Source organism: Cygnus olor, chromosome Z (assembly GCF_009769625.2).
Source record: "Cygnus olor isolate bCygOlo1 chromosome Z, bCygOlo1.pri.v2, whole genome shotgun sequence".
In the NCBI taxonomy this organism is placed as follows: domain Eukaryota; kingdom Metazoa; phylum Chordata; class Aves; order Anseriformes; family Anatidae; genus Cygnus; species Cygnus olor.
This window is the reverse complement of record NC_049198.1, coordinates 2,077,751-2,132,559: the sequence shown is the minus strand read 5'-3', so window position 1 is coordinate 2,132,559 and position 54,809 is coordinate 2,077,751. Positions and strand designations below refer to the sequence as shown.

At 46.9% G+C, this 54,809-nt stretch overlaps 3 protein-coding genes across 16 annotated transcripts in view; all 3 read left to right on the top strand.

Annotated features, from left to right (window-relative positions):
- Positions 1-6,556: 6,556 nt before the first annotated feature.
- Positions 6,557-31,665, top strand: ME2 (malic enzyme 2). 5 transcript variants are annotated; one of them, XM_040541575.1, is made up of 17 exons: positions 6,560-6,873; positions 9,796-9,899; positions 10,026-10,149; positions 16,309-16,442; positions 17,301-17,450; positions 18,187-18,262; positions 19,019-19,180; positions 19,689-19,792; positions 20,101-20,210; positions 20,317-20,414; positions 21,387-21,500; positions 21,587-21,701; positions 22,433-22,575; positions 24,722-24,824; positions 25,378-25,448; positions 26,122-26,220; positions 26,606-29,075. In XM_040541575.1, exons 3-17 carry the CDS (start codon positions 10,042-10,044, stop codon positions 26,753-26,755), a joined length of 1,737 nt encoding a protein of 578 aa, XP_040397509.1. In that variant the 5' UTR covers positions 6,560-6,873; positions 9,796-9,899; positions 10,026-10,041; the 3' UTR covers positions 26,756-29,075. The 5 variants fall into 5 exon arrangements, with proteins under 5 accessions (XP_040397512.1, XP_040397509.1, XP_040397508.1 ...); XM_040541576.1 differs by lacking the exon at positions 6,560-6,873 and adding an exon at positions 7,137-8,910; XM_040541578.1 differs by lacking the exons at positions 9,796-9,899; positions 26,606-29,075 and adding an exon at positions 30,866-31,665 and having other exon boundaries at positions 6,557-6,873.
- A 693-nt stretch (positions 31,666-32,358) lies between these two features.
- Positions 32,359-38,183, top strand: ELAC1 (elaC ribonuclease Z 1). Of its 9 annotated transcripts, XM_040541562.1 has the most exons (5): positions 32,390-32,408; positions 32,773-34,360; positions 34,451-34,629; positions 36,158-36,625; positions 37,242-38,183. In XM_040541562.1, exons 2-5 carry the CDS (start codon positions 34,281-34,283, stop codon positions 37,703-37,705), a joined length of 1,191 nt encoding a protein of 396 aa, XP_040397496.1. In that variant the 5' UTR covers positions 32,390-32,408; positions 32,773-34,280; the 3' UTR covers positions 37,706-38,183. The 9 variants fall into 9 exon arrangements, with proteins under 9 accessions (XP_040397500.1, XP_040397498.1, XP_040397496.1 ...); XM_040541566.1 differs by lacking the exon at positions 32,773-34,360 and having other exon boundaries at positions 32,359-32,408; XM_040541564.1 differs by having other exon boundaries at positions 32,364-32,408; positions 33,015-34,629.
- Positions 38,184-41,701: 3,518 nt separating this feature from the next.
- Positions 41,702-54,809, top strand: part of SMAD4 (SMAD family member 4) — an 18,431-nt gene continuing 5,323 nt past the window's right edge. Inside the window, exons 1-8 of one of the 2 annotated variants that reach the window (XM_040541559.1) lie at positions 41,702-41,866; positions 47,516-47,881; positions 48,881-49,055; positions 49,482-49,511; positions 50,672-50,887; positions 52,452-52,571; positions 52,733-52,843; positions 54,359-54,409. In XM_040541559.1, the coding sequence (XP_040397493.1) occupies positions 47,633-47,881; positions 48,881-49,055; positions 49,482-49,511; positions 50,672-50,887; positions 52,452-52,571; positions 52,733-52,843; positions 54,359-54,409 (952 nt within the window). In that variant the 5' untranslated portion in view covers positions 41,702-41,866; positions 47,516-47,632. The remainder of the gene's footprint in view (positions 41,867-47,515; positions 47,882-48,880; positions 49,056-49,481; positions 49,512-50,671; positions 50,888-52,451; positions 52,572-52,732; positions 52,844-54,358; positions 54,410-54,809) is intronic. The other variant, XM_040541560.1, reaches the window with a different exon arrangement.

The following is a 54,809-nucleotide window of genomic DNA, read 5'->3' as shown; positions in this document are numbered from 1 at the left end:
CAGGCGCTTTAGGAAGTCTGCATGAATTTTTGTTAGGCTTTGCAGAGAATATACCCAATTACAGTTTGGACAGGACAGACTATACCTAAAAACTAGTTTTTTTCTTTTTCTTTTTTTTTTAAAAAAAAAAAGGAAAAATGTGGGTGCAATGCCTACTGCGTTCAATTTTCTTTCCCCCTGCTGTTTCTCCTCTGCTGTAGGTTGAGGTTTCATTGCAAAAAGTGCAATTCCTGGGGAGCAAACGCCCCGAGACCGCTCCAGCAGTGAGCCAGGCTGCCTGCTCCTCCTATTTTAGCATCCCGGGGCACAAGTGTGCACACAGCAAAACAAATATTGCATGTGCTGGATGCGTGGAGAGCCTCTGCATCAGGCCTTGGGACTGGGAAGGTTTGTTTCCAGCCTTCAATTTGCATTTTCCCCTCTCAAAGCTCAGCTGCATCTCTTCTGCCTCCACCTCTGGAGGTGTGAATTCCTTCTCCGTGATGAGAGGTTTTTGGCACTGATGTAGGGCTAAAAACCCTAGGAGCCTGGGATGGACCAAATGAAAGAGGGAACCGAGCTGGAGAAGGAAACTGGGCTGGAAGGGGGAAAACTGGGAGCTGGGAAGCCGACGAGGTAAGGAACTGGGGGTTGTGTGGTGGATTTGGGGACTGCCACCAGTGTTCCAGTAGCACAGGCAGCATCTCTTCAGTCCCACTGAAACAAAACTGCTGGCCCAAAGGCGTTCTGGCCTGAGTTTTCTCTCTCCGAAATCCTTCCTGATGCGGTAGTTTTCTTCTGCGTGGATCTTACTCTAAGCACTAATGGGTTTGTGTTTCACAGATGACCACGTTATTTATTTGCTCATAGTAAGCAGCAGGTGGATAATACTGCCTATAATTTGGAAAACGAGGAGGTGGGGACCTCCCATAATGTGATTTAGCCAGAAGTGCAACATTGATTTGGAAACGCTGGTAGAATTTGCAGGCAGCAGGAGAAATGCAGCCAAAACTGCCCTGTAGGCCTTGTGAGTGGAAACTGTTGGGCCCAAAGCCATGGGAAGCTGTGTTTCCAGGTTAAAAGCCTGCCTGACTTCTGATGATGATGATGATTATTATTAATATTAATATTATTTGGAAATGGGGCCTGTGTTAGGTGAGGAAGGCCTGCCCTCTTCAGGGGAGTTGGTAAAAGTGGGGTTTCTGGCCTAATTCCCTGCCTGCATAAAACCACGGTCCCGCTGCGGACAGCACACCGCTGTCATTAGAGATGGTTTCCAGTCAGGAATTGTCAGGATCCCAGTCCAGGAGAGCCGGGATCCAACACTTGAAGGCGGATCCAACAGTTTAAGGCACTGCAAGAGGCACCAAGAGGCCTGTTGATGGGACTCACCCTCCAACTCATTCTTTTTAAGGCCTAGCACTGGCCGTGACCGGTCCCTGTGAGGTTTATTCTCTTTCTGCTTCATCTGCACACCGTATTAGCTGAGAGGAGGACAGAAAGGTGCTGTGTGCCGATTTCAAGACCCTAAACCCAGATGTAATGTCACCAGAGCCTTCCTGGTGGGGTTACGCGCTCCGCTGAGGTGACTGACTGACCCCTCTTCGCAGCCTACCCGCACTCGGTGAGCCTTCACTGTGACTTTAGTGTCAAGCGTTTGGTGCTTTTTATACCAGTTTAGATCAGCTAAAGGAACAATCCCAACTTGTACCGAGCGGTCAGAAGAGGGCAGTGCTTCCCCTCTGTATTTGCCTGTCTTCATGCTTGAATCTGAACAGCCTCAAAGCCGCAAGTGGATGCTGCAGAGCTACCATTACACCGGCCGGGATGTCAATCTGTTGCCCACAGATGCAGATTTCCAGGTTATTATTAATAATTAGTAGCATGTAACTAATTAGCAGATTATTAATTAGGTGCCCGTTTGAGTTGCAAGTCTGAATTTTGGGGGTGTGGGGCTTGGCTGGCCCCCAAAGTACGGCACGTCTGTGAGATTGTGTGGGTCCTCAGCCAGCAAAGAGGTCGCCAGCCTGCAACGAGGTATTTTTATGAGAAGGAAAAGCCTGTATAAAAGCATCAGTTGTGAATATGAGACTAACCAGAAGTTTTCTTTCTCAGCACAAGCAAGGCGGCTTTAGGGCAAGCAACCAGGACACCAGCCTGACCCCTCAGCCTAAAACCCCACCTCCCTCTGGATTTAACAGGATTTAACAGTGCCACTAAACGTTCCCGGGAGCTGGAGGTTTTACAATCTGCGCTGTTAAATCACTAGCACAATCCCAGGCATGGTGCTGGATCGGGCCAAGGAGCATTTCCCAAATATTTGCTGGAGACAGGGTGGGAATCAGCTCAGGAGATGCTATTCCCAAAATGCAGTCTGAAAACATTGGTTTGGATGGTAAAATACTTTAATAACATGGATGCAAGCTGTTCCCATGCAAGGTGGTCTCAGAACCAGAGAAAAGCCTGAACACATTTGATCACAAAAGATATAAATGAGATATTTTAAGCCAAGTGATTTTAAAAGATAGAGCAAAATTACTAGGCATAAGTAAAAGGAAAATGATGGAAATAAGGTAAAGGTAATTAGCAGTGTTGTAGCTCTAAAGGTATAAGAGGCAAAGCTTGCGGAAAGAAGTAACATCTTTTAGTAAAATTGGTAAATGTCATCTTTACTGTGTAGTTCCTACCATAGTATCATAATGGAAATGAGAGCAGTCATCAGGGACATCTCTCTGTGTGAGGTTTACTCTAAACATGGTTAACCCTCAGCATTTTTAACAGAAATAGTGGAAGATAAAGATGCTTGTTTTTATCCAGATGTAGGAGCTTTCGTCCTGAGAGACGGTTTATCTGCCAAGATCTACACTGTAAAAAAAAAATCTGAGATCGAAGGTAGATAAAAGTTAATGTGGCGAATTATTTGTTGGGTAGTTGTGTATACATAGGTACACCATCAGCATATTTATGGGAGTGATAGGGTAGGTGTCAAGGTGACAGTGTGAAGAGAAGGAAAAGAGCCCTGGATCTAGGCGAGTAGAACAGAGAGGTGATTTTCTTAATTTTATTTTAATTCACATTAAGAATCAGTGATATAAAAAACCAAGAATATTGAATCCAGCTCTGGTGGTTTTGCTTTAAATAGGTTGAAAAACTGGAACTGTTACAGAGAGGACAGACAAAATTATCTCAAGGATGGGGAAAAAATCTTCTGTTTAATTTATCGGATGGATTTGGTAACAGTCAGTAAGGAATATTGTGAGAAAAACAAAACAGGAAATAGTCGACTCTGATTTAGAAAAGAGAGACATAACAAGCAGCAAATGATCACAAGTCCAGGAAAACTCAAATGAGAAATACAGCACAGTTTTAGGAGAGTGAAAGCAATCGATGTATACCTACAAACTGAGATCGAATGACTTTTGGGAGATGCATTTTCCTTCAGCAGGAACTGCTGGCTTTCTCTGAAGCGGAACCTGAGTAAAATGCAACGGCCCGTATACGTAGGAAATCTGCTATGATAATCTAATGGTCTCCTGTGGTATGAAAAAATTGTGAATGAATTCTCTCTCTGTTGTGAGCGAGCGGTGGAACTGCTTGGGGTGGGACCCAAACAACCAAGCGAGATAGCAGAGCCGTGACGTATTTAAGGAGCTAAGGAATGCCAAGGGCTCCCAGTTGTTCTCTTGGCAACAGCAAAGCAACAACATCACGGGTGCCAAAAGAAACTCTTCTGTGCTGAGCACCAAAGATGGTGATAAACATCCACAGGAGGAAGAAGAAAATTCCTTTTCTTGCTGTACAGCACATATTGCATGATTTAGCTATAAATCTAGCAGGTGCTCGATAAGTAGCACAGAAGGAGTAACAAGCTTGAAGCGAGCCAAGTCCCACTACGTGGGGTTGCTGTCCGTATCACTAGCTGTAGGTCAGGCGTAAAGCATCCCTGTTGTCTTAGGACCAGCCAAGTCTGGGTTATCAGATAGTAGCTGAGTTGCAGCACGACACATTGCTACGGGATGCTGCTGGCCACCTGCATAAGGCTGGGGTGTGATAAGGCATAAGGCATGGTCCAGACCTCTCTGCAATGACCTACAGGTTGAAATAGCTTTGCAGGATTGGAGTCTGGATTTGAGAATGAATGTGAAGGATGATAACGTGGGCTTTTACCAAAGAACTGCTGGGAGAAGACACCGGTGCCAAGGCAGTGGGTGTGCTGTGTATATGTAAAAAGCTCTCCTGAAAAATATTGCTGGGAGTTTCAGCCCCTGTAGCCCTGCTGGATCTCATTCCATGGGGTGGAGATTTTTTCTCTTCTGGGATTAATTACAGCACAGCCTTCCTGTCGATCTTTCACAAGAAAGACTTAGGCAGTATATTTCAGCAAGGCGTTAACTGCTTATCGGATACATTGGACAAGATCCTCAGCCACTCTAAGATGACATAGGGTTTCAGCATTACTGATTAATGCTGTTTGGGTATGAAGTCTGGTGTTTCCAAATGCCTTCAATTCGGGCTATTTTTAGCCAGGCACAAAGCCATGACCTTGCATGTTATTTTAGCAATCTTCTTTGTTTATAGGTGCAGCGTCGCATTGGACGGAAACGTTTCAAAGCCAGCACAACCATGCTGACAGGGAGTAGGGGGAAAGCAGCAGCATATATAATTCATGACAAGCCTCAAAACCATGATTAGAAGAGGAGGCCTTGATTAAGTGGGCTCATATATTTATTGTCACAGTTACTATAGCGACTGTGCTTCTTTTCACTGCAGAGCGTTCCTTCGCACCTCTAACAATTTGAATTATCTGAAGTGCCAGAGGAGAATTAACAACCTCACAGTGTACAACAAGGAAAAGCATCTCAGAGGCCGGGGAGCGAAGTGGCAGTCCCCGGGGCCGAGGAGATGGAAGAAGTCCCAGATGAGCTGAGCAGTCACGCTGCCTACAGTCTTACTTTCCACCTCCCAGTGCTGTGAAAGCTTAGGCAGGGAAGAATATAAGTTCTCTCTATTAAGGAGGTTAGGATATTAAGAATAGTCCTATGTTATGAAAAGTGATGCTTTTTCAGACTGTAATTTTTTTTCTGTGCCTGGCAATTTTATGCTGACCTGCGGCATAAGCTGCCTTGTAGTCTTCAGAACAAGAGGCAACAGGTACAAACTGAAACAGGGGATGTTCCAGCTGAATATGAGAGGACATTTCTTTACGGTGAGGTGACAGAGCACTGGGACAGGCTGCCCAGAGAGGTTGTGGAGTCTCCTTCTCTGGAGATATTCAAAACCTGCCTGGATGCCATCCTGTGTAATGTGCTCTGGGTGATCCTGCTGGGCAGGGGTTTGGACTGGGTGATCTCCAGAGGTCCCTTTCAACCTCGGCCATTTGGTGATTCTGCCAAGCCTTCTGTTTTGATGAAACGTGCTGTGTGCTGTGAGGTATCCCAGCCCTTCAGGCTGCGAATGGCAACACACAGGACAGAGGTTAAGTCTTCACTGGAAGGTGTTTTTCCATGTGTTTTGAGGAGCCCTAACTGGTGGAGGGGACGAGGACTTCTGACTGTTAGGATTGAGGTCCATAAATACATATGTTCAGACTGTTTCAGAGTCTGATTTGTCAGATGAAAGCCCTGAAGGGCTACAAAGCTGGTGAAGGGCCTGCAGCACAAGTCCTGTGAGGGCTGAGGGACCTGGGGTTGTTTAGTATGGAGAAGAAGAGGCTCAGGGGAGAACGTATTGCTCTCTAGAGCTGCCTGAAAGGAAGGTGTGGGGAGCTGGGGGTCGGCCTCTTCTCACCCATAACTAGTGATAGGACTAGAGGGAATGGCCTCAAGTTGTGCCAGGGGAGGTTTAGGTTGGAAATGAGGAGACATTTCTGTCAGAAAGAGTGGATAGGTACAGGGACGGGTTGCCCAGGGAGGTGGTGGAGTCACCGTCCCTGGGGGTGTTCAAGGAAAGGTTGGACGTGGTGCCTGGGGACATGGTTTAGTGGGTGACATTGGTGGGGGGGGGACCAGATGATCTCGGAGGTCTCTTCCAACCCTAATGATTATAGGATTCTAAGCACGGAAGACTGCAAAAGCACCTTCCTCACTGTGGCCAGGCCAAAGCTGAGACTCAAACCCCTCCAGCAACGAGGCCGCCACAGTTTTATCGTGACACAAAGCCGTGGGGAGCAGAGATACCAGACTTGGAGTGACAAAACAGGAATCAGACGCTGTCACACCCGCTGGGCGACAGCCTCCATCTTGTCTCAAGTAACTATACCCGGAGCCATCTTGTGCCCCTGAAACCCCCCTCTTTGGTGCATCTCCCCTCCTTGGCTGTGCCTTTCCTGCCTCGCCCTCCTTCCTGGCCTGTCACCCCTCAGAGCTGCGATCCCCTTATCACTGCCACAGCCACCCGGGGTCCCCTCCACCTCCCCGTCCCCTCACAGCCCCATCCCCTTGCCGCCCTTTCCCCTCACAGCCCCCTCTCCTCACCGCCCCCTCCCCTCACACAGGCCCCGCCCCCTTCGGGCTCCTCTCCACAGCGCCCCGCTCCTCGCCCCGCCCCTGCGCTCCGATTCGCTCCCGGCCATGGCTCATTTGCATATTACCGGCCGCGCCCGGCCCGCCCTCCCCTGTATCGGCGCGAGGAGCCGCGGAGCAGCGAGCTCATTGGTGGAGCGCCCCGGCCGGTCCTTGATGTTCCTCCCTTCTCATTGGCTGCGCGTCCTTGTCAGTCACAGGAACGCCCCGCCCTCCGGAGTGTCCCTCCCTGGCGCAGCCCCGCTCGACGCATTCAGTGGCGGGTTCCGAGGCGGGCGGAGCTCCGGCGGATGGCAGCTGCTGTCGCACAATAGAGACAGGTCCTCGGCCAGCATCGCTCGGAGGGCAGCAGGAGGAGGCGGACCGCGCTCCGGTAACAATTTTCCAATTGTTAGGAAGGCCTCCGGCCCTTTCCCAGCCCGTCCCGCGGGGGCCTTTTCTGCGGGGAGGCGGTGGGGCGGGCATCGCCTCGGCCCCGGGGGTAACGCGGGCGGGGAGGCGGCCCCAAGGCCGTGTCCCCCCCCGGGCACCTTCCCCCGGCTCCCCCGGGTCCATCCCGGGGCGAGGGGCGGCCGCTGCCTGCCGGCCCCGGCCCCAGCCGGGCAGCGCCGCGGCTCCTCAGGAGGAAGCCGCCTGGCCTGCCTGGAGCCCGCCTGCCCGATCCTTTGGGGTTATTTTTTTCACCTCTCGGCCGTTTGGGGATAAATAAGCGGCGGTGCGGAGCCTCACAGGTCCTGCCTGGCTCTCACAGCCCAAGCGGTGCGGGGTGAAGGCGCCTCCGAGCCCCTTGGTTGTGGTGGCAGAGATGTCCAGCTGGTTAAAACCCCTTAAAACACCTAGCGTGTCCACGAAGGGCCCATAAAGAAGCCAGCCGTGCAGCCAAGCAGTCTTTTATGTGGTATCTTTGCCTTCTTCCTTCCAAAAAGTTAGTGGCAAACAGAATATACATACGCATATCCACCAGAGCGATGCAAAGAGCTCCCCAAGCAACTCGTGTGTGGACAGCCAGGAGCATCTAATGCGCTGCTCGCCTGTGGTAAGGGGAACAGAAACGTGGTCCCAGCGTGTAATTTAAGGAAGAAAGCGTGCCTTAGTCCGAGGACAAAGCCTCTGATAACCCCGAGCAGCGGCGTTATGAGTCAGCAGCATCAGCGCGGGCGACACTTGAAGGTTTTTTTTTTTTTTCCTCCTGCAAGCTGAGGAAGTGTTAAAATATGTGGTAGGGTGCTGGCCTTGGGTGCCTGCTACTCGCACGTTCATCCTTACTATGATCCTTTTCTGCACCTTTTCTGCAACAGAAGGAACGCTTCAGTGTTGCTCGGGCTGCTAGGTGATTGTATGTGTGTATATTTTCAGAATCCTCTATAACTTAAGCAGTGATAATTATTATTATTATTTGTCAGTCCAAACTTATTGTACAGCGAGCTTTGTAAGTGGTGGGCAAGCTTATATGAGGCATGACAGACACTAAAGGTGTTTTATTTAATAGCCAGCAGCCCTGTTTCCCTGTCTGCTCGCTGAGTTACTTTCCCAGGAAGAATTCCCTTTTGGAAGCGTGCAGCAGGTGGTGAGGTGGTGATATCCTTGTTTCTCCCTCACTTTATATAAAATAATCTGTCCGTTTGGAAAGAAGAAAGCAGACGTAGTGTATCCGTGTACCTGTTCTCCGGAACAAAGCAGCAGCAGCAGCAGCAGCTTTCTGTTTCTTCAGAGGAATTATTCTGCAATCTTTCTGAAGACTCTGCAGGAGTCTTCTTCGCTTCCAGGAGCCTTCCCAGTAAGACAAACCGAATAAAATCCAGGATGCAAACCCATCTTTCTGGCGGATTAAGCCAAAAGTACCGCTTTTGCGGTTTCCGCAAGCACGAGATCGTGGATTTTGTGGTGCTTAAGGCAAATCTGTCCCCCAAAATGTCCAAAAAGTAGCTCTCTGGTGTGTGCTAAGAGTCTTTTACGAACCGAGACTCCCAACGCCAAACGCTTCAGCCCTGTTTTCTGTTTGGGCCGTGGGCAGCTTGCCAGCGTTGTGAGTTCAAGTAATTCAGATAACGCCCGCTCTTTTTGCAAACAAGCTCTAAGGTCAGTCTGCTTGATTTATCTCTCTGCTTTGTTTGCTGAATGCGTCGTATCTGAGAGAGTGAATTTACTCTGCTTAAGCGCTCCGCGTCACCCGGCTTTCCTCCCTGTTGCGTGGCTTGCCCCAGAAAAAGAGGAAAGCGGCTGAGGACGGTAAAGATCCGCCTGCAGAAGGAGCAGCTCGCCCGCTGGGCGTGTTACCAGTGACACCTCCCAGCTAATCTGCAAATCTCCAGGTGCCCGAGGAATGCCATTTACTCGGGACGTTGCTGGAGAGAACCGGAGATTTCATCACCGCTGCGGGCATCCTGCTAATTTCCCCCAGCAGTGGCAGGTCAGTTCAGGGAACAACCGGCCTCATCCCCAGCTCCTTCCTCCGCTTTGGGGCTCCCCTCTTAACGTAGCAGTGACCCCCTTCCCTCGTCCCCCACAAAACCCCTTCTGCACTGCTGGAGAGCGGCAGCCGCAGGGAAACTCTTCCTTTTCTTTTTTTAAGCAAAACCCTCGCTGGGAGGCGCGTTTGTAGCCGGAACTTGCCTAATGGAATAATTTTCGCCTGCTTGATCGTTACCGAAGTGATGAAGCCGGCTAGAGGGTGCCTGGTTTGTGTCACGCTGGGGTAGGCAAGGCGTACCACAGCCTCGTTCCAAGAAGAAGATAAAGCCTAGGTCTGCTTATGCTGACGCAGGTTTCAGCAGGAATTCTATTCCTCTTTCAATTCCTCTGCGTTCTTCCTAATTCCTCCTGCTGGGGCACTGCCCAACCTCGGTCCTCTCTCTGCGTGTCAGTATTCTTGTGACACTGCAGCCCCCTTTTTTTTCCCCTCACAACATCCTTCCCCCTTCTGTATCGGCTCCCTGGTTGATTAGCGAGCTCATCGATGAACCTAGGAGAAATCTGGGCCACGATCTTGTTTGCTCCTTAAACGCTCGTTAGGTGCAAGGAAGGAATTTCGGTTTAATTAGAGGAAGATAAGGTGTGGTGTCTGGCCTCCTTGCTTAGGGTATTTACTGGGGACAAATCAACACCCCTGGAAGCAGGTGGGGACGCGTGCTGAGTTTTGCCACGGCGCCAGGCCCGGATCGCTTTCAGCTTCCACGGGCTTGCCTTTGGGAGCAACGGTGAACGAGCAGCCCCAATTAAAAACCTTTAAGATCGGACTCGCCGCTCCTAAAGGCTGGCAAAACCTAATTTTGCTTCCCCCATCCTGCTGCCGTAGAGTCCTTTCCGGCTGCCCTCCCTTCTGGCCTTCCTTTTTCTCCTTCCTGGCTGCCACGAGGCAATTCGGGGTTATTACCGCCGTGTTTGAGTGGAAGGTCTCAGGTAACACGCCCCCACTTCCCTTCCGAGAGCCGGCTTCGAAATACGAGCGTCAGTTCAGCTTGCTTCTGTTCCTCAACCTCTTTATTTCATTTTATTTTATTTATTTATTTGTCTCCTCCTTCCCAGGTGCAGCGCCGAAACCATGTTCTCCCGGCTAAGGGCGGCCGCCGCTCCCTGCTCGCTGGCGCGGCGCGGCGCACACACGAAGGAAAAAGGCAAGCCGCTGATGTTAAACCCGCGGACGAACAAGGTCGGTGGCGCGCCGGCAGCGAACGTCTTATCTTCCATCCGGTAACGGCGCGGCGGACCTTGTCCCGGGGTGAAACCGCCCCCGGGGAGCTTCGTTGGGCAAAAAAAAAGGGTGTGTGTGTGGGGGAAAAACGAAGGAGTCGGTGATTATTTATGGGTTTACTGCCTGGACACCCGAAGTACAAGGACTTGAAGTTCCGCCTTCCGCTTCTGTCAGCACGCGCTTCCCTTGCTCTGCCGCCATTTACGCAGCCGCTCCCTTGCAGCGGATGAAGGATCGCTGATTCTTGCTCACTGCTGACTTAGTTTTTCGGGGTTTTTGGGGGCTCGTTGAGTTGAAGGAAAGCTCCAGCGGGTCGAGGGGTTTCATTGCGCAGTTCGCAAAAGTTAATTTGAATTTCTTTCTCCGCGGAGAGCGGCAGCCCCCCTGTCCTGGTCCTGCCTTTTGCCAGGAGTTGGGACCGAGCCATATCAGCGCGAAACATCCCTGTGCAGGGTCACACAGAGCATCTAAAAATAAGCTTTGAATGGAGCTAGCAGGGAGGGAGAGGCGTCACGTTAATTCCCCGCGCTGGGAGGAACTCCTAACCAAGTCATTTTTTTAGTCCGTTTGCTTTTCTCTACCTCCCCATCCCCAGTTTTTCTTTTTTTTTTTTTTTTTTCGGTAGAAGTAGTCTGGGAATATTGAATCAACTTGTAAACTAAAACTAATGGGGGATGAGGGCTTTTGCTAGGCAATCCGAGCTGTCTGAAGTGGCCAAGAGAGGTGACAAACCCAGCTGCCCCAGCAGGGTATTTCACGAGCAGTGGAGCTGCCGAGGCTCCGCTTCCGTAGTTTCACCCTACATTTTTAATACCTGCTTTTTTTTTTCCTCTTCTTCCCTATACCTCTGATTTTAGGTTTCCCCCCCCCCCCCGTAACGCTTTATATTTCCAATTTACTCTAAATGTTCTCCCCTTCCTTCCTGCTGCAGAGGTCGGAGGCTGGCCGGCTGCGGCAGTGAAACTGGGCTTGGCGTGTCGGGGGCGGAGGAAGGAATAGATCGGTGTGATTTGTCCCGATCAGATTATCTCTGGAGTTCTCCGAGCTATAAACCCTTCGCCGTGCCAGTGGGAATGATTTCAAGCCCCGTAAGCTCTTCCAAGTGCTGATTACGCAACGGCGTTCAGAGACAAAAACAATAGGGCATTTCTTATTGTTTCCCTGGTGTTAAATGTGTTTTCTTTTTACGGTTTTTTTTTTTTTTTTGGAAGACTGGAGTTCTCTGAGCACACCACGGTATTTTTCGGGGTTTTTTCCTTGAGGAGGAAGGAAGGGCAGAGAGCTGCGTGTTAATAGCAGGCGATGTTTTATTTTCAAGCGTCCCCGAGAAGCGATACTTGAGAGGGGGAGGAGAAAAACCCCAAACTTCCTGCGTTTGTTGGGCTCTGTCGTGTCAGCCTGGCACGAAGGCTGACGCCTGTTCGCGCACATCCTGCGGGCGTCTGAGGGCAGCTCCTTTCATCCCCTTCCCATCCTCACCCGTCTCCTTCAGGGGCACGTTGCGGGTTTACGTCTGGAGGCCGGGTTCGAAGCGTTCATTGTCAGGGCGGCTCGGCAAAGGTCACGGGCTATATCAGGAATGCCCTTGCTGCTGCGGCCAAACAATTGCAGAACATCCTGTAACTGCGGCGCTGCCCTCCGCGGGTATTTGCGGTCGGCCACCATGGTTGATTTGTGCCGAGCTGCTCAGCGCCAGGGCTTCAGGTTACACCTAATCGGCTTCAGGACCTTTTATTCCGCTGCCGGGGCAGCGTTTTAAACTTGTTCGGGCGCTTAAAACACCGTTAGGACGCTCAGGTTTGTTTCGTACCTGCGATGAAATTATTTATATGTCGATTAAAACTTGGGAGTCGCCGCCGAACTGCCCGAGTGCCCCTCTTCCAGGTAGGTGGCCGTCTTCTCCCACCTTGTGTTCAGCTGGACCGTTAATCCCGTGCTCATCTTTATTGGTTCGCCGATTTTTCAGCCCCGTTTATTCTTGCGTATGCCTTAACTGAATGTTTCTGGGAGGTCGCCTCCGTTTTGCAGCGCCAGCGCTCGTGGCGGGGACGCGCGTGACCTCGCTGGCGTCTGGCAGATAGCCGGACAGCGTGTTTCTGATTCAGAATTTGAAAAAATAAATAAATAAATAAATAAATAAATAAAACAGAATCAAAGCTCTCTGGACAAAACAAATCGAATAGGACAGTGCGAGGAAGGATCGTACGAAGTCGAGGATCTAAAAGCGGCCGCTCCCTTTCCCCCCTCCCCTGCCCATTCTCACCGCGCTGGCCTGCGGCACGCTGCTTTATTCGGCTTGGAAAGATTTTTGGGGTGTAAAATAAGCGATGCATTCCTGGGAAAACCGGGACAAATAAGTGGAGATGGAGTCCACAGCGGGCTTTGTGCCCGGCCCCGCTCCTTTGGGGACGGGAGGTTTCAGGTCTAGGGGTTCACGGCCGGGCATTTGCTGCTTCTGCAGCTTTTATCAGCTTCCCGGAGATGCGCGTGCTTTAAAAAGGGCTTCAGAAGAAGATGGAAGTTCAGAAGGGGTGGAAGAAGATGGAGCTATTTAATGTATAACTAGTTTTTTTTATCCTCTGGCTGGAGAGGAGGTGTAAGTACCAAAGGTGCACCCCGTTTAACTGCGGTCAGCTCTTCTGCTCCCGAGTCCCGAGCTGCCGGCACGGTGGCTGGGGGAGGGAAGGAAGGAAACCGCCTGGCTTACGAGGTTTTGGGGCCCTAGAGGGGCTGGCCGATGGTTTTAGTAGCCCCCTTCTTGTAGCTTCAGCGTGGATTTCAAGTCATACTCGTGGGGGGAAGCGTGCGAAGCTTTTACGTAATCATAAAACACCTTTTTTGCTGGATTTCAGCACGCGTGCGTCCTGGCTTCCTCCGTTGTACGCTGCTGTTTCTGGAAAAACGAAGATGAGAAATGAAGTTTCAAAGGAGGAAAGAAAGCGAAGGAGAATGCCGTGTTCTGTCCCGTTCTCCTGAACACAGACAAACTTTGAATCCACGGCTGAGATAGCAAACGCACCTTTGATTCTTACGAGTGAACTGCGTTAATTTGCTCCGCAGATGTGTTGCGCGAGAGTGAACTTTGCGATTTAGCCAAAGGAAGCAGTTAAGGAAATGGAAAGCCCACAAACCCATGCGAAATACCCTTTATTTTGAGAACGTTTACGATGCATTTCGAGGTTTTATGACGCGTGTTGTGATGGTGATCAGAAATCACACGGAAACCGTTGGATTGGCTCTTCCCCGTGAAGTGGGCCGGTGTTCATTTTCCAAACCCCGGCGTGTTTGGATATATCCTGCTTTTATAGCTCTGTCAGGGGCTTGGAGTGGGTCATTTGTTATAAATCACATCATTTGTCAGAATGCTTGAAAGCATTTCTGGTATCAGGTAAAGAGCATTCCCTCCTGTACATGTCTTGCGAGCCTTTGCAGGTGGGGGAAGAAACACCGCCACTAATAATTCTCTGCTTAGAGACCTCTCGGTGTTACCCGGTGGTGCTAATAAAAGTCACTCGTGCAAGATTCAGGTCTCCCGTTCACCTTTATGCCTAGTGGGCAACTGGAATTTGTCCGCGCTGGTATTTATAGCGTCGCTTGCTCTTTGTAGCAGAAGCCCAGCCGTTAGGGCCAAAGCGAGGTCCAGCCGGCTTGTGGGTTAAAGGCGCAGTTCTCAGCGATCCTAAAAAGCTGTCAGCGCTTCATTTTCGTACCTTTTTTTTTTTTTTTTTCTTTCCCCCCGTGGCAGTGTGTTGGTTTTGTTGCAGTAAAATTGACTCTACATGTTAATTATTTCATTTGAGGTCTTTGAAGTGTGCTGTTTTTTTCCCCTAGATGTGCTCCCTGCTTTGGCTGTGCCATCTGAAAGGGACACCTGCTTTTCCTGAGCTGCAAAGGGGATTATGGAAGTTAATCCGAGTGAAAGTCAGTGCGGGGGACATGGAGAAAGGACACCTAGCACCTGCGGGTCAAAGAGACCCCCCAAAAAAAAAAACCATCTCGGTGACTTAAGCTGAAAACGATCTTTATGCGGTTAATCCCAGCTGCAACCAGTGGGAAATTTGGCACTTAAGTAGGTGCTGGGATCCTGCGTGCCTTTGAGAAGATCGATCCCAGCGCTGCAAATCGCAGAGCGCCTCCTGATTCACTGGCAGCTAAGCGCTTTTTCTCTCCGGCCACGTAGGTCTTGGTAAAATGAGGGAAGAGGCTGAAAAATTCACTCGGAGGCACGCTAATTTCAGGAAGATCTCTGTCCTGCAAGGTGCTGTGCAGGGACCGAGCTGCAACCCCAAACACAAAACACCGGTGTTTTTGCATGCTCCGAAAAGAAATCGAGCCTTTTTTTTTCGTTGTTGTTGTTTTTCTCCTTCATGTCATGACTTTTTCGGCATCGTTTTTTATGTTCCCAGCGCCTGAAGGGATGGTGGAAATACCGCAGCTGTTTACCAGCTGTGCTTAGCTCAACATCCGAAATTCCTTGCCCTACAAGTGTGCTTTGCGTTGAGAAGTGGTTGTTTTGAGAAGAAATAAACTGCCGATGGGAATAAGTTCGGAGGCAGCAGAGGAAAAAGGGAAGAAAGTTGAGTTGTCTGCGGTTTCGTGCAGCTTAACGTTCCCAGGGAACCCTTTAACTTCTCTTTTGAAGGACGTAGAAGTGGAACTGAAACAGATCGGGAAAAGAATAAAATGGTTTGCAAATCATTTGCAGATAATAGAAAAAGGAGGCATTGAGTTCAGTATTGTCACAACTATTCCATGGAAGGTTGTCAAATATGAAGTATCTTCCTTTTTTAGGGTTAAATGCTTTGCAAATCCAAGTATTTGCAAGTCTTTTTTTGCAAAGTAGTTGATTTTTTTTGTTCTTTTTTCCTCTTTGGGGTAGACTAGCTCGCTTTCAAACTCTTCAAATGTTGTATTACTATAGAACATTGCACAGAAGTAGTCAAAAAAATACAGAGGCAGGCAGACTGCTTAAATTGGTGTAGCCAAGATAACCAGTACGAAACGTGATTTAAGTGAGCAAAGAGAAAAATAACGCCAAAAAAAATCAATTTAATTATGTTTTTGCCTGGTTGCACACCGTTAGAGTGCCAAATTACAACGAGGTCCGGCCTCTAAACCGGAGCTTTTTTGTTAGTGTGCATTATGCTTTATACAAATACCTTTGAGGGCCTATTAAATTATCTACGAGAGGTGAATATCTATCTATCTATCTATCTATAGTCTAATCTTACAGTTTTTATTCTAAAGTGAGAAATTATTGAATCTTTTCCCTGTGATTTGTGTGACTGCAGAACGAATTCGGGGCGTGATGACGAGATGTGAACCTTAGAAGCCTATTTTAAGCCTTTTTTTTTTCTTTAACCTGGCAGTACGAATCTGAAATGGGATTATTATTTTTTTTTTTTTTGCAATTTAACCCTTCTGAAACTTAATTTGTTGCAAACGAGGCTTTTTGGTCGTAGAGCGTTACAGTCCTAAGGGATCGGGCATTGCCTTGAGCAAAAAATGAAGGATTTGGGTTGAAATGTGATCTCAATGGAAGCGTTAGGGTGATTCGGTCACCCTTTGGGGTCTGGATTAGTGAAAATAAGTAGGAAAATGCAGACGTAGAGAGAGCTCTTTGTGGCTGTGGGTGTAGGGAGCAGACTGGGTGACCCCCTTGTTCTGGTCAACCCTATATTTCTGGGAAACGGTTCAAGAGCCAGCTGTTTTGCTCCTAAACATCTGCGGTGGAATCTCGTAGCTCTTCTCCAGTTTCACAGAGGGAAACGACATCTGGGAGAGGGCACGCGAGGACTCAGCGCAGCGGAAAAGCCGTGCTCAGGAGGGGCGCCCACTCAGGAGAGCCCCAGCAGAGACAAAAACGCCCAAACCTGCGCCCTGTGGCACCCGCTGCAGGGCAGCGGTGGCTGTAGGATTACACCCACCCCCGGAACATTTCTCCGAAGACACCCTGGTCTGATAACATTTGGGATATCTGAGGCACCACGGGTGTCCTGGAAGTGGACAGTCAGAAATGGCAAAACCAAATCCAGGATAAATAGAAATGCTGGAGGAAAAACAGCCAAGTCTTTCTGACCTTTACTTCTCTTGTTATCACCTCTCTTCTGTTTTCAGGGGATGGCCTTTACGTTACACGAACGGCAGATGCTCGGATTGCAAGGGCTTCTACCTCCTAAAATCGAGACGCAAGACATTCAAGCCTTACGCTTCCACAAGAATTTGGCAAAAATGACGGACCCCTTGGAGAAGTAAGCACCCCTCCGGCCTTGTTTTGTCCTGCAAGTAAATGAAAATGGCCGAAAAAAATATTTCGTGGTGTTAACCAAAGAAGTCTCCTGTGCCTTCGTGTTTTTTTTTCTTTTTTCCAGTTGTTGAAGGTTATTTTCAATTTTGCACAGAAAGCTGCATTCATCACGTGTCTGGATGACGTTGGGGAGCATTATTTTAAAATATTCCGTAGTCATAAGGCAACAGAAAAGAACATGCACAAATTAGCTGGTAACAAAGCTCAAACTACGTGGCAGCAGCTTGCTGTTGACCTTGCTGTTACAGTCCTGTAACGTGTAAGATTTGGGTGGCAGTTTTTTAGGGCACAGAACTATTTTGGGGGCAAGGGGTGAGGGGGCAGTCAGCTGAAGCATACTTAAAGCGTGTGAGAGTGAAAATAAATTGAGGGTTTAATAATTAGGTATGAAAAATAGCACTTATCGTATCCAGTAGTTACTGCTAGAAAAGAATTGAGGTCGTATTTCAAGCCTCTTAATGGGTAACCTCTTGAGATTTGTTTTTAACCCTGTGGTTGGATGAAAAAGCGGGGGGGATTTTGATTTATTTCTTATTTTTGAATGCTTGTTTGCTTTGTGTTTAAGCTTTTTTGCTTGTTTCTTTTGTAGAATGGCATGTTTTTAGCATCCCGTTACTGGTTTCATGCATGCCTATGTGTATCTCCATGTCCAGCTTGAGTGGAAAAAGGAATTTCGTGGAGAAATAATGTGAAGTTTTTGCTTCGATGTTTTTCACCTTGTCTTAAATAAGCATAAACGTGAAAATCGTTAAATTGCTGATTTTTCTTTTTTTTTTTTTTTTTTTTGTTTGCTTGGTTTCAGGTATATCTACATAATGGGAATCCAAGAGAGAAATGAAAAGTTATTTTACAGGGTTTTACAAGACGATATCGAGCGGTTAATGCCAATTGTGTATACACCGACAGTGGGCCTCGCCTGTTCCCAGTACGGGCACATCTTCAGGAGACCAAAGTAAGAACAGTAGATGGATGTTGCTGTTGCTTTTTGTTTTCTCTGTATTTCTTCCTTGAGGTTTGGGTGTGCTTTATTTCATTTTCCTTTGGATTCACCTGCACGAGAGTTGCTCCAGTTCGGGGGCGGTAGAAGTTCGTTAAATCATAACTGAACACTCAGTTCATGCTGCAAAACAGAACGCTTGAAAACAAAAGTGGTGATATGGCAAATAAGTACCAGAAGAGGGGTTTCAGCCCCGTTTCTAGCTCTTCCCGAGATGCCATACAGCTCCCTTTTTCCCAGGGGCAGTGCCGTGGCTTTCTCCAGCGCTTGAAATCCCGTCTGTGGAACCGAAGACCTGTCTGAGAACAGAGGATTTGGAGGCAAGCGTAGGTTAAAAGGGATCTCCGAAGGCCGGCCAGCCTCACCTTCTGCTCAGGAGGGGTTTCATTAGATGTATTCTCCTTGAGTAGAAGCAACAGATGCTTCAGCTCTTCACCTGGGCTCTTTTCTGCTTCATTGCCTCCCCTTTTCTCAGAGAGAAGCACTCCTGAAAAGTGTTTCCTCTGTGTTTTTGTTCTAGAGTGTCCAAGTGACTGCATAGAAATGCATACAACAAATTGTCCTTTGAATGTTTTGTGTCAGTGATGGCAACGCTTCAACTTTAAGGAAGTTTTACTGTTTAAAATTTAGTTTTCTGAAGCGAAGTGAAATTTCTGATTGTCACCTGTAAAATATTTCTTTTTCCTTTCAGAGGATTGTTTATTTCAATCTCAGACAGAGGTCATATAAGGTCCATTGTGAATAACTGGCCGGAGAACGACGTCAAGGTACTACCATTGTATGATTCTTCTTTCTAGTTGTTATTTAATCTCAGGAGGGCTTCTTGGCTAGCATTTGATGGAAGTCTGAATGCTGAATAATGCGTCCTTGGCAGTTGTTTTGACAATGATTGCGAAACAGAGCTAATGAAGATAACGCGCATCTTGAAGAGCGGTGTTCTGTTCTAAATCCGAAGCTCATGTTTCAGTAAACGGCGATGATGAGAACTAGATTTGCGAAACGTTTTGGTTTATTTAATTATCCCATTTTTGGGGGAAGTGCTGGGGAACGCATCTTCGGGTCTCATGTTACGTAGCAGTAGGAGAGGTAGATTAGGACACAGAAGAGATGGTTGGGAAGCCCCCGTATTTTGCCATTAAATCCCGTTTGACCCAGTTGGGTCTTGAACCACAAAGGGAGAGGAGGGTGGATGATACTTACCCAAACTTCTTGATGTCTGGATTTAGGGGTGGAAGTCATAAACCCAAGTTAGAAGCTGCTGTTCAACACGGTGGCGTGGTTTCTTCCCAGTTAGCTTTCATTTCAGGGGTTTGGGCAGCAGCTTTCAGCAAACAAAAAGGGACGTAGCAGAGTCTAACATTAAGCATTATTGCTTCAGGGTAAAAAGAAATTCCTTGCAATGTGTTCTTTGTTTAACTGTACAAATATGCCTGATTGTTTGCCTGGAAAAAACACGATTGGTATCACTACAAACTTTACAAATCCCAGTAATCATCTGTAGCTTCACTTCTGTTTGTTTTCAGGCTGTTGTTGTCACTGATGGAGAAAGGATATTGGGTCTCGGAGACCTCGGGGTGTATGGGATGGGAATCCCAGTGGGGAAACTCTGCTTGTATACGGCCTGTGCAGGAATCCATCCAGATAAATGCTTGCCTGTGTGCATCGACGTTGGAACTGACAATACAGTGAGTTAGACAAAAACTTTGCCTGAAACTGTCGCTATGAAAAGTATCTAATTAAAAGCTTTTAGTATTACAAGAGAAGATTTTTATCTGAGCACCTTAAAACCAACCGTTTTGTGTAAGGATAAATGGTTTGGAATTCACTGTTATATCTGCGATAGAAAAACTCCAGTTAGTTTGACAGCGAAGTGGTGTGTTTGGAAGCAATTTGAATGCTGGAACACTGCAGAATAGATTAAAGTCAGCCGAACTGACTTTAAGAGGCTGGTAACACGGATCAGATTTATTAAAGCAGGTTATTGTTCACAGTATCGATCTGTTCCGTTTGAAAAGTAGCTGTCACCAACCTCAAGCGCCAGCTGAAATTCCTGAGCGTTGATACAGACTGGAAGCAGATACAGCAGCCCTATAAATGCAATGTCTTTGAAAATGGTGTGAAATGTGAACTCTGGGAAACGTATACGGAGGAAGTGATTCATCCTGCTGCTGTCTTTGATTTATTCTCTTTCAGACCCTCTTAAAAGATCCATTTTATATGGGCCTGTACCAAAAAAGGGATCGCTCACAGGTCTACGATGACCTAATTGATGAATTTATGGAGGCCATCACAGACAGGTATGACCCTGAATATTCTGCATGGAAGTATCTGATGGCAAGAAAACTCCAGGACGCACCGTCCTTGTAAGAGTCGCTTCAGGAATAAAGACAAGACTAGATGTCAAGAGATGCCTTTGTATTTCTGGCTCTGTAGGGACTTTTTTCTGTGGCCTGTTTGTATTTACCTGTTAAATATGCACAGAATGGAGATGGAGCTCTTTGAATCCCGAGGACGTCTTCTGTCCAGAGATAACCACGCAGGATTTGTTTTAAAATATTTGTTTCTCGATAAGCCTAACGATATTCATGTTTGCCGCGTTCTGTAGGTATGGCCAGAACACCCTTATCCAATTCGAAGACTTCGGAAACCACAACGCTTTTCGGTTTTTGAGAAAATACAGAGAGAAATACTGTACCTTCAACGATGACATCCAAGGTATACCCTTTGTTTGTGTCCCTGGTGTACGTGCCAAAAGGTTTCCTAAACAAAATCTGCCATGGAGATCTGTTCAACTCTCTTCAGATTTGTCCTGCTTTTATAGGGACGGCTTCGGTGGCCTTAGCGGGACTGCTGGCAGCACAGAAAGCCACTGGCAAACCAATTTCGGAGCAGAAAGTGCTGTTCCTTGGGGCAGGAGAGGTGAGTTCTCTTAAGCTCTCTGGAACAACACAAGATCTAAGTGTATTATATTTCCTGGTCCTGCAGGATCTGGGGATTCTTTGAATTTCTTTGCGGGATTCTCTTTAAGGCGCGATGAAATACATCAACAGAAGGGAGTAGCTGCTTAAGGAATGCTATCTGAAAGCGGTTCGCCACCTGCCAGGGCTCAGTTTTTCACTTTTTTGCATGGATTTACAAAAGCAGCAGGGAGCTGTGTGTAGATGGGGGGGAATTTACCGTAAAATTATGATTCAGTAGGAAAGGGAGGAAGCACATCTGTTAATCTTTATGGCGTTACTGCTGTGGTTTTCTTGGGAGGTTAAATCAGTGGCTGTTTGCAGCAGACGCTTGTTAGTGGCAGTACCAGCACCATGCTCCGTGGTATATCAGCAAAATTGCTTCTACGGTGCTGACAAAATCACTTAATTAGCCGAAAAAGCCTCCTGCTGGGCCAAGTCCTGGTGGCGGTAATTGGCTCTGAACTGAGCCCTGCTCCGCACCTCCCTCTGCCTGCCAGGCTCAGCACCACGTGCAGCTGGTGCAGGAGGAGGGAGGTGGAGGGAAAGCACTGCCAGCGTCCCCTTTCTGCCCTCCATCACAGGCAGGAGAGAGGTTCAGAGAGCAGTTAGGCACGAACCGCGTGGCTGTGGTTTCTCGGCAGGAGGCCTGCAGCACTACCTTGTTCTCCGTGTCCAGCTGGGCTGCTTTATTGTGGCTGCTTCATGGGGCTGGCACGGGGGCAGAGCACACAGGAGAGCTGCCTCTCTCTCTGGCTCGAAGACGTGATGCCGTCGATGCCAGAAATCTGCTCCAATCCAAGCAAACAGCGCTTGTGTTTCAGAGCTGACCTAAGAAATTAAGTCTGGGGGGATCTTGAGCAGATGTTTGTGATGACAGACCCCTTTTTGTGACTCTTTAAAAAAAAAACAACGAAGTCCTTTTATCCCCAAGGCTGCCCTGGGAATCGCAAACCTCATCGTTATGGCCATGATGGAAAATGGTGTTTCAGCAGAGGAAGCCTACAAGAGAATATGGATGTTCGACAAATACGGATTGCTGGTTCAGGTAGGGGTGCGCCAGGCCTTGAAATACCACAGAAATACCACTGCTTTACGTGTCCTTGTCACAATTCAATCAACGTTTATCTGTAGGGCCGAGAACAAAAGGTAGATTCCAACCAGGAACCATTTACGCATCCGGCTCCAGAGCAGATCCCAAAGACGTTTGTGGATGCAGTGAATGTACTCCGGCCTTCGGCTGTCATCGGTAAGCCAGCTTGTTTCGTTTCTGTTTCCGCGACTCGGCTGTTTGTTGCATTTACTCTTGCTAACGTTGCCCCCAGGAGGCTGGTGACGGTGAGCTGCATTTCTGTGAGATGGGAAAAGTGAGGATTTGGAAGAACTTCTTTCCCAAAAGGGTTGTTAGGCATTGGAACGGGCTGCCCGGGGAAGTGGTTGAGTCGCCATCCCTGGAGGTCTTCAAAAGACGTTTAGATGTAGAGCTTAGTGATATGGTTTAGTGGAGGACTTGTTAGTGTTAGGTCAGAGGTTGGACTGGGTGATCTTGGAGGTCTCTTCCAACCTCGATGATCCTGTGATTTTTATTTATTTGTACCCATGTGTTTGGGCACGGTCAGAAATGCCAACACCAAGCGAATGCCCGTCGCACAGTTAACACCCAGCTAGCATGAATCATCTGCGGAGAGCCTGGATTTCCCACTTCCTTATCCGGGGTAGTGATAAGCGTTCTTTACAGAGATCAATAGAAAAAAAAAAAAAGCACGTAAAATAGGTATTTGGAGCACGTTAATTAGATGTTCCTGCGAAAATGAGAATTTTAAGCGGCCACCAGCAGAGCAGTGCCTGGTCTCGGTCTCCTCTCGCAAGAAATGCGATTCTTTGCTCCGAGTGGGGGTGACATGAGCTGGATGTGCAATCACTGTCGTCAGTCCTCAAGCAATCACATAGTGATTTTTTTGTTGTTTCCACTTACTTCAGGGGTTGCGGGAGCTGGGCGGCTCTTCTCTCACGACGTGATCAGAGCGATGGGCTCTATCAACGAGCGACCGATAATATTTGCACTGAGTAACCCCACGGTGAAGGCTGAGTGCACGGCAGAGGAAGCGTATACGTTGACAGAGGTACGTGATGTTTAGAAGTGTCGACCTGTCGGCACTTGATAGAGTATGTTGGTGACCCTCTGTCCTCACGTTCCCCTGTCCCGGGGTCTGTAACTGTCTTTGAACTGGCTGGTGATTTCATCTCTTGAAATCTTAGACTTTCAGGGGTGGGGCTTTTGAAATGACATCTTTTTTTTTTTTTTTTTTTTTCTTTAAACGCAGTCCCAGATCTAGCAACTCATCTATGTAAAAACGAGGGGGTGGAGATCTTTCTCTGTATGTTGATGCAGAAATGTGAACCTCTTCCTTCCACCGTTAGCGCGGTTGAGTTTTCAGCGTTAAAACCTCGGTGGTGTTAGCTTCACAGAGGGAAGAATAGAACTTCACCTTCTCCAGTAGAAGCCTGGATTCTTTTCTGGGTCAATCTTCTTGGAGAAAACGTTCGCTACAGAGATTTCCAGGTCCAGAGTGAGCCCTAGACAGAAATCATGACAGCCTCTGGATAAAATCTACACCTTAGCTTTTGACAGCAAACGGGAACACTCTAAAATGAAGATTATTGAATATCTCAGAGAGATTTCGTTGGCCAGAACAGTGGCTAACTGTCTGAGGGAGAATCAATACCAGGTTTGCTTGCGTTTTTTACAGAATATCAACCAAGCAGTAGATGTTTTCTGGGGAGGGATTCATTTGCTCTTCAACCTGTGGCTGCGCGTAGAGGCCCAAGGAGCAGTTGTATCAGATGCAGAAGCAAGATGCTGCTGGTTAGATTCAAGAGTGGTAAAATGATCGCCAAAGGAGCTGGGTTTACCCCAGAAAATGTAATAATACCCTTCCCTTCAAGACACAGGAGTTACCTAGAAAATCCTACCCAAAGTTACTTAACTAAAGGAGTTTGTCTTGCGATTAGCGATCAGAGCTGCCAGCCCCACGCCCCTCCTGGCCTCAGGACCAGCCTAATCCTGGCTGGTGTGAACTCATTCCCTAAGCCAGGAGGTCTCGAAGGAAATGAAGACATCACCGCTAACGTTTTATTCCTTCTTCCACTAGGTGGCACCTCTGAAAGCCTGGCAGTGCTTTAGTGCCTTCTGCCACCGTGTGTTTGTATTTTGTGGGCTTTTGTTGTCTTATAATTTTCACTCTTTTGGTCTTTTCCTTAAATGGATGCGTATATATTTTGCTACCTCCATAAAAAGGCTATTGTCACGGGTCCCCTAACATTCAGACACAGTCCCTGAGCTTTCGTCTTCTTTGATCATTTCTCCTCAAACACAGGGGTCCTGGGAAGCCTCAAATATTTTAAGTAATGTTATTAAATCCATCATTCAAAAGAAAGTCAAGATTCTTCACTTGCTGGGATTTTACTGCTTGAGGAAAGGGTATATTTAGCTGGAGGGTGTGTTTCACGCTCCAGACTCTGGATTCGTTTTATTATTTCGCACCGATTAAAGTCCTTTTCAAGGAAGGGTAAGGCGGCTGCATTACTCGCTCCTCCCAGAGCTCTCAGTTTCAGAGACAGTAAGATAATAGCAGCCTCCTGGCCAGGAGTAAACAAGTGACCTTTTCTTACTGTACTTCGATTTCAGTCTCCTTGTGGAAGTGCCCGTTACTCTGCTCCCTCTGTACAGTCCCTGTCGTGGTGCGTCCTGGCCTGTGGCCACGGTTCCTGGATAATTCTCTAATGGTTAACACGCAAGTAATTTATTTTCTGGGCAAGTAGCTCCTCTGTCTCTGCTGCCTTTAAGAGCAGTGAATGGTAAAGCAAATAATTATCTTCCATTCCTTAGGAAGCTGCACAGTTCGATGTACACGCTTGCCTCTTTTGCCTTCCAGACGTTTGCTGCAGAACGAGGTGCTCACTGCTTCTTTTCTCTCTTCCAGGCCCTTTCGGGAAGGGGAAGTTGTCGTTCTGGGGATTGCAGGGATTGGGTCGGCGAGGGGTTCGAGTACGTGCTTCTATCCAGCTGCATTCAGTAGGGCTGTTCGCCTTTTTCCTTTTGCCTTATCGTGTGCTCGGGGACCTTCCTGATTCAGTCCGAGAGCTGACAGGGATCTGCAGGACACGGCTGTCCCCGTATTTCATAATGACTTTACTTCTCCGTGCTGCTGCCTCTTGCGGAACCGACTCGCAAAAGCGGTGAGCGTTTCATTTCCCTTGGTTTAACAGGGACGTTGCTTGTTTGCCAGCGGCAGCCCGTTCGACCTGGTGACTTTGGGAGACGGAAGAACCTTCAAACCAGGCCAAGGAAACAACGCTTACATTTTTCCAGGTAATAACCCAAATTGTCTTCTGATCTTTTAAGACTGGGCCGTTAGCGTCTCTTTCTGGGTTCCCTTGCTTCCCTAGTTAGTGCAGCAGCACGAATCAGAGCTGCGAACGGCATTGAACGATGAGAACTTACTCCGAAGAATGATTGAAAGGAAATTAGTTAAGGATGGGTGCCACGCACGTGATGTGCACACAGCGAGCTCACCCTAAGGAAACAAAAGGCTTATTAAAGCCTTTGAGGGTTTCTTCCGCTTGTTTGCTGGGGGGAGGAGAAAAATAAGTGTCAGGACAGCCTCTCGAGTTTATTTCTGCACAAAAGGAGCATTAGAGATATTTCTCTGCTTCCCCATTTCTTTCCCTTTCTTCCCTCAGCTGCTAAGCTCCAACCCCCTGTCAAAAGCCACCCGTTGGGGTAAACGATTAGCACACGTGGTAATAGTTCCTCGAGCGTGTGTAGGAAGCTATGGGAGGAATGAAAAATAACAGCAGCTTCTGGGCAGCAGGCTGCGTATTTGAAAGTGATGTGGCCCTAATTGGCGATAATTTTATTGTAGGCGTGGCTCTCGCTGTGATCCTCAGCAGTGTTCGACATATTAGTGATAAGGTTTTCCTAGAAGCTGCTAAGGTAAGTGTGGAAGCAGAGTAGGCTGCGGCTTCTGATCTGACAGCGCACGGCGCGATGAGCGGTTCCTCAAATCGTGCTGAAACCCCAGGATTTTCTTTGGGTTTCCTTTATGCCTCCCTAGGGGGAGGAAAAAAAAAAAAGGGGGGGGGGGGGTTTGATCAAAGACAGTCGTGAAAAACATCAGCGCCCATTGCAAATGTAGATTTTCGTCCGGAAACCGAACACCCAAATAGTAAATCTTTGCGTGACTTGCCTCCCAGCCTCGCAGGACCTGCATTTTCCTCCTGCCCCGCTCTTGCTTCCACTCCCAGCGGTGCGGGCGGGGATGTGTGAGCTCCCTGGGCTCCCGTCCTGCTTTTCTGCTCTGAAGCAGGAGCACCTAGCACATCGGAGCTGCAGAATCAACTGCAGTACCTGGTACTCATAAACTCCGTGGTTAGGGGTAGCTCAGCCTCCCAAAAACTGGGTCTTAATCTCTTAAATATTTACAAGCCTGATGGAGGCACGGATTGTAGAACTGACCTCCAAGAATATTGAGATTTTTGACTGCCTTATTCCAGTGCTTTAGGAAAACTCTAGTAGTGAGAGCACCACAACTTGCTTCTCTCAGGTATTTTAGCATGTTCCTGATCCCACTCGGTAGGTAATAAGTTGTTTTTTTTTCTAATTCCAGGCGTTGGCGGAACAGTTGACTGATGAGGAGCTCGCACAGGGAAGACTTTATCCCCCTCTGTCTAATATCAGGGAAGTTTCTATTTATATTGCCGTCAAGGTGAGTGTGAAACAGGAAAGTTTCATACGAGTTTTCACATGAAAGTGTGCTAAAAGGGTTTTATGTGGATATTATGGCACCGTAGAACCCTTGAACACTAGGTGCTTTGGGCACAACAAGGAAACAGCCCAAACCTTTGTGCATTTTATAGGAAACACATCATATTCTTGGGTTTGTTGGATGCTTCACTTTGGCAGTGGTGATGGGCCAAAATTGGGCTCTTCGATTCCTGAAACGAAGTTTTCAGATCCCTGATCATTCAGGAACTGTAAAAAGACTTCGGTATTTGGCTTTATTCGGCTTGTAAGTCCTAAATGTTATGGAAGTGCGAACGTCGCGTGGGTGTAGTAAAAGGCACAAACTGCGCGGTGGTTTAACTTTGCAGGTGATGGAATTTCTGTACGCAAACAACATGGCTTTCCATTACCCTGAGCCTGCAGACAAGAACCGTTACATCCGATCAAAAGTTTGGACCTACGAATACGAATCCTTCATGCCAGACGTGTATGACTGGCCTGAGTCCAAGGTTCACTGATGGACCAGAAGATGGCACTCCTCAGGCGGTACCTTCTACTCTGCAGGGATCCCTTTTTCAGACCAATTTAAATCATGACCTTTGAGTCCTGTAATTTATTTTCACTTATTTTGGTGTCTCTTTGCCCTTCTCCCTTGATGTAGATTGCTCCCCGCTCCCCCGAGTATCCGGTGAACTGTGTGGATGATGGCGTCCATCGCAGGATCGAGAGAGAGCTCTTCAAAATTAATTCTAAAAATGACGTTGCGTTTCTACCTTAGAGCCCTTACCACGCTAAACAATTTGCTTAACAATGTTTTAGCTGCATGTGGGCGTGATGCTCTCTCGTCACTGCTGATTTCCAGAACGATTTATTTCTGCTTTTCATAATCAGTCTTCTGATTGTCCCGGTGGTGTCACACAGCATTATTTGTGACAACACCAGGGAGAATTCGTTCAAAAACAAAAGGAGGGGGGGGCAGCTTAAGGCAAATTTAAGTCTGACGGGCTTTCTGTTTTGTCTGATACTCAAAGATGCCCGTGTGCAGACTTCCCTTGTGGCATTGGCTGCTCTCTTTCTCTGAATGTGCTTCGAGGAGCAGCGTGGTGTTAGGAGGAAAAATGTGAGCTGGTTAAGATTATCCTAGGAAAGCCCGAAAATATATTAATCACTTACGAGCTTGAAAAAAAGCAAAGCTGTGCTGTTATCTAATCAAATATATCACGCAAAGGCAGAACCTGAAGTGATCTACGGAAATCTTTGAGAGATTTTGCGGGGAGATTTTTGCAGTTGACTCCAAGGTGACGTACCGCCGGCTTTTTTCTTTCGTTTCTTTCGTTTTTCAAAGTTCTGTTCCTCTCAGCCGCATCGTTTCTCCCTCGCGTAGCCTCGTTTTCCCAAAAGGGCTCGTGTATGATGTTTTTTATGACGTTGCTGACTCAAACGCTCCCGAGCGGGACTCGCTTGCCGCGTTGAACAACCAAACCCCCCCGCCCCAGAGCTGATGAAGCCAACCCCGAAGGCGTTACAGGCAGCTATTGACACGCACACTGACGGAATTTGGGCTGAATGATTCGTGTGGTCCCAGTGCAGTTTGCACGCAGTGAATGTCAGACTTGAAAGACCTAATGCTTAGAAGCTGTAAGTTGATCGCTTCACTCTGTTTACGGATTTGTCAGGTGTTGTTTTTTTTTTTTCTGTGAAAACTAAAATTTCTAGGTGAATTTTTGTCTCCTTTTCCTTGCACATTTGATACTGATACCACAATGTGCATTCCTCTTTTTTTTTTTTTTTCTTCATATCAGCTTTGAGTGCCCTCCGTTTCTTTGTTCTGCGGGCAAGGACACAGCCGTAGCTACAGGCTGTGGTCTTTGTAACAGCAACAAGAGTACGTCTTGAACAGAAACAAAGGCGATGCGCTCTCCCACAGCGTGCTGAAGTGAAGCAAAAAAAGGACAAAAATAAAGTAAAAAGGTTGCACTGGCTAAATAAATTACTGTAGATCTACAAGGGCTCTATTGGCAGACAAAGCTGGAATCCAAAGAGGTGAAGTAAAGCTTGCTCATCGGGACTTGCCCGTGGCAAGCACATCTCATATCCTTATTTATGATGGAATAAATAAGGTCTCGGCAGAAGTGTGCAAAATAGACCCAAAATACAGCAGGGAAAATAGTCTCTGTACCTCCTTAGACGTGATCTCTGTCATTTCCTGCCTAGTCTCCGATTTTAAAATAAAGTCGATGTAGTGGAGAAAGAACAGTGAGCTTTTGGAAGGCTTCGCCTAAGTGAGGAAAGAAGGCTGATTATATAAATGCAGAAAACGGTGATGTGGGGGCAAGACCGCACATTGAAACTGTGGTAAAATGCTGTCTGGTGGGGCTCTAAGTGCTGCATTGCCAAGCTGTGCGACTTAACGTGGTTTGCAACTTGTACATGTGAGTATATGTACAAAGAAGACCAACACGTACACGTGATGTTTTTACAAAGAATGCTTTTTTTCATCTATTTTTGCTATGCCTGTTTTTAGTGTATTTAAATTTGTGACCTTACTGGAAAAAAAAAAAAAAAAAAAGATTATTTATTTAGTGTACAATTGTTTTTACCTCCTGAAAATGCAACTCTTGCCGAAGCCCGTGTGTCAGTGGAGTTCTGCGTCACTGAATCCAAATACGTTGGCAACGCACACTTCCTCACTTCTTCTGACGACGTACTAATTAGGCAGAAGAGTAATGAACGTATCCTATGCACTGATCTTGTGTCCTGGCTGAGACTGATCGCAAAGGCAAGGCCCTCAGTCCGTGATTCTAACTTGGTTTTACAAAATAAAGTTCTACATCCGTCTCTTCGGTCTGATATTTTTTTCAGGCAAGAAGCGGGGTTCATCGTCAGTGGGCTTTGGCCGTACTTAAAGAAAATCTGGCACTTGGGAAAACAGAATTACCTGCTCCCAGCGGGAGGCTTGCTTTGGGCAAGAGTGGTCTCAGTTCCCAGAGGGAGCTACCCCACAGGAAATTGTTAGTGGCTTCTGTCAAGTGCGGGAAAGGTTGTGATTGTTCAGAACTGGCTGGCAGCGGGATTTGCCAAAATGCAACTGTTTCTGCATCTTTTTTCTGTAAATCCCACCACACGGGTGAGGAAAAGAAAAAAAACACAATCTTTGAGGCTCCAGTTAATACGGTCGCAGATGTTTCAGAGCTCTAGAGTTCGACTAATCGGTCCCAGTTACAGCAGCGAAGTGGTACCAGTAAGGTTTTCTCCGTGCATGCACACCCATAGACATTGTTTAATCAGGTTCTGCGAGTCATCTCTAATTTGCAGTATTCTACAGAATTCTACCTTTAAGGTACAGCCGTTCTTTTTCCATCAGCAACTGGTAACGTCAGCTCACAAATTTGTAACCGCTTTTCCCTCTTCATCTCTTTTTTTTTTTTTTAAATAAAACATATAGATTCTTCTTCAGCTTCGTGAATTCCTCAAATGTAATTAATCTTTGAATTAATTACTACTTCTAATCTTGCTGCTCAGGAAGGAACCACGGTATCCTTTTGAAGCTGATTTTTTTTTTCCTACTCTCTGGTTTATTCAAAACCATTTGCCGGTCATTACCAATAGATGAGAATTCTCTTAGCAGTACACAAAGGGATAAAGTTGTCACCAGGACGTGTGTTGTAACACTACATAGTGTAAGTTCAGTTGACCCTGTTCTGAAAAAAAAATAATAAAAAATCACCTAAAGGACAACTGGTGGTATAGCTCTTCAGCCAGCCCTGGTGACTTTTGCCCACTGGATGGTATAAAAGTGTGTTTTCCACGTCTCTTCTGTTTGGATGCTATTCTGGATGTACAGAACACTGCTGAGAGATTGCTAGGGATCAGAACTTCCCGTTCAATTCAGTAGCTTATTTTTTTTCCGAGACTCGTTCTCTTAAAATCAACGGGAGCAGGACTGAGCATCTTGCTAGCAACACATAGAAACATCTAAGTGAGGAGAAGTGAGAATATACGGCTATTCCCATGTCGTGTGTAATGTCCTTTAAAGCCCAACTGGGACTTGTCACCTCTCTTCCTGGTTCTCTTTGTGAACTGTGACGTTTCATGACGATGTATTTGTTTTCCAAGCTTAAAACCAAGTGACATTTCACGTGCAGATCGGTGTTTAACATGTTTCCCATGGTAGGTGTGTGTTCTCTGTACTGTTTTTTCCAGCGTGCTGTTTTGCAGAAGGGGGTAAAGCAACCCCTTGTCACACTCTAACTAAAGGAGAAACATACCTTTTAGTTTTTCATTAGCAGCCTTATTTAGTGAACACTGCAGCAAGAGGGTTGGGATCAGCATTCTATAGCTACAGCTGTTTAGTTCAGCTGACTGGGCTTCAGTAAATCCAAATTTTCTTACATTTGGGGCTTGCTCCAGGTCTGCTCGATGTTAGGGGTGCAGGTTAGAGCACCTCTGTTATTTAGATAAAACTATCTACAAGACTTTCAGGTAAGGACTGTAAGGACAGTACAGTTTGGACTTCAGTTCTGTGTTGGCTGTGCGTGCTATTCCTTAGTTTAAGAAAACCACTGCCATTTTGGGGTTCTTTACCATGACACTGTTACGAACCGTACCGCTGTCCCCTTTCTTAACAGATGTTTGTAACAGGCAGGGACTGCTGTTACATTGAAGACTAGAGCAAGGAGAAAATCTAGAGCAAAGCTCTAATTACACCCGCTTGACAGCTGAATTTGAGTAACGCAATTCCATTGCCTCTGGTGAAGGGACATCTAATTCTGGATGTAACTACCTTGACCTACCTACCCGCTCCTGAAATACATCTTACCGTGGTATCAGAAAGCCCTTCTGGGTGAACTGTGAGGAAAATCCAGCACGAGACTTCTCCACCCTTTAAGTAGTTCCTTTCTAAAACAGAAATACAAATCCTTTTAGGACCACACAGCAGTAAGATTGACACTTTTTTTGAGAAATGAAATAAAACAGCAAAATTATTTCTACCTTAGGTGTATCTACCTTACACAAGTGAACGTAACTCTGTGCTGCAGTGCTTTTGAGACCCTAGCCTGATCTGTCCAGGGCTGGCTTTATTGGGGAGGGTCATTGCTTAGGTGAAACTAAAATTGTATTTAAATGTGAACTGTTTTTTGTTTTTTTTCCCTCCTTTATATGCTGTAATTCTATTGAAAAGTGTGTTCTGGTCTTCTATTTTCGTAGTAAAATGCATTCCCTTTGCCTAAATTATATTTGATTTTGTTTCTTCTAAAACAATAATGCTTGACCTATGTAGAATTTCTATGAAATCACCCAAATCACCCACATTTTTTTACTTTTAATTTTTTTTTTCCTTGGACTGCTTGATTTTTGTCCCTGGTAAAGGATCAGCAAACCAAGCCGGTACTTGGACTGTAAGCAAAGCGATTAAAATTTTTCTCTCGGAAGTTTTTGTGGAACATCTGGCTGTTTCACAGCACTCTTCACTGAGGCCTCTAAGGGTCTGAAGAATCGTTAGACATATTTTAACAGAGAAAAAAGAAGTCTTAGGTGTAAGAGGCCTGTGGCATCCCCTGGCACAACTGGGACACTGTGTTTTGGGATGGGTGCAGGCTGTACCTTACAAGCAGGTGTTGTGGTGTGTCGTGTGCCATCGCACCTGCATTGCTTTCCAACGTCAGGGTGCTTCATCTAGGGGAGAAGACTTCATCGGGCGGGTAAAATTTGGGGTGAATTACCAGGTTTTAGGTGGGGTGTTCACCTAGGGGAGCTGACTTCATCGGCGGAGGGGGAAGGGGGGATATTTGACGTGAATTACCAGGTTTTAGGCGGGTTTTTGTGACTATTTGTAAGGATTGTTGCTGAAACGTGTACGACAAACTGAAAGCTCCTTGTACACGTCCCTCAGTGCACAGCGTTGGCAGCGTGCATCCTTACAGAGGAAAACGCAGCCTGCCGGGTACCACAAGCAGGGCCAGGAATCGCATAAAAACACAACTTCCACAGTCCCCAGCGTAAAAACCCCGCTGAGAGCACGGTGCCACACCTCAGCAAACCCCATAACCCCGAGGGGTTGGCGATAGGGGCCCCTCTCTCCTCACGCCCAGGCCGCGGGGGAGGCCCCGCCGCCGGCCCAGCCCCACGGAGCGCGGGCTCCGCCTGCCGCCGCCGGGGCCGCCCGCACGGGTAGGGCCGGGGCCGGGGCCGGGGTCGGGGCTGGGGAGGGGGCGAAGGGGACCCCAGATAGCGGGGGGAGCCTGAGGGAAACCCGAGGGGGTCGGCTGGTGCCGATCGCGGTCGTGGCTTTCATTTTGTTACTCTTATGGCGCGGTGCTGAGGGCGGGTGGAAGGCTACGGAGGTGCTTGTTAACCACCCTTCCCCCCCCCCCCCTCTCCCCCACCCCCCCCCCCCCCCCCCACCCCCCCCCCCCCCCCCCCCCCCCCCCCCCCCCCCCCCCCCCCCCCCACCCCCCCCCCCCCCCCCCCCCCCCCATCCCTCCGGCCACCACACGAGTCTAAAAGCCCTATTTCTCCCCCATTTTCCCTTCAGAGAAGCCTCAGGACAGTCTATTCACACACGCTGCCCGGATTCGCTTTGCAAGAGGCGGCCCTGACTGGGAGCTGGCGCGCATCTGGCCGCCGCTCCGGCGGATTTTCTAATTAAAACTTGTCATACCTGTAGTGTTGCTCCCGGAGGAACCTTAATCGCCCTCACCGTGGCTTTTTTTTTTTATTATTTATTTTGCCTTCTCCTGCTTGAAACTCCTGAAAATGCTGTTTCACGCCAGCCAGTCTGGGGCGAGACGCTGAGCGCCGCAGTTGAAAGGAGAAGCGAAGCCAGGCAGTGCCAAGCATGGGCTTTGAATCCTTCTCGTCACACAGTTATGAAATATAAGTGGTTAAACTTTGATCCTGCGTATCAGGAAAGCTGATCTGAGCTTCCCTGGCTTTCCCCGAGCCTCTGCCTGCTGCTGCTGGAAGGGTACAAATGCACAGTGTAGGGCCCCAGCCCAATTCCTTCTCTTTTTCGGCTTAGAAAGTATTAATCCATGCAACATCCTCATATAAAGGAAGAGAAATCTGTAAGTCTACCTTCTGGGGATGCGACGGATGCTTCTCGTTCCCTCCCACCCCCCAAAGCCAGCTAATTGCGTGCTGCATCTCGCCGTGCTTCGGAGAGCCCCGTTAATGCAGCGGTGAAGGAACAGCTCGCGTGTGGACGGCTGTGGCAGCTCCTCCAGAAAAAAAAAACAAACCCGAGAAGGTGGCAGAGCTCTGGTCTTGAACGGTACTTGAAGCTCTTTCAGGCCCAGCACTGTTGAGGAACCTGAAGGCTGAGGTTGAAGTGGAAATACATCTGAAAGCGAGGTAGAAACTAAGACTGGAGCAAACATATTCCCTAAGGGAAGATGTCCTCGGTCTCAGTCGCACAACAGGCAGCATTCAGAAGATTGTCCGGCTCCTACAGACGGGCTAAGTTCCTTATTCAGACGATGGAGCACGTAAATGAACAGCTCCATGTACAGCAGCTGTTGGTGCAGATCCTTCTGCAATAGTTGTCACTTGATCTATCCACAGCCTGGAAGCAACGTTGCAGAAGTAAAGCAGCAATTGCTCTCAAGGACATCGTTGCAAAGGCAAAGGAAATCCGTGCACTCCTGCCTCTTGCAGTCTCTGAAAGTTTTTTTCGAGGGAAGCGAATCCTTTCCCTCTGCAGGGCTGGGCTGGCTACTTCTGAGGTCCACAACTTGGAAATGTCAGCGGTGGTTATTTGTTATTAGTCATTCTTAAAAGGCCTTCAGAGGAAAGCGCATGCCTTTGGGCAGGGAAAAATGGTTGAAGGGACAGTCATACACCCGGAGAACAGGAAAATGTCAAGTTCGAATAAAGGGAAGGAGAAATAATACTGATTTTTAAGATAAGATCATTTCCAAGTGGTTGGTATATATTTCTGTAGGTAATGAACAAAGGTTGCATCTTAGGTTTGGGCTGAATGTTTGCAGCCTTTCACTGACTTGAAAAAGAAGTCTGCCTTTGACTTATTTTGTGAATATTCTGATGTCTGAAATTTGTATCCTACTCCAGGAAATTTTTACAAATATTTTTCAAGGGAAGGGGAATTTGATCCTCACTCTGAAGTATGTCGGGTGCCCTCCCTTAAAGCAAAAACATTTGGTTCTTTCCCAGCATAAATACGTACGTTCGGTGACTTAAAATCTCTCTTTCAGGTGGCATATCAACACAATTAAGATGTCGATGGATATCACTTTCCTCGGAACGGGCTCAGCATATCCCTCTCCAACAAGAGGGGCATCAGCGTTAGTGCTTCGCAGAGAAGGAGAGTGCTGGCTCTTTGACTGCGGGGAGGGAACTCAAACACAAGTGATGAAAAGCCATCTAAAAGCAGGTTAGTGCTGTTGAAAGGGGAAAAGTTTCGTGAGATCTAAGCAAAATACTTTGCCTTCGTGCTCATGTTACTTGAATACATAACCAAACAGGCGCATCTGCGTATGGGCGGCAGTTGCTGAACCTGCTGTGCAGTAGTCCTTGATTGCTCTACGCTGCAGAATTGTGTTTGAGAACCAAACTCTTCTGAACCAAGCTCTTCCGAATTAATTTCTTCGGCTTTGCAGTTTCAAACAGGGAGCGGAGACTGGCTTTAAACTGGCACAGTCCTGTATTTGTCTGAAGAGACAATACCTGCTGTGAATCTGCCTGTCAAGAGGTATAAAAAAATAAACAAATAGCTTTTGTTTTCAAGTAAAGTTGTGTGCATGCTCGGCAGCTTTATTTTGGCACATCAAGTAGAAACCCGACTTAACCTTCAGTCGTCGTGCTTTGGTGATCTACATCAACAAGAGCAAACTTCTGACTCTCGCAAGCAGGTTTTAAAGATGGAATTATCAGTTTATAAACGCAAAGGTAACCCTCTGCTCCCTCAAAATCTGAAGCTGCCAGGGGATTTAGTGTACGAGTGAATAGGCCGAAGTAGTGATCATTACTAAATCGTTCTTAAATCAGAACAAATACATTTGGTCTTTTCCATTGGTTAGTTTTAACAGATGATAAAAATGTTAAAACAGCTGCCAAGGGTTACTGTCACACAAAAACTGTGGTTTTTTGGGTTCCCTGACATCTTTCTGCCCACAAACTGCAACACGGGAGATGCTGCACATTTTGGTGGTTGCCCACTTTGCGGAAAAGAGCACCCAGGAAGATATAAGCTGGCTACTCAAATAAGGGACAGCAGGGTAACTGGAATAATATATCTGGTTGTGGTGTCATTTTTGTTTAAGTATGACTTCCCTGGAAGGAGAAGAGGCCGCCAAAAGACTTGGACACCAAAGGACACCAACAAACTCAGCTGGGACGTGAAGCTCAGATCTTTATGTGCAATTTTTCAGCCATTTGAAACAAACCAGGAGGGAACTGTGAGGTTCTTGCTTTTTGAAGAACTTTGAAATCAAAACTGGATGCTTTTTATTTTTATTTTTTTAAATTTAAGATCATTTCACGTGCTAAATTCCAAACTAGCAGCGGCACAGATTCCGCCTTATGTTTCATTAGTCCACAGTTTCCATATAATGCATCAACCACTTTCTAGCACTTATTTGCATTTGAGTATGGCAGACGCCACCAGTCAATTCTGTTCCGTGCTTTTAGCACCTTTTGTTTAGCAGCAATTAAAACTTTGATCGCAGCAGCCTCTTCTTGACAAAACACTTGCAAGCCAAAATAAGCTTTGTGTTGAAACTCGTCACCGTGGTGGAAAAAAAGTACTTTGTGGTTTAGGATTTAGGTCTTAAACACTGGTTTATTTTCATTTCCCCCCATCCTCTTTTTCCACCTCTTGCCGAAAAGAGATTTAATTTCTGTGTTCTTACATTTTTCATTTATTTTGCTATCTTTTTTTCCCCTTCTGTTCTTTTCAATAGGCAGAATAACCAAGATTTTCATAACTCATCTTCACGGTGACCATTTTTTTGGGCTTCCCGGCCTGCTGTGTACGCTTAGCCTCCAAAGTAGCCCTGACCCAAACAAACCAGCCGTCGATATTTACGGACCGATCGGACTGAGAAACTTCATCTGGAGGACCATGGAGCTCTCCCACTCCCAACTTCTCTTTCCCTACGTTGTCCATGAGCTTGTCCCTACGCGGGACCAGTGCCCTGCAGAAGAATTTAAAGAATTTTCTGATTTGGCCAGAGACGAGGTATCTCCCCAGGAAGCCCAGGGGAGAATTCTCCACCTGGATCCCGTGGAAAACTCTTACTTGCTGTTTGACAACGAGCAGCTGGTTGTGAAAGCATTTCGCCTGTTTCACCGCATTCCTTCCTTTGGCTTCGTAGTGGAAGAGAAGCCCCGGACTGGTAAACTCAACGTACAAAAACTGAAAGACCTTGGTAACTTACTACGACTTATTTTACCTCTTTTTAATGTTTTTAAATGCCTAAAGGCATGTGTTCAAGCTTAGCGACTCCAGCTTTCAGCAAATTTAACACCGTGGGGTTCACAGGCAGCTGAAATCTTTTTCTGACAACCTTTGTAGGGTTTCTGTTAAATCAGGGCTGCTGCGGCGCTCTGTAATCCATTCCGATTCAATCTTCTGTTTTCTAGCAAAGAGGTTTTAATACGTTTATACCACCGCAGCAAGCTGACTTGGTGTGTAACACCAATGCCACTTAATATCGCCGCCTGTTCTCGCTCTAAGAGGAGTAAACAAGCTCAGAAAGGCTTAAAAAGCATACTGTGGCTTTCTGAGGAAGGTATGGCAGTGCGTTTGCATGAATTTATTGATTTTCATATGAAGAATGTAACTTTTCTTCAAAAGCACTTCCCGATAAGGTTACACGCTCTTTAGTTGTACGAACTATATGAATTGTCGGTTGCTGCTTATATTGAGGTCGTGTTTTTTCAGTAAGACAGCTCTACACGTAGCGAATCTCGTCTTAAGTGATATTTTTTTTCGACCTAGCGCTCACCACAGTACTTACGGACTCTTTTGCCTCTCTTTGCCAGGAGTTCAGCCAGGTCCTTTGTACGGGAGACTGAAGAATGGAATGGCCGTCGTTCTAGAAAACGGGAGAACGATTTCTCCTTCAGATGTCTTAGAAGACCCTATTCCTGGCAGAAAAATTTGTATTTTGGGGGATTGTTCGGGGGTGGTTGGAGACGCAGCCGCGAGGCTTTGCCGCGAAGCAGATTTGCTGATTCACGAAGCCACGCTGGACGATACCCAAGAGGAGAAGGCCAGAGAGCATGGCCATAGCACTCCAAAAGTGGCATCTGATTTTGCCAGGCTGTGTAAAGTTAAGAAGCTGGTTTTGACTCACTTCAGCCAGCGGTACAAACCACCTGCGCAGGTAGGTGAGGGAGACACCGATGTCACTGAACTGAAGCGACAGGCAGAAGCAGTGTTAGGTGGTCAAGAAGTAGCGTTAGCCGAGGATTTTATGACAATAGAAATCCCAATGAAAAAGTAAAAACAGCGGTATTAGGGAATTCTGTAGGAAGATACAAAGTAGGAGGGCGCTGGAAGGCACTTAAAAATAACGGTAGGGTTTGTCGTATCCAAATCAATTCACTTCTGTGGCACGCAGGGAATAGTTGCAAACGGGAGAGGGTATCAGGTATAGTGATCGTTTGTAAAGCAAGAAAAAAGGATCCTCAAACATCTGGAATTGGGAAGAAGTGTGTAGGTGGCTGCTGCAGGCACCTCGCCTCTCCAGGGCAGGCGCAAGCCCGGGGGTTTTGCTTAGACTACAGGTTCCTAGAGGAAAGCACCGTCTTTAAACAACCCTCTGGAAGGTTCTGCGCCAGAATTCAAAGTATTTTCTCTGTTAGAAGCCTTTGAATAACATCTGTTTCAAACTTCCATGCAGCATTTTGTACCTATTTATCTGATTTCTACGCAGGAGGACTGTCGCTCTGAACCCAATAAAGAATTTCTAGCTCTGCCAAGCACTTGTAACCGGTGGTGGTGTTCGAGTTGAAGGCCTTTCATAACACTCCCTTTACAAAATCCCTTTGCATACGAGCTTTTCTCATAAATAAACACGGTTTGGGCTTCCTGTCAAAAGTGGATCACTCCGAATTCATGTAAAGGTCTGAAGTTTGAGCTCCGTTTGCACACCTCTTCCCCGCGTCACTAAAGTTTTGAAGGTATGCTCTGGAAGTCTTTTGGCGGGTGAAAGCAGTCTTCCCTAAAGCGCTCCTCCAAGTGCGTTTTCAAAGACGAATTCTCCTGATAAAAGCATATTTCTAGTTGTAGAAATACACCTGTGGGAGGAATTTCACCTGTTTCTGCAATGACTTTATTCCTTCATTCCTTTATTCCAGTTAAGGGACGCGTAGACCAGCTTTAAATTTATGTCCTTTTCTTCCCCGCCTCAAAACAAACCAGAAGTTGGAGCTGCCCAAACTTTAGCTCAATTTTCTGGTCAAAAATTAAATCGGTCTATTTTCAAAAATGACCAGCAAATATGTTTCCCTTGCTGTGGGTTCCTGAAAGCTGAAACACGTAGTAACTTTCTAATAAACATGTACAAATTTGGCAGGTTTTGAGCTGGTGAGAGAAGGGAGTTAAAGTTTGCGTATAAATTTTCTGTACTCTTCACATTTTCTTCAGTAAAGAGTGTACTTGGCTGTAGTTAAGCAACAATCCAAAGAAAAATAGGAGTGTGGTTTCCTAATATTTGTCTAAACTAATCGAAATAAATCGGATTCTTATCCCTATCCTTCTGTAACTCGGAACTGAATTACACCAGCATTAATGTTTTGTATCTGTGCTTAAATGCATAGAGGAAGCCTTCGATTTCTTTAACAAATACTTAGCGGGAAGAGTTGCGAGCTTGAGGGAGATGACTTCTGGAGCAGAAACCCATCGATCTCCATGACTTCTCTCCTAAAAATGGTGTAAAGGAATCACAGAATTACAGAATCACAGAATCATCTAGGTTGGAAGAGACCTCCAAGGTCACCGAGTCCAACCTCTGACCTAACACTAACAAGTCCTCCACTAAACCATCTCACTGAGCTCTACATCTAAACGTCTTTTGAAGACCTCCAGGGATGGTGACTCAACCACTTCCCTGGACAGCCCATTCCAATGCCTAACAACCCTTTCGGGAATGAAGTTCTTCCTAATATCCAACCTAAAAGCCTAAAGACTACACGGTAGCACGTTCTCTCCACCCAGAAATTGTTTTGCTTTTGGAAGATGGATAATACGCTGGGCGTTCATAGCAGGTGCAGAGACCTAACATCACACTGTGCCCTTTGTAGCGAAGAGCTGAGCAGACTCCGTCCACTCCACGATCCCAAAGTGGGAGAAGAGCGGCAGCGTAAGAATGGTTTTATTTGGGGTTAGGAGAGCGAGGAGAAGAATGTCCCTAAGTGAACCAGAAGGCCAGGTCCTCTGCAAACATTAGGTCAAGTATGAGGTCCTGGCACAGAGTTGAGGTGTCCGTGCTTTTTTATGGCCATTTCTTCTGCATGGGCCATCAAAAAAGGAAATACAGTTTTTATCTGCAAGTTACCTGGCCTATATTAAGGCCAAATTGACTATATGGCTGTCATTTTTACAAACAGTCTCTTTTTTTTTGGACATTGGTGAAAGAGGGTACATTCAGTGCTGGAAATTCCTATGGGTTTTATTTAATATATTTTAGTATTGGTAATCAAGTTAGTCGTCTCTTTTTTAGCAGACCCGTGTGGCTCTGCTTGCCACGGTCCGCTGTTCTCTGTGTATAAATCTGGATGCTGAATTACTTCATCAATCTGCCTGCCAGTGAGACTCGGATTGAATTAATGGGAATACGTGCGCCAGTGAGGACACCAAAAATTCGGACCGAAAACGGTCTGTTTTCTCCACGAGTTTATCTTCCCATCGACCATTTGCTAATTACTGGAGCACAAAAATCCCTTCGCATTAAAACGTATCTGCCCGAGAGTCTTTGGTGTGATAGCAGGTAAGCGATGGGATAATCCGCTTGGAAGCTCGTTAGTGCTCCAGATGGTGATTTGGGCCATCTCAGACAGCGAGAAATCCCACGGTCTTGACTTCCCATTTTCGTTTTCATCTTTAGATGTGTTCAAAGTTAAGAAACACTTCACCCCAGAGAGGAAAAAAAAAAAAGGGGGAAAAAAAAAAAAACAAACATGAGAACCTGCGCAGCTCATTCTCATTTTAATCCTAATAGGCACGTCGAGGTGCTGAATTTCTCCCAGGTGCGGGCGAATGTTCTGGTGAAGGCGATTTCTGAGCTTTAAATAGCTTATTTTCAAAATTTCTTCCGCTTCCCTGGAAGGGTTCCCCTAAATTTGCTTCCCTTTTAAGCTGGTACCAGCAGAGGGACACGATAAATGGCAAAAACTGCTTTTTTATATATACGGGAAATATATATATATGGGAAATAAAACAGGAGGTTTAGCAACAGCAGAGGCAGAACAAGTTGCAGGAATTTGATCAATTTGGCATTTTGGGCTTGAACATGCCCCGTTAAACTGATCGCTCCAGCCCCGGCGTTGGGTATCGGGGGAAATGTTTGCATTGAAAGGGGTTTGTAGGGACGGGGTTTGGGGTTTCGTGGCCGAGCTGGCAGCTCGCTCACACCTGCTGCTAGGACTTTGTGGAAGCCTGCCCTGAATTTCCTTACACCCGCTTCCCTTTCGCCTGCCCCCTTACAAACAAAATGTCGCCCCTAAAGACGGCTGCCCTGTGGAAAGATGCCCCAAAGGCGGCAGCATGGGCCCCAAAAGCCTCAGCCCCTGGTGCCAGGTGGCGTTTGGTGGGGTGCCTTTGTGGGGTTTTGCATTTATGGGGCTTGAATTTGAAGGGCTTTGCATTTATGGGGCTTGAATTTGAAGGATTTTGCATTTATGGGGCTTGAATTTGAAGCATTTTGCATTTATGGGGCTTGAATTTTCGGGGTTTTGCATTTATGGGGTTTTCATTTATGGGGTTTGCGTTTGCAGGACTGTGCATTTCTTGAGGTTTCCTTGGTGAGGTTTGGCGTTCGCGGGGTTTTGCATTTGTGGGGTTTGGTAGTTGTGGGGCTTGGCACTTGTGGGGCTTGGCACTTGTGGGGCTTGGCACTTGTGGGGCTTGGCACTTGTGGGGCTTCCATCCGCAGGGTTTGCCCTTAGAGGGCTTACGCTCGCAGGGCCGCGTACTCGTTGGGGTTTCACTCGGGGAATCGCCTCAGCGGGTGGCCCTCCGCGGGGCCGCCCTGCGGGCCCGCCCTTTTCCAACCCCTCACCGCGCGGCGGTTGCCCGGATGTGGCGCATGCGCGGCGGCGGCCCGGACGTGTCGGCGGCGGAGCGCGAGCGGCCGGAGCGCGGCCCCCCCGCCCCCCGCCGCCATCACCGGCGGCCGCCGCCGCAGCCCCGCGGCCGTGACGGGGCGGCCGGGCCCGGCCCTGCCCTGCCCTCCGCAGCCGCTCAGCGCCGCCGCCGCCGCCGCAACCCGGGGCGGGGAGGGCGGGCCGGGGCGGGGGGGCGGCTGAGGAGGAGGAGGAGGAGGAAGGAGGAGGAGGAGGAGGAGGAGGAGGAAGGAAGACGAGGCCCGGCCCTGCTCTCCGCGCCGCTCCGCCGCACCGGGGCCGGCCCCGTCAGCGCGGCCGCGCCCGGAGAGCGGCCCCAGGTAACATCCGCGCCCGGCAGCACGCTGAGCCCCGCCGGGACCCCCCCACACACACACACTTCAGGCCCGGGGGGCTGCCCCCACCCCACCGGGCTCCCCTCAGAGGCGCCGCTGTCACCCCCCCGCTGCCCCTTGTGGCGGCCCGGGGCTGTCCCAGGGCCCCTTGAGGGCACCGGGACCTCTCGCCGCTAGGCCTGGTCCCAGCCGTTCACCGAGCTCCTGGCCGTGGTTTCCGTGCCCAGCTCGTCCCGGCCCTCCTCTGACCGCGAAGGAGCTCTTGGGATTTTGCTTCGTTGCATAAGCACGCGCGTTCAATCCGCCGACGGAAAGTTTGCTTTCCCGAGAGCCGGAGCCCGCAGAGAAGCGGTCAACTAACTCTCCTCCAGCTGCTCGGGAGCCTCCTTACGAAGGAGGCTCGGAAGGCTCCTCGCACAATAGGCGGTTGAGTTGGGAGCGAGGAGAACAAAGGTTCGCCGGGCAGCCCCTTAGGGTCCGCCAGGAACGTCAGGACGCCGTTTTCCCCACGTCGGTAACCTCGCAAAAAAAAAAAAAACAACCCGCTACTTTGGCTCAGGGCTGGGATCCGCCACGCTTGCTTTACCCAGAGTTGTTTCTTGATTTTTATTTTATTTTTTATTTTTTTCCTGAAGCTCGAACGCGGAGAACGTTATCCCCGCGCCGATTACAACGAGGAGCAGATGTTATCTCGCGCACCTAGTGCCAGGGTATCGAAACGTTGGCTGCGAGTGAGGAATCGGTGCTTCTGCCTGAGCGAGGCTCCACTCTTGTTGCTGGCTTCAGCCGCAATTGTTTCCTCTGTTTGTGAGGTTCGGACAAATTGCTGTTTGCCCTCGCCGAGGGAAGCCTCCTGTGGGAAGATGGGGCTTGTAGGATGCTCCGAGGAAGAGCCCAGCCCAGGTTCTGTGGCAAGGGGCCCTGCCACCTGCAGCTTGCTGCACGTGGGCTCTTTCCCTTTTCCCCTTCACCCCTTCCTCGCCCGCCGGTGCTGGGATAGGCAGGGGGACAGGCACGGAGTCCCGCTGGGTGGCTCAGACAGAGCAGCTGAAAAGGGATTTGCTGCCCTTCCTCGTCTCGTGCTGTAACGTTCAGTGGTCTTCCTTCTCTGACCGTACAGAAGCCTGTATTGAAAAGAGGAGTTTTTTGAGCTGGGTGCTTTCTCAAAAAACAAAAACAACAACAACAACAACAACAAAAAACCAAACCCCAACAAACAAAGGGAGGGAAGGGGAAGCCAAGATGCGAAGTGCACCTTCGTAGGATTTAAAATCTGTGCACGCGCAGCCGTACCGGCAGAGTGGTGCCGCCTTCTTCATCCTGTCCTGCCCCCCCCCCCCCGCCCCGCGCGCTCAGATCGAAAGGCGAGATAAGGATTTTGTTTTTCCTAACCGTGCGCTCGCTTTAAGTTGCCCCTCGGAGCTGTCTCAAAACTCTTTCTCAGTATTCTGACGAGCGCCGGCCCTCCGTGCAGAGCGGAGTTAGCATAGCACCTTTTTCGTGCTCTTCTCTCGCTCCTCAATGCTAATTGTTCTCACGCCTGCAAACATTTTGGTCCTGTTCGCCCCGTGGGCGAGTAGATAACAGTCTGCTGGAAAGTCTCCGCAGTCGAATCGCTGCTTCGTATCTTCATTTAAACGCGAGCTGCCTTTTGTTTCATCAGTTTATGGATTTTTTTTTTTTTCTTTCTTTATCGTCTTAATCACCGCTGCGTTATTGAAGAGCGAAACTCCGGAGCCGTGTTTTGGTGGTTCAGAGCCCTCCGCTGCACGCGCTGCTTTTCCGCCGCCTTTGTGTCAGGCTAATTTTGGAGGCAACGAGCTTATGCAAGAGCCTCGCTGGGCTTTTATTCGCGTGAAACGTTCTAGCAAGATGGCAATTCGGGTGCTATTCTACTGAGCCCGTTGGTTCGCGTTGTGTTAACGCTGCCTGGGATCAAAATGCTCCAAATCTGTGACGGGGATGGCTGAGAGCGGGCCTCGTGCTCCCGCAAGCAGCTTCAAGCGAACCAACGCTTTTTTTTTTTTTTTTTTTTTTCCCCCCCCCTTGGGTATCTTCTCCAAAAAAAAAAAAAAATCCTTTAGGTTTGCGACTTGGAAATGAAGTTTGATCGTTAGGATTTTATTTTTTATTTTTTTGGCGTTTATTTCGCACCCCCGCCCCGGCCCCAGAGCGTCCCCTCGCCCTGCTATTTGGGATGCTTGTCGCCCTTCTGCTGAGCATCTCTGGGCTTTCACCGCCGTATCGGGAGCTTCTTGCCTGCGAGGCTGCTTCCCTTCGGCATCAAAAGCTTCCCAAAAGTCCAGCGTTACCCTTCCACCTACACAGAAACGATACTTCCAACTGTGCCGAGGATGCCCCGTGCGTGTATTTACATAAACGTACATAGACACATAAATATAACGCTTTACTTTTTAAAAATGCAGCACTTAACGTTTCCTTTTAAAACCTAAAATGCCGGAAATCGTGATTCGGTCACTCCTAACGACACCGCTCCTCGGCGCGATACGTCCAGCAAACAGCCTTAAGACTCTCCGCTTCTCTCTTGGCTGGAAAAGAAGCGGTTTGCCGTGGGAAAACGAGGGATAAAACATGCTAAGAAAGCGACCTGGAGCCGGGTGGGGGGTGGTTCTTGGCCTTTCGCCCCTACCTTAAAGTTATTATCCGGTGGCATTTGGACCGGCACATTTTTAGACCCGGGTTCCTCGGTGAATTCGAGCCCTGCGCAGCTGCGCTTGGCTCCGACCCTACTGTAAACGAGGCGGGTAGTGTGTCACGGCCCCGGCGGGGTCGGGATTAACCGTCTTGCCCGAGCTCTGTCGGGTTGCAGACCGCTGGATCGTGTTCCTTCGCGCTGCCTTCCCTTCGCATCCCCAGCCGCCGGTCGTCTCCGTAAGCGTGCGGCGTCCCGGGCGTGCTTTGGGTTGGTTTTCTCCCCGGACTGCGAAGTTTGGCTTCTGCTAGAGGTGGGTAACGTGCTGAGAAGCAGACGGGCTCTTCTAAGGACGCAGGCTGGGCAGGAGAGTTCGGGTATTTGCTCAGCTCTGCACCGCTCTCCGAGGGCAGAGCCCGGGTTAATTCTTTCTGAGCAGTCCGCTGAGATAGGAGCGTGTTTGCTGCGGATCATCGAAGGTGTTTTTAGCTACCTGGCGATCCCAGCTGCTTTTTTTTCCGGACTCGCCTCCTCTCCGGATGATCCCATTCGCGTTACGGGACGTAGAGTGCCTTTTAATATTTGTTTTTTGTTTTGTTTTTCCAAGTTAAATGACTTTCCTTAAGGTAGTTTGAAGTACTTGGTGCCTTTTCCTCCTGTGCTCCGCTCGGGTCTCGTTACAGATGCGCGCGGGATCCTTGGAGGCTGCGTGAGGAGGAGCTGAGCTTTGCTCCAGCGCTGTCTCCCGCTGCTTTTTTCTTCGTGGTCCCGTCTCTCCTCGCCGCCCCTTGTCCCAAAAGTGGAATCCCGAGCTGGATGGGAGTAAGGTTCACGGGCACATCCAGCGGGCCCCAAATCACTCAAATATGATGTTCTGCCGAACGCGAGCCTGGTCTGCAAAGGCCGTCGGCTGAAAACATGCAGCAGTGAGATGGCGTCTCGCTTTTCTTTGCGCGCGCGCAAGAGTAACGCGGTCAGAAGGTGTCAAGGCACCTCCCGAAGGCGGGACTCGATCGAAGATAGGCTCCTCGAGCCGTTTTGGTGAGCAGCTCGATTTGCGGAGCGGGGCTTGTCTGCAAAAACGCTCTTAAATGCCGTAGGTGCTTCCCGAGAAATGTCACGGCGTTTATCGATAACGTCGCTAGCCGCTCTCTCACCCGCTTTCCGGGGCTCCAGACCCCGAGATTAAACACGGGGTGGGGAGGGACTCGAAGGGAAGCCTCCCGAATTACCCTGCGGTTGCAGCGTCGCAAATCCCCAACAAGTGGCCCGGCTTTGAAAAACTGCTGAGCGCTCAGAAGCTCCTATTGAGTGCGGTGGCAGCTGGGGGGGGGTGTGTGTGGGGGGGTGTGACTCGACGTTTCTGAAGATCGTTCCGCTTAAACGAGGATTTGTTTGCTGGAGTTTATTCCTCCGAAAGCCGGCGAGCGAAGTTCTCATTCGTAGTTCGAGGGGCTCGGAGCCGCGTGCCCGATGCTAGGCGTTTATTTCAGGCTGTATGCGGTCCCTTCTTTCTGATTATTTACGCGTGTCTATGCGGGATGCCGCCTTACGTTGAAGGGAAACGATGTTCTGGCGAGCTTTTCCAGCTTCGTGCGAGCGCGGGTTGCCATGGGGAATGACTGGCAGGTTCGGCTTGACTTTTAAAAGAGGCTTATTGAGTCGAAGCGCTGAAAAAAAAACCAAAAAAACTAGCACCGAGGGAGAAACTTGAACGGCTAGGTAAGGCAATCCTGCTCAAACTTCTAGGGAATTGTTCTCCCCCGGGAGAAATCAGGCCGCGAAGCGTCTTTGCTTAACTTAGCGAAGGCGGCGGCGTTCGTTTCAGAGAGGTGTGGGTTTTTTTTAAGGGAAGTTTAAATTCAGCGACGTTGATGGTTCGTATTCGCTGCCAGTGTTCTGCAAAGGTCGGAGCACGTAGCTGGTAGGGTTGTGGCGGTGGGGTGAGCGCCTTCAGGCAGACTTGGCTCAAAAGCAGCTTTTGGAAAGCGTTAGGCTCCCTTTTTTTGTTTTCTTGCGAATGCTCAACACCCCGCTGCCCTTGTGTTTCTGGATAAAGCGCGATAAAATGCAATAGCCAGTTCGCTCAGAATCGCCGAAATCAGGCCAGCTCTTCTAAGTTCGTGAAATGACTTCAGAAAGAGGAGGTCTGCTAGCTGCTACGAGAAGAATGACACAGCGACCAGAACCGGCTGCAAATGTTTCTTTCTAAACGAGTTTAGAGGCTGAAGGCGGAAGGGTGAACCTACTCCTTGTTGTACATCTAGTGCAGGCAGCTCTGTTTGACAGAGACCGTTTGGAAATACGTTCTCAGTGACTTCGCTTGATTTATCTTGATCCAGAAGGAGCTGGAAACAACCGAGGGAAGAGATCCTGGAATTCTCGACTAAAAACATACGAGCAGTGTTAATTAAATGGGAGTTGAGCTAATGGCCAGCTTTCGCCTTTCCGATTAACAGAAGTCTGAAGTCGGCTCCTTGCTGACTTGAAGTGACGATGAAATAAGGGTGACAGATGATTCTGGTTTGCATTGGTGCTTCTTGGCTGTCCGAAATTCTGTTGAAATCAGCGCCCCCCCCCCGATTCCCAGGCGATATTTTTTCCTTTGTTGCACCCCGCCAGTGCAAAACGTAGGAGATCGATGCCCCTGTCCTCCTTTTCCTGACGCAGCGACCGTTCATCTAATAACCCCTGCCTTTCTAGATGTACATCCTCCGTGTACATGGATATAAACTTTATTTAACTGCTGTTACTAGGGGAAAAACCAAAAATCTCATTTCTAAACCTGTGCAAGCAGTGTCTTAAGCATGTTTTAGCTATCACGGGACAAGCAATACAGATTTTTTTTTTTTTTTGATGTGCTTTTAATATCCTGCACTTAGCTTGAAAATAAAAGAAGCAAAAAGCCACAGACTTCCTTAGAAACATGATCTGCAATTTGTTAAAGAAACAATTCTAATGTAGATATTTTTTCCTCCTAGGTTTTACCAAGAGACAGTACATCTAACACTTAACTTGGATCATCTCTTGTTCATCAGCTTGAAAATCATAACAGCCCCCAAAACTGACATTTGATCTGAAAGAGAAAGCTGTGACAAATGGACAATATGTCTATTACTAACACGCCAACAAGTAATGATGCTTGTCTGAGCATTGTTCACAGCTTGATGTGCCATCGCCAAGGTGGAGAGAGTGAAACTTTTGCCAAACGCGCAATTGAAAGTTTAGTTAAAAAGCTAAAGGAGAAAAAAGATGAATTGGATTCTTTGATTACAGCTATAACCACAAATGGAGCTCATCCTAGCAAGTGTGTTACAATACAGAGAACGCTGGATGGGAGGCTTCAGGTTAGTACAAGTGAAAAATCAGATGTTTTCCTCCTAGCGAAGCTGGAGCAAAAGTGAGTGACGCAGGATCCTAGCGTGTTGAGGAAGAGTAGCTCTTCTGTCGCATTCCCCCCCCCCCCCTCGCCCCCGTTTGTAGGCGTGTTTTTGTGGCTGGAGCTCTGGACTGCTGCAGTAGTTGATTTTTTTTTTCTTTTCTTTTCTTCCCAAAAGGAGCAGAAGGTGGTGGATCAGCCGTTCTAAACGAGTGTGTGTGTGTGTGTGGCAGTAAAAAAAAAATAAAATAAAAAAAAAAATGAGCAGGGTCACGTAAACAAATTCGGCTGTTTATCCCGGTATTTTCACTACAAGCTTCTGTTCACTCTGTGTTGGTCAGCAGTGGGAAGAAAGACCCGTGATCCCTTGCTAAGGTACTCCGAGGAGTCTGCACTGAGGATGTACGTTAGCCTTATGTCGTCAGTACTCAGTACCTGCATAGCTTGGGTTGCGATTTACTCGTTCCAGGACAGATGTCATGTTTGCTGGCTAGCTTTCTGTCTACCCTCGAAGCATTATTATTATTATTATTATTTTTTTTTTGTCAGTATATAACGGATTGGCATTGTTCTCCTTGGAAATTCCTTCCAGTGGTAGGTTAGCGCCTCGTTCCTCTTCTTCTGGGGCAAAGCTCCTTCATCATCCGTGGTGGGGAAGGTGAACATACACACGACATTAAGCACAAATTCTGCTTCTGCCATTTTGGACGCAGTCTTTTTTTTTTATTATTATTATTTTTCCTTAAGAATCACGGTGTTGACTTAACCGTAGCAAAACCCTACCAGATACGTATTTCTGTTGAGCACAGAACTCGAGTAAACTGTACCACCTTTTTCCCCCCCGCCCCGTATTTTGATAACGGAGACAGGTTGTGTTGTTGGTTGTCCTCTTCCAGCTTTGCTCCTCGCTAAGTAAAGGGCAATGCCGTGCTACTTTCCCAATCAACTTTTGTGTCTAACTTTTTAGGTGGCTGGTCGCAAGGGATTCCCTCATGTGATTTACGCTCGTCTTTGGAGGTGGCCTGATCTTCATAAAAATGAACTCAAGCATGTTAAATATTGTCAGTATGCTTTTGACTTAAAATGTGACAGTGTCTGTGTAAATCCTTACCATTATGAGCGTGTAGTATCGCCTGGCATCGGTGAGTAGACTTTTGACTTCAGAATGGAACAGTGGTGGGAATAAAATGTCAAATGTTTTCCCTTTGAATGTAGAAAATAAAGACCTCGTTAGAAAGTTAACTTTTAATGATCCGATTATGAATTGTTCTTGTATGTTCTTGTACATCTTAATGGAATTATTCTTTTACCTCTCTTTCAAATTTTAAAGAACGGTTTGTGGCTTTTGTTCAAGCCTTTGTTTGCTTCACACACAGTTAATGTGCATTCTAGAAATAATTTAGCACGGGGAGTTGTGTCGTGATGGAGGGGAACAGTATCTAACATAGCGTATAGTCTATAACAGCAATTTGTAAAGGCTTATAAAATTAATGTTCAAACACTGTTAAAGGTTATAATTTTCCACACACACCTCTTTTTTTTTTTTCCTTTCTTTTGTTTTTTTAAAGATCTCTCAGGACTGACACTACAGAGTTCTGGTAAGTAGTTCTGTTTACTGTCGAGTTTCTATGGGGAATAAATTTTTTAAAATACTCTCCTGTATGTACACAATTTATTTCTACGTATAGATGGAGGATAAAGAGCAGACAAATGCCTTTGTCTCTCCAGTTTTGGAAAACAAACTACGTAGTGTATGAGAGGCAAGTGTATCGATAAATTTAACTAGAAGCCTCAGCTCAGTTTGCAGGTATATTCTCTTTCCATTGCCTGCAACTCATAAACCCCAACAAAATGAAAAAAGTGCACCTGCATAATTAACTAATTAGCTGCGTTGGGTATAATAGATGCTTATTTAATACGTAGTTTAACAAGCAAATGGTAAGATTTGCAAATAATACATGTTCTAATGAATATGCGGTGGAATGAAGCAGATGATACTGTTACCTCCCTGAAAATTGAGAGAAATTGGACATTAAATGTCCGGTGGATCTTACTCAGAAGTCAGATTGTGCAGCTGATAACTGCTGTATTTCAAAACAGATTTTTTTTTTTCTTCCAGAAGAAACTCAAATATAAGAAAGTTTGAGTAATCCCGTATTTTTAGCACGTTATTAGAAGTATTTAAGCAAAAATGACTTAAAGCTTTTGAAGTGAAGTTTGATTTATTTAACTTAGTGCTCATCTCTGCTAATTCGTGTTGTTAGCAGTGTCTTCTGGAAAACAATTCTTTTGTACAGTATCAAAGCTTACTGGCCAGCAGTTAAATACATGACCTGTTTCCTTGTCACGCTGCTGTTTTTGGACCAGGAAGCAGAAAAATTACCGTCAGATTTTAATATATGTAAGGTTGCTTTAAAAATGAACGTGGAAATTAATGTAGTGTAAGAGTTTTACTTGGACGTGCTCAAAAGGATATATAGGAATAAGTTCTGGCGGCGATGGTAGTAACTTCCTTACGCTGTGTATTGTTTCTAGTCAATTTTGATGGGAGTTTAAATGAAATAAGTGGTTTGCTTTGCCATCCGGTGCTTATTTGTAATTTAAAAGGTGTTTCTCTTGGTGCTTCAGAATTGTTTACATAGGTTAAATTCTCCCCCCGGTAGTTTCATTAGCATTGTTGCTGCTTGAAAGTAGTAGCGCAATTTACAGCTAAATCTTGAAAATAAGCTTGCTTCGCGTGTTTAAATGTTCTTCGCAGCTCCGTCAAGCATGTTGGTGAAAGACGAATACGTTCACGATTACGAGGCGCAGCCATCGTTGTCTTCTGCTGAAGGACATTCAGTCCAAACCATCCAGCACCCGCCGAGTAACAGGGCATCTACGGAGCCTTACAGCACCCCAGCCATGTTAGCTCCTACCGAGGCTAGCACTACCAGCACCACTAACTTTCCCAACATTCCTGTGGCTTCAACAAGTAAGACCATTGAGCTTATATGCAATACTAAACCGTCAAAACGTGAAAGCTCAGAGATAGCCACTGGTTTTGCCAAAGCAGATCTTGCTTTGGAACTATGCTGCTGCCAAACCGCATCGTTAAAGCGTGTGGCGGTATGATCTGTGCCGTCTTGTAAGCGTTAAAATAAGGTCTTAATTTGCAGAGTAGTTTGAATAAGTTTGCCTGCTAACCCTGTCTTTTTTCAACGGACACTACCTGAATGTTGGGAGACTGTTTTGGATGCTCCAAAGGTTCGGTGATGCCATGTTAAGCTGTTGACCACTGACAAAGTATGGCTGTTAGGGGAATAAATGTTACATGAACGGAAGAACCTTAATGTTTTCTTACAACAGCAAGTGGGACAACAGACTTACTAGTGGGTGGCAGCACAGAGACATTACCAGACAATTCTTTAGTGTTCTGCTAAAACTGTTGCCCAGTTTTAACATGACTTTTTAAAAATGGTCCAACGTACTGCTAGAGTTGCAGCCCTGATTAATACATTTGTGAGTCCAGTGGGGTGCTGCGGTGAAGTTTTTCCTGCTGGTCTATATTTGGTCCAAGTGGAAGAATCTGGTTTACCAACATCCAAGCTCATTCCTCGGTTTAGGAGTCCCTGTTAGATACACAACGTCCTGCGGCCCTAACGTAGGGGAGCCATGAAGTGGGAGGGGGGTTTCACGTGCTCTTCGTCACTCTAATATCGAGACTGCGTGAAAGTAATGGATTTCACGTTATCAAATTTTAGGGTGACACGGTGTTTCAATTCTGTCCTTTAATTTTAGGCCAGGACTTCTTTGTTTAAACCTAAAAATAGTTTGAGGTTTGTCTGTATTTGTCTCCAGTAGGAAAAAAAGAAAAAGGATAGGTGATTTAATTGTATTACACTCAATAACTTTTTCTCATCATTGCTGTGATTGTTGGTACCAAGTGGACAGGAAAAAAAACAAAACATCGTTTTAAGTTTTAGTACAAGTTTTCAATGTGTTCAACTCCGCTAGCCAGACCAGTTGGAGAGTGCAAGTGTACTTGTGAAAGTGCTGATCAGTTTAGTGTTAATGGCTGAGCTGAAGCCTTACTGAATCCTGTTCACCTGTTCTGAAATATCTGTAGTTTTACTTTAAAGATTAGAAAATTCTTGGACTATTTATTTGGGATTAAAAACGAACAAACAACAAAAAAAAAAAAAACAAAATGAAAACCAAACAAGTTTCTGAGGAAGGAGGGAAGGAGTCCAGTGATGTATGCAGCTGTGTTCCAGCACTATTTTTAAAAATACTGTTCGATATGTTTTGGAGGAAGGTAGATTTAAGTGTCCTCCCTTGGGTGTCCCAGAGTCAAAACGAGCTGGTGCAAAGCACCTCGCTTCCAGTTTCCTAAGACACTCTGGTGGGTGGAAAAAAAAAAAATTCTGAAACCGAACTCCTAGGAAGCGTGTATTGCAGTGCCCTTAGTTGGGTGTATTTTCCTACCCAGTAGTGCTGAGCTCTTCTTAATTCAAATTTTGGAACGTTCATGAATAGGTAGTGTGTTCTTTTACCAGGTCAACCTACCAGTATATTGACAGGTAGCCATAGTGATGGACTCTTACAGATTGCTTCAGGGCCTCAGCCAGGAACTCAGCAGAATGGGTTTACAGCTCAGCCAGCTACTTACCATCACAGTGAGTATACACATACGTGCGCTCTTCTTAGCTTTCTAAAACCGGTTTCCAAATGTTCAGGAGAAATAGAGGGTTTAGAAATGAGATGGAGGAAAAACTCCCTTAAAACCCAACCGCTCCTTTTTTTTTTTTTTTTTTTTCTCCTTTTTTCTTTCCTCTAGATAGTACTACAACTTGGACTGGAAGTCGAACGGCAGCCTACACACCTACCATACCTCACCACCAGAATGGCCATCTTCAGCATCACCCACCTATGCATCCTGGACATTACTGTAAGCGTTACGGATTTTCAGATCATGTATTTTGTTTTCAGTTTGGTTTAATGGTGGGAGGGTCACCTGTGATTGGTTTTTACCCCCGTGTCTTTTTTTTTTATACAACTACTGTTACTTTATTTAATATATTCCGACAGTTAAATATAAGAACTCCTTGTACTTTCCTCATTTAAAGCAGCAGAGCTTAAAAATTCACATAGCTCTAGTGCTCCCACCTATACTTTTGATGTCTTCCTATATCTAACAGAAAGCGTTTCCTTTCTAAAACCTCCATTTATAAAGCTTTGCAGTCTTGGAGTAAGACTGTTTTTTGTGGAAAAACAGTTGTCCAGAAGTTGATTCAGAATTTGTTGCTTGGATCTGTTTTTCCTTCAAAATATGGACATTGCTGGCTGGATATATTTTATATATATATATATATATATATATATAAATATATATATAAATATATATAATATATATATATTTCCTAATATAGTGCTTAACCAGTCCATCCGTTTGCAGCAGTGTTGTTAGGAGAGGGGAGAAAATAATCTGAGTTAATGCTGAATTTTCAGCTTGTCTTGATCAGAAGAATTGTTTTAGGTCCAGTTATTAAATTTCATTATTTCGCTCTGCTAGGATCCCACCTCATTTCTCTCCTTACTTGTCAGAAATACCAAGATTTAAAAACTTTACTGGTGCTGTAGAGACTCTATAAATGTTTTTTGTGTGTGAATGTAGCTTTCCATAATTAATGTTTGTAACTGGCTGGTGGTACCACACAGAGCTTTTCTTGGCTGCTGCCTCTTCTCACTTCAGAAAGTCGCATCTTTTGACACCTCCCAACGTTGTGCCTGTTTTTGACATCTTGTTGCAAAAGCTGCCGTTACTTATAATACTATGTTTAAGCCTTTTCTTCTTGTCCTCTGCTGCCTGCGAGGAAGCCAGTTAGTTTATAAAAGTGGGAAGAATTGACTGACCTTTACCGAGACCACATTCACTAGTTATTCTTTAAAAAACAAGTTCTCTGTGACTTTTTTTTTTTCCATCTCCATGGAGGGTTTCTTATAGTTGACGCCATGGCATCCTGGGCAACCTGTTCTGTGAACGGGAAACTAATGAAGTTGGGTTTCTGACAGGTTTATATCACATGCCTGTACGCAGTGATTCTCTCCTTCCTTGATTTGTGGCCACATGTGAAGCCAAAGTCCTACTTGTATTACATCTCCCTAATGACATCTAGCTTCTTTTATCTCCTGGAGCTGGCTTGAGCAGCACAGTGAACTGTTACACTGCAGCCTTCCCTCCTGGGATGCAAATGGAGCTCTCTGCTTCTGAATTTTCAAAAAAAACATCCAAGTGTGTAATTCTGTGGGCATTTTTCTTCTAGATTTGGCCACTTGATTTAGATATCACTGAGATTTAGAATATGTGGCATCCTCGCAAGTCCTTTTTTCAACCAAAACAGGTTAAGAAAGATCTTATTTTTTTTTTCCTCGTGTAAAACTAATTGCATGTTTTCTCTTTAAGGGCCAGTTCACAATGAACTTGCATTCCAGCCTCCTATATCAAATCATCCTGGTAAGTAAAACCTAAAATAGAATGCTAAGTATTGTTGAAGCTAACAATGTTGTTTTGAATGTGTATTTTTTGTGTGTGTGGAATACTCTGAATTAAGTTGGAGGAATTCAAAAGGGGAATAAAGGAGGAGAGGAACCATTTTGTGATGCCTTCTTTTGAATTTGGACCTCCGTGTTTTAGAAATAATGACAGAAGACATTAATAATATAAATTAATAATGACATAATGACATAATACTCAGACACGAGTATTTATTTGAAGACGAAAAAACTTAAAGGAGTTCAGGCACCATGGTTTATTTTTTTCTGATAGAAACAGAACAATTTAAACTTAGGAGAATTTCAGGTTTTAAGGTGTCTGGAGAGAGAAATTCATAGTACTTAATGCACAGACAGCAAAC

Coding starts and splice junctions, on each gene's coding strand:
- ME2 (XM_040541575.1), top strand. CDS start 10,042: ATGTTCTCCCGGCTAAGGGCGGCCGCCGCTCCCTGCTCGCTGGCGCGG. Junction 17,451..18,186: donor CACATCTTCAGGAGACCAAA/GTAAGAACAGTA, acceptor TTTTCCTTTCAG/AGGATTGTTTATTTCAATCT. Junction 21,702..22,432: donor CCGGCCTTCGGCTGTCATCG/GTAAGCCAGCTT, acceptor CACTTACTTCAG/GGGTTGCGGGAGCTGGGCGG.
- ELAC1 (XM_040541561.1), top strand. CDS start 33,632: ATGTCCTCGGTCTCAGTCGCACAACAGGCAGCATTCAGAAGATTGTCC. Junction 34,630..36,157: donor GAAAAGCCATCTAAAAGCAG/GTTAGTGCTGTT, acceptor TCTTTTCAATAG/GCAGAATAACCAAGATTTTC. Junction 36,626..37,241: donor ACAAAAACTGAAAGACCTTG/GTAACTTACTAC, acceptor TCTCTTTGCCAG/GAGTTCAGCCAGGTCCTTTG.